Source organism: Coptis chinensis, chromosome 4 (genome assembly GCF_015680905.1).
Source record: "Coptis chinensis isolate HL-2020 chromosome 4, ASM1568090v1, whole genome shotgun sequence".
NCBI classification, from domain to species: domain Eukaryota; kingdom Viridiplantae; phylum Streptophyta; class Magnoliopsida; order Ranunculales; family Ranunculaceae; genus Coptis; species Coptis chinensis.
The window spans coordinates 19,423,317-19,494,721 of NC_141459.1; the positions used below are offsets into that span (position 1 = coordinate 19,423,317).

Sequence of the window (71,405 nt, forward strand, 5' to 3'; positions counted from 1 at the left end):
TGGATCAAAATTCTTACAATGTTAGAAAACAATTGAAACTTTGTCAAGTATTTATTGCTCATTTCTTTAGAAAATTTCAGCTTTAGGATTGTTTATAGAATATTCATGGGTATGTAAGTATATAGAGGTAGTAGGTAGCACGCGCCCAAGAGGCGTGGCGAGTTTGTTTAGTGCGGACGGCATGGCAAATCCTAGTATACTAATAAAAAGTAAAAGATATCTCAGGTGGGAAAATCTCTAGGCCTCTACAGCAATTTCTGTACGTCACCATGCATATGGCGGCTATGAGCAGTTGAATGCAATTACACCCTCGATCCCTCACCGCACAACTATCAGATATATTTGGCTTTTGTTGGCAAAAGTTGTAGGTCATAGTCTGTTAGAGAAAGACACAGGTCTGCCCAAAGTCCCTGTTCAAACTCGATTTTTTCAGAAATATTTTCTAAAGGAAGATAGAAAAAAGCCCGGCCCAACTTAACCGACCCAATAATACTAATTAATAGAAAAAAAAGCCCGGCCCAAAGACACTGCGTAAAACTTCAGCACAGCTTAAAAAGTAAGCAAAGATGGAACCGCCTATAAATACCCCCTCACTCTCTCTCTTCACATTTTAGTTGAGCGCCAAAAAAAAAAAAAAAAAACTTCTCCTCTCTTCCATATTATCAATCTCGTATCCAAAGGTATAATTCCATATTTCTCTCTCTCCATTATTTATAGGGGTTTAGTATCATTTTTTATTCGTTTGTTATGTTTTATTTCAACTTTTTTTTTTTACTGCTGTAATCTATTCTTTATTAGAGAAGTAATTAGTTTATGTCTCATATTTATCATTCTTTTAGTAATTGTGTTTTTTTTTTTTTTTTTTTCTTACTTGTCTGTTTTTTCATATTTTGTTTTTATAGTTGAAAGTTTTGAAACCCTAGATTAGGGCTATTTAATTTTATGGTTTAAATAATGAGATTTGAATGTTTTCAGGTTTTGATAGAAAACATTTGGAATGGCAAATCCGAATAAGTCCTTTGAGGTATTATTGGAATTTTTGTTTTCTTTATATTAAGATTTAAGAGATAGTTGAATGAGAAATTAAGGGATGTTTTTTTTTTGCAGGTGGTTTCACCTCCCACTGATTCTGTTTCTAGCCTTAGTTTCAGTCCCACGGGGAACTTCCTTGTCGCCACTTCATGGGATAATCAGGTTTGTTAAATTTTACCTTTGTTTTGAGCTGTCAAACTCATTTATAGTTTTGTTAACTTAAGTTTTGTTGGTCAAATTTGATAGGTGAGATGTTGGGAGGTTCAAAAGACAAGTACCGAGGCAAAAACTGCAGCAAAGGCAGCAATATCACATGACCAACCGGTAAGTATGGAATAAGTTTTAGGAATTTAGGTTTGTGCTTATTGTGACATTGTAGGAGTGATACTGATGTATATTTTTTTTGTAGGTATTGTGCTCCGCATGGAAGGATGATGGAATGACTGTGTTTTCTGGAGGGTGTGATAAACAGGTCAAGATGTGGCCATTGATGTCAGGCGGCCAACCTGTGACGGTGGCAGTTCACGATGCTCCGATCAAAGAAGTTGCGTGGATATCACAAATGAACCTTTTAGTGACAGGAAGCTGGGATAAGACTCTGAAGTATGTACTAAAATTTGCTTCTTTCCTTTCTTTTTGGTTATATGTAGACTGCTGCTTATGTGATTTGTAGATAATAGTGTCCTTATTGTCGCATGCGTGATTGTTGTGCCTATTTTAAGACTTTTTCGAATATGAGCAATAGTTTGTAATTTTGAAGACACACATAAAAGTGTCTCTCTTTACGTCATTCTTTTGGTGAGCCATTAACTCAGTTTTGTCACTTGGGGAAGGTTGAGCTTGTCTATACCCATGTCACTGCATAGGCTACGTGCTCTCCTCTTGTCTGGACTTCCTTGGATAGTCTATCATGAGACGGTGAGGAAACATATTACATTTTGGGCCATGGTTGTCTTAATTTAAAACACAAGGCAAGGGGCACTGAGTCAAACTGGTGAAGTTGCTTGTGTTAAACTATTATTGTGATATAAAAAAGAGTAGGAATAATTAGTTGAACATTGTTGTAGACATTAGGCGGCATTAGTAATGCAGCCTATCTTACATTTTACATTTTACATTCTACTATGTACTTCTTGTTGAAAGCTGGAGTTCTTTAACATCCTTTGTTAATATTTTACATTAGAATGATTGATTTTTAGTTTGAATAACCTCTTTCTGCTGTAATTGTCTTGTATCATCATCTCCTTCTAGCTTATCACTTCTCGTCTTGATTTTCATTTGGTGGGAGCTATAGTCATATTTTGCAGTGATTCATTAGAATTTATTATAGTGGATGATTTCACTTAATTATTTTGCTAATCGTTCCAGGTACTGGGACACCAGACAGCAGCCTCCTGTGCATACCCAGCAACTCCCCGAGCGTTGTTATTCTCTATCTGTTCGTCATCCTCTAATGGTTGTTGGAACTGCAGATCGGAATTTGATCATTTTCAATTTGCAAAACCCTCAGGTAATTGTTATTTTAAAGACATTTTTTACTTTTTTGGCATTAATAGCCACGAAAGGAAAAAAAATGATTTATTTTGTGTCTATTTGGTAAATCGTAAACCTTGTAATTGAGAGAGGACAAGGGGAAAATCCTCAAGGATTGAGAAAATGCATATGGTCATGTTCCCAAATTTGTAAGATGTTTATCAACATCAGAAAACTTAACTTTTTATCTACAATTTTCTTTTCACTAATAATCCAGACATAGTTTTTATATGCTTAAACCTCGGTCTCTTCTGTAAAATGTGAACAAAACCTTATTGTATCTATTTTCTTACGTATTATTTTTATGTGTCTTAAAAAGAAGGGGTGGGCGGTTTATTTTGGACTTAAGGTACCTAAGTTCGAAAGAATAAACTTTAGATCTCTTTCTGAAGGAGTAGTGTCTTATTTGCAGTGTTTTCAATTATGTGGTTCTCACTCACTGTCTAGGTTGGATTGGGCAGGTCATTTTTTATTCACAATAATCTTTTTTGGCACATTGGATTTGATATCAGCATATAATGTTTAGGTTACAATTTTTCTTTGGGTTTGAGGATGTTGATTTTAGGAGCACTTGAGTCGGGATAAAATATTACTGGTGTTGTTGTCTGAGTTTTCTTCCCATGAAATATTCACGTTTTTGCTGTTTATACTTCCGTTGCATAGATTTGGAAAATGACGATGTGTGAGTAGATTACAAGCTATATCTTTTTTTCATTTTCTTGTCTCATTGTTTAAGTATACAAACAGGCTGAGTTCAAAAGAATCATTTCTCCCCTGAAGTATCAAACAAGATGTGTTGCTGCATTTCCGGATCAGCAAGGCTTTCTGGTAATGATTTCTTATATTATTTATTGCTGTAATTCTTTTGGACTTTCTTTGCTTTGGTACTAATTTCCAAGTGATACACCCTAGCACACTATTTTGTACGAACTGATAAAATGCTCCGTGGTCCACTTCGTGTGATTGATGTTGATGCTTCACTTTTTTTTTTTTTTTCTAAGTTAGCAAAATTGTATTAGAATGGGAAAAAGGGGTATAAGTTACATTGTAGTAGATGGTTTGGGTTTGTACAGTCCCTAACCACCTTTAAACAAACCTATAGTAGGTCGCCGAGGGAGATTCCCATCTAGAAAGATGATGCTTCACTTATGATCTTTTTTATTAGTTGAAATTTCCTCATAAAGACGTAAACCAACAGGAAGCGAAATTTTAGGAGTCACTATTACAAATTACATCACTATAACTATCTGAAACTAAAAATTTCGAACAAGATTTGAATCTGATTTTGTGGGTACGAAGACACTGATTTTGTTTCATGACACAACAAAAATCTTGAGAGCACCGTTAAGTGTCCTGTGTAAAATGCATGATTGTGTGGATCATAACTTATGCTCTGTTGCTCACTAACGGCATTCTATCAGGCTTAGTGTAACTAATTTTTTGGGGTAAAATTGGATGATTGTTTAGTGTAATAGGAGAACACACTAATGACTTCTCTGGTTAAAATAATAATGACACCTTAACGATGGTTTTCCTTTTTAAGGATTAGTATTACCAAGCAACTTTCAGCTACCGAGATTCGTCAACATTTTTCTTTTCTTTCCAGTAGCATAGAGAGAGAGAGTTTGTGTGTGTGTGGGGGGGTGGACTGGTGTTGGTGTAACTGTTTAAGACCCAGGTTACATAGGCCATGAAGAAGAGTGCCTAGAGCAGTTAGATGCCCTACCTGGCTACCTACACAAATAAGATGCTTTGCTAGTACTAGGCAAAATGATTGGGTAATCATGAAGAATTTTTTATGCTTGTTTGCATGGATGTCCTAGGCTCCTAGCTGTAATCTTTAGTAATTAAATCGATTCCCGATCTACATTAATTATTATTTTTTCTTATTTGTTTTCCAGTTCTTTTCCAGAGTGGTTCTTTGTTGCTATTACTGTCCTCATACGTTTTGAGGCACTTCAAGTTTATGGATATGTCAGTTTGAAAATATCTAAAGTGATCTTGCCTTTTTGCTTGTTAATGTGACACATTTTTGAAGTCTTTCTATTTTGTGATGAAATGTTTTGGTTCTTCACGTTTCCTCCTTTTCATCTCTATTGTGATATGATTAATATATTTATGTAGATTGCTGATTTTGTCATCCTTTTAATGATGTAGGTGGGCTCTATAGAGGGCAGGGTTGGTGTGCATCATTTGGATGATGCTCAACAGAACAAGAATTTCACGTTTAAATGCCACAGGGAGGGCAATGAGATTTATTCTGTCAACTCGTTAAACTTTCATCCTGTAAGATCCAAGATTTCATTTTGCACACATACATACGTATATGTTTTTCTTAATCATTTATTTATCTAAATCCTAGACATTAATGTGCATAAGACCATTGATACAACAACAATACTGTTTCTGAGAGTTTCTTCCGGTAGTCTCAGTGATTAAGAGGTAATTCTATGCAGGCTGGTACAACCTGCTGTTGTCTCCATTCTAGTAAATATTAGATTAGCTTAGTAAAGAGATGACCTTCTCTTGCAAAAGCACAATGACGGTAAAAAAAATGTTCCGTTTTCATTATGGTTATTGTTGGAGAACATATCTCTGTTTGACTTGTAAACGTCAGATTGCCTGGAGTTTTGGGTATTCTTTCATTGCTGTCTATAGAACATAGTGATAATATTTGTATACCAAAGTTCAGATACCAGTCATGTTTACCTAATTAAAAAGCACCTTATATCAAATCTTTGAGCAGCATGACTTGTCTCATTGCTGTGAATATTTGTTAGATGCCCAGTGTTGATTATAATTCAGGTGTTTGCTTTACTTCTTGAGCGTTGCTTTGTAATCTAACACATTGTGGATGCCACTAGATTCCAGACCACCACACTGTTAGAGGAAAGACTTGTCACCTCGCCCTGTCAGACCACCTTATATTGCAGACCCATTGACACACACTTTTTTTATTTTTTTGATTCGCAAGCCTGTTTTAAATGAGATCAGTACCTCTTTGATGCTGGTGGGATTCGAGCCCCAGACATCTAGTATCATCACCCAAAGGTTTTACCGACTTTGCTAGTCGGCACCTGCATTGACACACTTGAAAGCTGTTAATTTGGACTTGCTTCTTAAACACCTTACAATAGTTGTTGTTAATCCTCTATGCAGCTAAATGAGTAATCTATGTTTCACGTTCCAGCCAAGGAAATTACCCTTGAGATCAATAGTATTGCGTCAAGACGCTCAAGGTGGAAAAATTTGATCCTCTTAAGCATGACTTCTTTGTCTTTCTGTTAGGGTTGATATTCCGTCACTTAGTTATTTTCTGTTTTCTATTTGTTTTTTCTTCGTCTCATTGACTTTTAACAATACTTATTTTGGTTATAGACTCTGGAGCAGGCTGAAGTTCTGAAGTGATATGATCGAATTTTTTTTGACATCTATCCCTTGTTTCAGGTACACCATACCTTTGCAACGTCTGGATCTGATGGTGCTTTCAATTTTTGGGATAAGGATAGTAAGCAAAGACTTAAGGTCTGCTGTCTTTCTTTTTCGCTTGCTTGATTGTTTGTTTGTTTGTGTATGTTTTACTGGACACTTATTTTTGTTTTCTAATCTTAAGAAAAGTATAAAGCAAATCTCTACTTTGAAGTGAATTTGTAAATTAGAAGATTCTGGTAATACTTAAATTGATGGAAGATATTTGTTTAAAATGATTCTGTTCTGGATTTGGATTAACAAAAGATGGAGACGTTGGCTCATGCATTTTGATACCTAGAAAGTGTCAGGTGTCTATCCTGCAGGACTGTAATACTTAATTTTGTCTAATTTACAGGCATGGTCTCGGTGCAGCCAACCCATAACTTGCAGCGCATTCAATAACGACGGTTCAATATTTGCGTACGCGGTATGTCTACCTTTAAGTATAATAACTTTTGTGAATTTGCAGGCCATTCTTTCGTTAAATTTGAATGGAGAGCTAGAATTTGCTAACATATTTAACAAGGGAGTATATTAGTCTTGTTCTTGTGGCATGTTTACTGTTGTCTAGTGATATCAAGATAATTGTTTTAGCTCTTACACTAACTCCAGTGGATCTTTGTTGTGATGGCACAGGTTGGTTATGACTGGAGCAAAGGTGCAGAAAACCATAATCCATCAGCAGCAAAGAATTATATTTACCTCCACTTACCACAGGTAACAACTCTTGAGTTGTTAACTTGGATATAATCGAACTGAAGTTGCACTTCTCAGAATGAATAGATAGCTTCTACTTGATGGCTCAGATCTGGATCCATTACTGTACCATATTGTTTTTGTGCCCAACGTTCTTATTTTCTGGTTAGACTAGAAAACTTCATTAGATCTGGTTATGAGCTAAAAATAAGAATTGGCATGTTCATGCCAGAGTACCTGGAATCTTCTTGGGACTAAGATTACAGAAGTCTGGGAAAAATGTTTGAGCTACCAATGTCTATGATTCATAAAATATGTACCAGAAATCATCAGTGGCAGGCTACGCCCTTTTCCTTGATGTTCTTTTATTATGTGGGGTTCCAGTAATTGAATGTAGTTTTAACCTGAGTAAAGAATTTCTCTGTCTCTGACATTTTTTCTTCTGGTTGGCAGGAAAGTGAAGTCAAAGGGAAACCGCGTCTTGGAAACAGTAGTAGAAAGTGAAAATCTGCTTGGTTATTGTCAGGGTTTGGCCTGGGAAGTTAAAAACTGTTAGAAGACTCTGTTTTGTTTTCTGTAAAGAGCTTGACATCCTTGTAGTGTTCTCTAGTCTGACAGCATCTTCTGGTTAAGTCTAAGGTTTTCCTTAGCTAGAAATTGAGAATGTTGGTTCTTACAAGTAGGCTTTATTTTACTGAATGCTGCTATATCTGCAATTCTGCTGTTGCAGTTAAGTATCTGCTGGTTTTTGTACACGGGGATGTTGGTCTTTACTCGACATTTTGTTACACAAGTTCAAATTAATTCATCTGTAGTTCACACTCACTGGTGTTTTGTGGAGCGTAAAGTACATTTTCTCAATGGCTTTTCTGGAACCTATCAATGGTCCTCTACATTTCGACCTCCCAGTTAATCAGAAGTATGTCCAGGAATCACAACCAACAAGTTTGAGCATATTATGCAGGCAACTGAAATGGGTTTCTTGTCTTTATGCAAGTCTGTATATATAGGCTATTCTTAAATACACTCTCCATTTCTAAGAGGGCACTCTCCAACCCGGAATTTGTTATTACATTTGTGTCCCAACTTAAAACCCATGTTTTTTAAGAGGGCACTTTCTATAAAAAATAGTGGTAATCTCCTATTGCCCTTAACTAACTAATTTGCACTATGCAACTCTATACACTATCAAAATACACTCTCTTTCTCCAATTATCTACATCCAATTCAATTTTCCTTGACTCAACTCAACTCAATTTTTCTTGACTCAACTCAACTAAATTTCTCTCTACTTCTCAACTCTCAATACCTCTATATTTTAACTCTAAAATGAAGTATGTATCATTATCCAACTCTCAAATGAACGATTTATCGCACTACAAATACCCACATCTCAATGTCGAATAAATTGAAGATCATATGATGTTAGAAGAATCAATTAAACATGAAAAATAAATAAATTGGAGATTAATGTAATTGAAATTGCCTAATGGAATTGAAACTAAATGAATTTTGATAGTTTGAATCTTAGATTTCAAAATAAATTTTGTGTAATCTTGATGTATGTGCTATTTTGATGAACGGTAACACATTGTCGTAAAATATTATAAACCACGTAACGGGTTGTCAAACATAACCATAAATTCTGATGTTGTCGGGTTACCATTTACAAGTAAAGATACAACAAATAGACACCGAAAATTCTTAAACCATTCGGTATCTTGTTGTTGTGTTGTCAAATTCTAATATTTAAATATTTCATCATCTATTTGATAATAATTTGATTAATAATTAGCATATTTTAACTTATTTGTAGTTGTTTTAGGTGATAACTTAGTAGAAAACATTTAGGTTATAATTTTTTTATTTTTCAATTGGTAGCAATTGTACATGTCTCTAGGGTTTGAATAAATATAGTTCTAACTAGACTTTGAATCTAACATCTAAATTTTTATCAACAAATTAAAATTGAATTATATAATATAATTTAAACCCATTCTCCAATCTATAATAAAACGTTTAGATTATAATTTTTTATTTTGGAAAAGGTTTGAATTAGTACAGTTCTAACTACACTTTAAAACTTTACCTACATATTAAAATTGGATTAGACGATATAATTATTTAAATTAACCCGTTATCCAATCTCTAATAAAACGTTTGAGTTGTAATTTTTTATTTCAGAATTAGTAGCAACTTTACTTATGTTTAGGATTTAAGGTTTGAAACAGTACAGTTTTAACTAGGGGTGACAATTGGTCGTACGTGTTGGGTCGGATTCGTGTTGTGTCATATATGGGTCACGTGTTAGGAGAGCAAACCCAAATCACCCAATTATTAATCGTGTCGAGTTTGTTAATCCAAAACCCAACCCGCCTATATAATGGGTTACCCAACAGGTGACCCGCTAAGCCAACGGGTCAATTTCAAATCATTTTTGGATCGGATTCACAGACAATCTATATGCAAAATATTTAGTATTTCACGATTTTATTTATCAAAAAAATATATAAAAAAAAATATATTAATTCTCAAGAATCATTCATAATTCAATTATATATCAATGAAAATTGAATAACGAAACATGTATTTATCGAATGAATCAATATGACAGCTAATCCTTCTCATTTTAGTCGTTTATTTTAAGTTGTTGGGATAGTGAGATTTTAAAAAATAATTCACTTGTCTTAAAACAGGTTATACATATCACGGGTTGATGACCCGACCCATTAGACCCGAGAACTAATCGGGTTTACTAACGGGTAACTTGGGTTAACATATGTGACCCCCCAACCCATTTATTTGACGGGTTATGCGGGTCAACCCTTAAATGACCCAAAAACCTTTTTTCCTAATCCAAACCCGCTAATTTCGTGTCGGGTTAGCAGGTCGTGTACAAAACTGTCACCCCTAGTTCTAACTAGATTTTATTTGAATCGATTTAACATCTAAATTTTTACCAACAAATTAAAGTTTGATTAAATAATATAATTTAAACCTATTTTCCATTCCATAATAAAAACATTTTTGTTATTATTTATGATTTCTGAATTGATATGTAGCAACTGTACATATGTTTGTGGTTTAGCCAATACAGTTCTAACAATAATAGAACTATATTTCGAAAAAAAAAATCAATACAGTTCTAACTATATTTTGAATCTAGTATCTAACATCTAATACATTTGGAAGTTAATATTCATTATCTAATATTCTAATCTAACACCTATTTTATTATTATTTTTTCAATTTGTAATAGTATCAAAATTTGAGATTCCTCGATATTCCCAATTTAGAGTTTAGGGTTTAGGGTTTAAGGTTAGACATCTCGATATTTTAATATTTCAATTATTTCGATATCTCAACATCTGAAATTGAGTTTTCATTTCGACCAATTATTTCAATATTTCAAAACAATTTTGATATTTCGACCAATTATTCAATAATTCAATACTATTTCAATATTTTGCCCAATTGTTTTTATGAAATTTCGAAATCAATTTATTCTCTTTTTAGGTTGATTTGAATTTCTCTCTCAAAATCAAACTCAAAACTCATTTTCAAATTTTTTGCTTCCCCCTCAAATTCAAACCCAAAATTTAGCCTTTTTTCTACTCTCTTTCTTTCCCCACCCTCAAATCTACTTCTCTTTAAACACTTCTTCTCCATTCCTAATATAGAAACTTACAAAAATTCAAAACTATAGGAGAAAACTCACCCAATCCACACACTTACAAGGACTTCTCTTCTCCACTTCAATTATTTTATTTAAGTTGGGTATATGTCTAACTATTTCCTTTTTGTTGAATTTAAGTCTAATTTAAGCACATTGAAAGCTTACATTGGAATTGGAAGTGGAAGTGGAAGTTGACAACATATGTCATGGGTTTGGGACAAAAGTTATTGTTAAAGGGAAGGGAAAAAAAGAGGAATTGTAGAATGTAGAATGTTGTAATCTTTCCAATCTTATGTTAATTTCGGTAACTGATTACTACTTTATAAATACAATTTTCAGCAACTGAACACCAAAAGTTTGAATAATTTTAAGCAACTAGATACCATTTATCAAATTAGCAACTCGATACTGAAATTGAGTTTTAATTTCGGTAACTGGTTACCACTTCACTATTATAAGTTTAAGCAATTGAACACCAAAATTTTGAGCAATTTTTTCAAATTAGGGATACCGAAATTGAGTTTTAGTTGGTTACCGTTTTACAAATACAATTTTCAGCAACTGAACACCAAAATTTTGAGCAATTTTCAGCAACTAGATACCACTTGTCAAATTAGCAACTGGATACCGAAATTGAGTTTTAATTTTGGTAACTAGTTACCATTTTACTATTACAATTTTCAGCAATTGAACACCAAACTTTTGAGCAATTTTCAGCAACTAGATACCATTTGTCAAATTTAATTTGGATCTTCAAATTGAGTTTTAATTTCAGTAACTGGTTACCATTTTACTATTACAATTTTCAGCAATTGAACACCAAACTTTTGAGTAATTTTCTCAAATTAGGAAGACCGAAATTGAGTTTTAGTAACTGGTTACCGTTTTACAAATACAATTTTCAGCAACTGAACACCAAAAGTTTGAGAAATTTTTAGCAACTAGATACCATTTATCAAATTAGCTTATTTGGGTAAATTGAGTTTTAATTTGGTAACTAGTTACCATTTTTTTTACAAGTTTCAAAGAACTAGATACCAACATTTTCAAAGAACTAAATACCAACATTTTGAGTAATTGTCAGCAACTAAATACCACTTTACTAAGCTTTGAACAATAAATACAATGTCTTCAATTTAGAATCCCATATGGTGCGGTGGTGCCTTTGCAAGTCATAATTGCAATCTTACGGATAGTGCAAAACTTCAGTAGCATTTTGGCATAAATAAACAGAGTTATATACATAGATCTCAAGCTTAAAACCTCCAAACACAACAATATAAAATTAAACAACTGAAACCCTAAATTCCAAACCATTAATCAAGTTAATTAATTGGTTTTTTTTTATATCAAGTTCGAAATTTTAATGGGAATGAAGTTCGAACCATTAGCAAACAAATTACTTGAGAAGACGGGTTTGGTGATTGGTGATGTGAAAGAGAAGAAAGTAGCGCCTTTTTTTGAGAGAGAGAGGTTACCTGTTTGCGAGTTTGTTTGCGAGTTACAACTGTTTTTTTTTTTCTTCGCGTTGCTCTAGATGAGTTAGAATTGTTGGTAACCGAGGAAAGAAGTCGCCCAGTTACAAGGAGCGTGCCCCTCTAATTTTTTAGTGAACCGGATATATTTTCTGGTAACAGGAACCGGTTCCGGGTTGGAGAGTGCCCTCTTAGGAACCGGGGCGTGTATTTAACAGGACCCAATATCTACTATCTATATACTAAAGCAGAGACCTCTCATGGAGGATTTTCTCTCTCCTATGTGGCACTCTAATATGAGAGTTAGTTTTTTCTCTCACCTATGTGGTACTATAATATAAAAGATAGTCTTTTCTAATAGCTTACAATCCCATGTACATGGAACCTCTTTGAAGAGTTTGAGTGTATTTCCAATTCTTATATATTTGATCAAATAAAAAAAATTGCTAAAAAATACGTGATTTGTAAAAGGTAATTTCCTATTACGAATCAAACACTTTTAGTGTTTCAATTCTTATATATTTGATTAAATAAAAAAAATTGCTAAAAAATAGGTGATTTGTATAAACTAATTCCCTATTACAAATCATACAATTTCAGTATCTATGATAAAGCACCGACTTATTTCGAATATATCCTTAACACGGCCTCAAAACATAGTTAAAAACAATTATACAAAAACTAACATCACAAAATATATAATATAAAATGAAAAAAAAAAATAACGGCAAAACAACAATGACAAATATTTTAAAAAATATAAAATACTGAATGAAACTAACGTAAAAAAACAATTAATGGGGAATCGAAAACTGGATGGAAATGCATCGAACTAACTTCAAATAATATTTAATGGAAAATCGAAAATTGAATGCAAATGCAAGCATTAAATTAATCTTAAAAAGTAATTAATAGAAAATTGGAATATAGATACAACTGCATTAAACTAACCTCAAAGAATAATTAACGGAAAATCAAAACTTGGATGCAAATACATCAAACTAACATAAAAAAAAAAAAATTGTCGGAAAATCAGAAACTGGATGCAAATACATTGAACTAACCCTCAAAGATTAAATTAACGGAAAATCGGAAACTGGATGCAACTGCATTGAACTAACCTCAAATAAAAATTAATTATAAATTGGAAATATGATGCAAATGCGTGGAACTAATCTTAAAAAATAATTAATGGGAAATCGGAAACCGGATGCAACTGCACTGAACTAATTTCAAAAAATAAACTAGATGTAAATGTATTGGACTAACCTCAAGAAATAATTAACGGAAATCGCCTTGGATGCAAATTCATTGAACTAGCCTCAAACAATAATTAACGGGAAATCCGAAACTAGATGAAAATACAACTTTATCAAATAATAAACGAGAAATCAAAAACTGGATGCAAATGTATTAAACTAATCTCACATAATAATTAACGGAAAATCAGAAACTGGATGCAAATGCATTGAATTGACCTCAAAGAACAATTAACAGAAAATTGGAAATTGGATGCAAATGTATTGAACTAACCGAAAAGAATAATTAACGAGAAATTAGAAATTGAATGCAACTGCATTGAATTGATCTCAAAAAATAAATAACGGGAATTGGAAATCTGATGCAACTGTATTGAACTAACCTCAAAATATAACGGAAAATCATAAACTGGATGCAAATGCATTGAACTAATCTCAAAATATAGTTGGGTTATATGTTATGGGAATGCCTCGATAAGTATAGTTTTGCATTTAAAATGGTGTTTATCTTATCTCTTTCCGTGTAATTGGGAACTCCTTGCTATTCAAGTAGCTTCAATATATATGAACTTCACCTTATTAGGCAATCTCACAAAACTTCAATCAAACTTCTTTTATTAAATAACAAAATGAAATTGAAGGGTTTTATCAAAGGTGAGTTCTTTTTTTTTAATAGAAAGTGAGGTTTTCACGTTATAAGAAATTTGGTTGAGTGATCAATATAATATTAGTATATAATAGTTCTGCATATTTGCAAATATTTTTAAGAATAATTAATATAACATCACCCGTTTGTAGATAAGCTTTGAAGATTTCACATAGTGAGTCATGCATAATTTAAAGAATAATTAATGGGAAATCGGGAACTGAATAATCTTCGATGATCCCACATAGTAAATCAAGCATAATTTACCTTTTATGTCATATTTGCAAAGGACACTGAGATGGATCATTAGAAGTTAGTATTACACACCACATTGGATAATTAAAAGAAAATCGGAAACTGGATTCAAATACATAACTGAGCTCAAAGAGTAATTAACGAGAAATCGGAAACTTTATGCAAATGCAATAAACTAAACACAAAAAGTAATTAACTAAAAATTGGAAACTGGATGTGATTGCATTAAACTAACGCCAGATAATAACTAACGGGAAATTAGAAATTGGATGCAAATCTTTGAAAAATATCTAACGGGAAATCAGAAACGGTATGCAAATACATCAAACTAACCTCAGATAATAATTAATGAGAAACCGAAAACTGGATGCAAATGCATTGAACTAAACTCAAAAAATAATTAAAAGAAATAAAAAACCGAATACGCATTAAACTAACCTTATAGAATAATTGGTGAGAAATCGGAAACTAAATGCAAATGCATTGAAATAATCTCAAAGAATAATTAATGGAAAATCAGAAACCGGATATAATTGCATCGAACTAACCTCAAAGCATAAATAATAAAAAACTAGATACATATGTATTGAACTAACCTTAAAGAGTTATTCACTTAAAAATCGAAACTGGATCCAAATGCAATGAACTAATCTCAAAGATTAATTAACAAAAACATTAAAAAAAATAGATGAAACTGCATTGAACTAACCTAAATGAATAATTAACGGGAAATTATAAATTTGATGTAACTGTATTGAACTAACCTAAAAAAATAATTAATGGGAAATCGAAAACTTGATGCAAATGTATTGAACTAACCTCAAAGAACAATTAACATAAAATCAGAAATTAGATGCAACTACATTGAACTAACCTCAAAGAATAATTAACGAAAAACAAAAAACGGGATGCAACTGCATTAAACTAAAATCAGAGATTAACTAACGGGAAATCATAAATTAACTAACGGGAAATCATAAATTGGATGCAAATGTATTGAAATAACCTCAAAAAATAGTTAACTGGAAATTGGAAGTCGGATATAACTGCATCGCACTGATCTCAAAGCATAAATGTCCGCTTTTTTAGCCTTCTTCGATGAGTATTTACGAAAGTAATTAGGAACCTAAAACGAAAATGAGTTTATAAAAACAGACTCTTACATGTATGCAAACCGTATAGAAATTGTAAACTATCGAACTAACCTAGAAAAAACAATTAACGGGAAATTAGAAATTGGATGCAGATGTATTGAACTAACCTCAAAGAGTAATTAACGGGAGATTGGAACACGGATATAAATACAATGAACTAATCTCAAATACTAATTAACTAAACATTGAAAATTGGTCGGATGCAACAGATAATTAACCTTAATGAATAACTAACGGAAATCATAAAGTAGATGCAATTGACTTGAACTAACCTCAAATAATAATTAATAGAAAATCGAAACTTGATGAACCGCATTGAATTAACCTCAAAGAATAATTAATGAGAAATTGGAAACCTGGATGTAACATACTACATTAAACTAACCTCAAAAAATAATTAAGGAAAATCGAAACTTGATGTAAATGCATTGAACTAATAACCCTAAAATATATTTGTATTATATGTAGAGGGAATAAATGTCTCGACAAATATAGTTTTGTATTTTAAGTAGTGTTAGTCATAATTCATTTATTGTGATTGGGAATGTCTTGCTATTCAAGTAGCTTTTAATATTATCTTCGCCACATTGGGCATTCTCATAAAACTTCAATCAAACTTTTATTGTTAAGCCTAACAATAAAAAGAAATCGATGAGTTTTATCAAGGTTTGATGCTTCCTTTTTATAGAGAGTGGTGCAAGAAATTTAAATTAGTAATTAATATAATTTTCATATCTCATAGCTATGCATAGTGACACCCGCTCATAAGGACACGTTCATGTGATAAATATTTTCAAGTGGGAGTAGTGTATTCTTTGAGGATATGGAAACAATCAATCTATTTTAGTGATTTGTACAAATTAGTACGTAGTTTTAACGGTGATGATTTTGCTAAATTACCATAAATCTAATAAAACTATTAAACAAACTAGATCGAGTTTAAGATAATTCCATTTGAAAATTACGGATTAATATCCTAAACCACAAAGTGAAGAAGCTATATCTCAATTTGACCCCTTAGTTTTCAAGTACTTATACACCATAATAACGCTTCATTAACGTATTTTGGTTTATTTTCAATAAAAATATATTCGATTCAAAAATTTGCCAAGAAATCACCATAAATATAAGAAAACTATTATATAAGCTAGATCGAGTTTAAGATAATTCTATTTGAAAATTACAGATTAATATCCTAAACCACAAAGTGAATAGACTATCTCAATTTGATTCCTTAGTTTCCAAGTACTTATGCACCGTAATTGCTACTCATTAACGATTTCGGTTTATTTTCAATAAAAATATATTCGATTGAAAATTTGCAAAGCTAAATCACTATAAATCTAAGAAAACTATTATACAAGCTAGATCGAGTTTAAGATAATTCTATTTGAAAATTATAGATTAATATCCTAAACTACAAAGTGAAGAAGAGGCTATATAAAGTTGATCCCTTAGTTTCCAAAACTTTTGCACCATAATCACGCTTCATTAACGATATTTCGGTTTATTTTCAATAAAAATATATTCGATTTGGAAAATTTGTGTGAGACATTTTGTAAAGCCCTTTCAGCACACAAAATATTTAATAGATCCCGGGCGTATGACCGGGTTCAAAATCTAGTATATTCTACTTGTGAATACACGGAACTCCCAACAATATGAAGCAGCAGTGGCAGCAGTTCCATAGTAACCCATGCATTTATGCAACTTAGGCATTTTCTCGACTGTGAGACTCTTTGACGCTTTTAAAGAGTTGTACTGGTGCAACCTTTTACTATGAACATTATTAGATTCCGACAAAGAAGAAGAAGAAAGCAATTTGGATGCGTAAATAAAACTACATGTAATAAACGAGAAACTCTCAAAATTGGAGAATTATGAGCAATAATCTGAGATCGATTTGTCGTCCGCACACAATAATCTTGTCTTCATTCTTGTGTTGCACCAGAAATCGATTAGGCTTTTCATTTCACCATTCATATCCCGCCTCCTCGTCTCGGTTTCTGTGCTCATCCCCTTTTTTATTCCATCGCCCACATTTCTTAAGAATTGACCCTTTGTATCGCGTCGATTCCAGAAGAACCCTCGTTCGAGCCGCTCAATGGACTGACGAAAAATCTCCTTACGAAACCTTAGGTATAATATAATATTTTTATTATTAATATTATTATATTGCAAAAATTTTATTTATTTATTGTGGACAGAGTTGGAAAGGGAAGCTGATGAAGATAAAATAAAGTTTGCGTATCGAAGTCTTGCCAAATTTTATCACCCTGATGGTAACTTTTGTTTCTTCGTCCTCGTTTAAGCTTGTTATAAGATTTGTTTATAAAATTTGGACTTTAAAACTGATTAGATTTGTTTTCTTGTTCAAGTGTATAATGGAAAAGGGAGTCTTGAGGAAGGCGAGACAGCCGAAGCTCGATTTATTAAAATTCAAGCTGCTTATGAGTTACTTATAGATGGGGAGAAACGAAGGCAATACGATAGTGAGCACCGTGTCAACCCAATGAAGGTAAATGTTGTGTATAGTTACTGTCATATATTGTTAAATTTTTTGTAAGTACTGTTAGTTTCTAGTGTTGGACCTTTGTTTCCTGATTGATATATATTACATGGATCGATTATTTACTTAGCTAGTGAATTTTAATAGTTACATGGATATATTAGTTACATGGATGGATCAGACTTTTAATAAATTATGAATACAAAACTTGTTGCCTTGTTGGGCAGCATATTCAGGGAAAAAAGGTGAAGGGTTATGGGTTGTATGTTAGGGTGAGTTCTAGGTGGAGTGAATTTTTAAGTATACCATCCATATAGGTGTGTAGCACCACCAGCATATTTGGCTGAAGGTTTTACAGATTAACGAGTAAAGGTTCTTCCTGGTTGATCTTCTGTCGATGGGCTAGATTTGGGATTATTTCTGGAGACTAGAGGAGCTATAGTATCAGACGTTGAACAGTTTAAGGTAATGAAACAGAGGTGCCTTTGGGAGCATATTGAATCACTCAACATAATTGGGTACTAGTGAATGTGAACAGGCAGTAGGGCAAAAATTGAGTATATATCTCTTCTTATGTTCGATTGAGTATACCCGTTTAAAAAATAATAATAAAATGAGTTGCATAATTCGTGGTTGCTGGAGAATATTTGGAGTCAGTGCAGTCCTCTGGATGTCTTTCTGGTGGGTTCTATTCTATTTTTCAATGTTCTGGTCACTTAAAATGTTAAATGTCTTTTCCGATATATCTTTTCTGTCAGGCTTCACAAGCATGGAGGGAGTGGCTCATGAAAAAGCGCAAGGCTTTTGATCAGCGAGGTGATATGGCTATCGCAGCATGGGCTGAACAGCAGCAGCGTGAGATGAATATTCGTGTGCGGCGTCTCTCCCGTTCAAAGGTGATAACATTGTTCTTGAACAATTCTATACTCGTTCTTCTGATTAAAGAAGTTATTGTGTTACAATGGAGAGATGCTTAGTGCAATTCTTTCTACTTTTGTTAATGTAGTCATTTAATACAGGGATTTTCTTAAGCTCAGTAGGTTCTCTGACCAATTGACCATTGGAATTGGTGTCCTTTGTGTATTCCCTTCTGTTTCTTTAGGCCATGAAGATTCGAAAAACCATGACATTGTTAGTGTTGAACAAGGATATCCAATTGTATCCTTGAGTAGTACATCTATGTGTCCAAGTGCAGCAATGTTGTTCAACTGCAGGTTAAATTGTTTGGATCCACAAATATTGTTCCGCGGCAGCACTTGGGCTTATGTCTTTATTAATTCACCACCAACTTACAATTTTTGTGAGGCCAATCAAATACTTTATGTGACCAGATCTGTGTTGGCAGAATGTAAATAGAACAAGAAACACCCTTAATACTAGATGCCTAGAAGCCTTGGATCCTACAGTTATAAGTATCTTCTCAGCATGCTACCCCTTCTTGTACAACGCTTTTGTTATATATGTTTTTATTTACCAGTAAAAGTCTTAAAAGTTTTCAGAATTTCTCTCAGCTATAGCTTCATTGAAATATCTGAGAGTATCTATATTGGACGGGGTTTCAGGTAGACCCCGAGGAGGAGAAGAGAATCCTGGCTAAAGAGAAGAAGGCATCAATGGAGTATTTTAACAGTACCCTCAAAAGGCATACACTTGTCTTGAAGAAAAGGGACTTGATGCGGAGAAAAGCAGAGGAAGAAAAGAAAAAGGTCATTATCAATCAGCTTTTAGCTGCAGAAGGCCTTGAACTCGACACAGATCATGAAGAATCATCGTAAAGTATGTCTCCCACTCATTTGTTACCATTGTACACAAGTGCGATTCGGCTCTCAGTGGGCCAATTCATACTTTTTTCCAAACAAATTGTAAAAAAAGAAAAGAAAAATGTTGTAATCAATGTTGTATATACATATATAATTGGTTCTGCACAGAATAAGCATTTGGCACCTTAATGATAACATTCTTGTGGGATGCTAATTCAGTAATTCCCAAAAAAAATATACTCCTCAATTTGACGGCAAATATGAGGAAACTTGAGATAATAAAACGATTGTGTTGAATAAAATTGATTAGGAAGAGTTTCTCATCATCATCCGATCCTAAACATTTTAATGATTTTTCTTATTATTTTGTTACCCTCAAATGTGCTTTTACGATCTTCAGGAATTCAATGGACAATTTAGAGATTTCTAGCATTAACTACAAATCTGTAAATGGAAGTCTTTGAATTTGAATTCATGCAATGTTTCTCGTATTATGTAGCTTGCTTGATAAAAAGTAAACAGTGCATGTTCATCCAAAGATTTATAATGTCGAAGAAAATGTAGATCATTATATTCCAATACATAAAATGATTAGAACGGGAGACTGTATTGCTTGTCCTGTCGAATCAATAAAAAAAGTAAAAGAAAAAGTAAAAAAAAAAGAAAAAGAAAAAAACAGTCTTTAAATTTCGTCGAATAGAAGAAATACATAGTTTAGGTTGGTGCATGCACAAAGAAAGGATTCCTACCACCCCAGGAGCTGTTACCAATATAAGGGTGTGCACAGGTGTCATGCACTCATGCCTGCAAGCACCATTAAGTGCAACACAGATCTACTTTTTAGACCACTATTGCGACTCACTATTTGGATAGGGATGGTTTGTATTGAAATACACACGAACGCGTAATCTCAATGTAAATCAATGGTTACCATTAGTAGGTCGGTTAAGTAGGTAAAATTAGTAGGTCTGTGTATCATTACTGCAAAACCCGCTCGACTTTTAAGTTTTAAGAGAACTTAGAGTAGCGTGTGGGGAAACATTAATGCAAAACTCAAGAAGCTGAATGGAATTGTGGAGCATGCATTGCTGTCCAGTGGACTGAGATAGGAAGGTAATTAACCTTGGAGTCAGCAAAGTACTCCTTCGATGACCATGAATAAGAGAGAACACTTTTTGAAGAATCCATATTTTGAATAACGCAATCTCGCAGCTCAATAACCTGATGGAAAACCACCTTTTCTTGGGTCACTTACAGCTGTGAGTTTGCCCAAGATAGTACCTTGAGCCCCTTGTGGGCTCTCAAGTGTGTGAACTACTAGCTGAGAAATAGCCCCACCAGCAAGGCTTTGTAGGATATGGCCCTTTTGCTGTAGGCTCGTCCTTGTCGCTGGAGGAACTTCAAAATGGTCTCCGATAACTGTTGTCCAGTTCTCATAATGAACAACGTTAGGGATAAGCTGCACAAGAATTGTTTGTGTTAGTATTTGTGTTTAACACTATTACATTTGATCGAACAAACCAATGTAACCATGACAGAAAACATGGCTATGATGGAACTTATGTGCAGGCATCCAAGTTCCAACATGGAGCCAAAGCCAAGGCTGAGTAAGTCGCACAACTTTGATTAGTCTGTGTCTCTGACATAGAATATACGATAATGTGTTCTGATTTATACATGATTTGGTATTTTGGTGTTCATACATCTTATGATAAGGGATGAAACAGGGTATTGGGAATGTTTGCTATAGTTCTCTTGTTTGCATCAGAATATATGATCCATCATACCTCAACATGTGGTGAGGAGTGCTCTCTTTGGATTTAGAATGCTAGGGAAGTGACTGGATGCTTTCTTTATTAGTCGGAAGAATAATTAATTGGATTCTCATCATTCCTCCTTTGATAGTCGATAGTCAGTTGTCATTGCTCAAGGTCTCTAGTCTTTTTTCATCTTACCACATATACGTTGTATTGTTGTCATGCTTCTTCTTATCTGTTTCCTCTGTTGATGAATGTGCTTTTGCCAGTGATTTTTAGATACCTTTGTCCAAGTTTCTCCAAATAAAGGAATACATATCAAAGAAGATATAGTTAGCAATAGGGTTTTGAACGGACCTGATGATAAGACCTCGGAGCCATAATGGATGAGAATGGATCCATCTCCCTGGCAAAATGATTTAAGAACACCTGTGTTGTTGCTCCAATGATCGTGGATCCCCCACTAGCACCTAATACTGCTTTCAACTGCCCATCCTGTAGAACCATATACAAAATGGTAACTTGCAAAATGAGATAGAAGGAGTAGCAAAACTAGCAGATGTATATCAATTGCACCAATCCTTCTTCTGGATGAGCATAATTGCGTGACAGTTGAATGTGCTTGTAAACCAGTGCATTATGTCATGGGATGTATTCTAAACATTTGCAGAAGTATTGTAAATAATACCTTGACAACAATGGTTGGTGTCATTGAAGATAATGGCCTTTTCCCTGGTCTGATAAAGTTGGCTGGAGCTGGTGGTGGAAGATCAGCAGAGCGATTTCCAGGGATAGAGAAATCATCCATTTCATTGTTAAGAACTATCCCTGTATTTGGAGATAAAAATTGTGCTCCAAAGTAGGAATTTACAGTACAAGTCAACGATACAGCATTTCGTTTTCCATCTACGATGGACAGGTGACTGGTACCATGGTCATTAATCTGATTCCATCTGAAAAGGTTATTAAATCACCACATCTTTTAGTAGAGTCCAAAATGTTTCGATTACAGAATAACTAACCATCTGCAAGCATAATTGTTAGCATGACACACACTGGTTGTTCTTAGAAGCGATACTTTTGAAATTCCTAGCAGGACTTTACAACATTTAGAAGTGTTCAGACATCCAACCAGCAAATCCACTTAATATATAGCGGTTACAGTCTATATGACAAGTTACCCAAGAGAATATGTGGGAGTTTATAGGTTTGATTTAATTCTTGTACATACGTTGACATGAGACGATGAGAGTATTAGCTGGCTGTTACCAAGTGTTGAGTGTGATCAGTTCATTAACAAGTAACAAGCAAGTATTTCCTAACCTTCCACCATAATGGTCTGGGCTGAAAGTCGCATTATCGAGTATAGTCTTCTTCAACGATTTTGCAAATCTGATAGACTGCATATCAGCAACAACTTTAGAAACGTCAACAAAATCAGGATCACCAAGATTCATCCTCACGGCAAATAGGTGTTTTAGTGCCTCGATGAAACGATGAAGACCAAGTGTGCCAGAAACACCTTTAGGAATTCCATAATCAGAAAGAATGTTTAAAATCTGTGGCCGAAATATTGAAAAAACGTAAGAACTACATTGCGCTCAATTTGTTTTGCAAATGAAAATAGATGAGTAGTGGAAAAATACACTTACAAGTATCATTCCAGCTCCCCCTGATGAAGGCGGTGGCATGCCTAAGATTTGATGTCCCAAAACCTCTGCAGAAATTGGTTTCATCACTTTAATTCGATATCTTTCCAAATCTCTCATTGTCAGTATTCCTCTAGCCTTTTTAACATCTTTAACTAGATTGCTGGCTATGGAGCCATTATAGAATGCTTCTGGTCCATGCCTTCCAATTATTTGAAGTGTTTGTGCTAGTTTCTTGTTCCGGCACATACTGCCTTGTTGCAAGAGGGTTCCATTTGATGTGAATATATCATGAAGTCCCTTGTCGGCCATGATCCCCAATCTTGTTCTATCCATTTGCATGTAGAGATAAGGAGAGATTTTGAATCCCTTTCGAAGCAAGACGCTCTGCTGGTCTCACCAGCCTTTCCCAGGGTAGCTTTCCATGTTGTTTCCAAGCTTCATAAAGCCCTGCAAGTTCCCCAAGAACTGCAATAGAAAGTGCACCAGCAGCTTTTGAGGCAGCATTTCCAGCATACATGTTCTGAAATGAAACGAGAGAATTGGATGGAGAAGTAAGAAGTTAAGATATTTGCAAACCACAAGTTTCTGAGTTTGACATCAAGAACAAGCACCAGTTAGGCTGTGGTCAGCGTCGTCACTGATAAAAATGTACGAAGAAGTAGTATTTCTCTTTAAGATATTCATACCAGGCCATCCCCAAAAAAGATTAGTTTGTTGATGGTATAACCATCGAAGGAAGTGAGAGATCTGGTTTAAAAGGGAAGTTGACACCTAAAATATATACGTCGGACTTTTTGAATTTCTGGATAAAGTTCGCAAAATGGCATATTAATTGTCTTGAACAACCAGTAAAAAACTAGCAGGATGCATAGTGTTTTCCACATGCCCATGCTTAGGTACGTACCTTCTACAATCTACCCACAAATTACAAGGTTTATATGAGGTAATCTCTGTTTCAAAAATTTGCATTTAATTTTTCCTAACACAAGAAAAGGGACTATGAATTCCAATGACTACAAGCATACCTTCTAAGAATGGTTGCTCTAGCTGCTCTATCCTACAATTCAAATGGATAAGTGGCCAATATAAAATGGGAATTGTTTGTCCTTAAAAATCTCCTATGCCCACTCATTTACCTCGGAAGCTAGCAATGGTGCCGTTTCTCTCATATCAAAGGCTTGTGCCTTCCCATTAGCCAATCTAATGACCATAAAAGCACCTCCTCCAATTCCACTTGATGCTGGGCTCACAACACCCAAGCACAGAGCTGCTGCAACTGATGCATCAACAGCATGACCTCCTTCCCGAAGAACCTTGCTCCCAATCAGAGAACACCGTCCGTCATCAGTGGCAACAGCACCATGCTCCGTTGCAATCACTTCACGCCTATTTTTTGTTGTGCCACTCAAGCTTGAAAGACTGGAACCAGGAGAAAACAACGAGAATAGTAGAATAGTGGCGATTGGACACCACAGCAAGAAAGCTGCAAGTAAGTCAACGATTTGATGTTAGTATAAATGTTTTTAATGCTTCTATACTATAAATAAGAGTCATTCTAAAAACCTTTAACCTTGTGAACAACGATGCATCATTGACCAGTCGTTTAACTAACAGAAGAGTTGCACTCCCATCAATGAATCCATAACTATATACAAAGATGTTTTTCAGGGAGAGCTTTGTGCAGTGGTTTCCAAGTTTTAAGAAAACATTCTTTGCAAGTTTGTTTTTGCACGAATTTGATGTAACAACTAACAAGTATCATTTAAATCAGTCAGTGGTTTATAGGGTATACATTTAGAAGTTCTAATAAGCTACGCATTTTAGAGTTAGAATGCATCACTTTGTCCTTTTCTGAGAGTACTCTCACGCAAACCTGATTTTCTTCTAATGTGAAGTTAAATAAAGTAATAAACCAGTATTTGAACATTAACTTAGCTAGGTTCCATTTTTTTTTCCCACTTGTACACTAAAGTTAGCAATGTGTTTCAGCATACAAGTTTCCACAATATAATAAAAAAGTGCAGCAAAATCAAACTAGCTAGATGAATTCATATAGATGGAAAACTAGAAGCTGGTAACAAAGAACAACTCACGTGTCATCTCTTCTTCTTGTAGTGGAAGGTAGAGTGGCGTTGCAACTCCAATATGAGCAAAAGAAACGCAGCAGCTTCGGTTTTGTAAAAAAAGATAACGATGCTAGAATCCTTGAGAGAAGAATCACTGAAGTTGAATCTAGGAGAAAATATAGGGAAAAAGAAGGATATTATTCATATGTTTGTGGCCCAAGGCCAGCGGTTGTTGTTACTTGTAACCTTTGCATCAATGTTTGTCTTTATTCTTGCTAACAGCCGGCGACAAGCAACACACATAAAACAAATGAGTTTGATCAATGGTCCTTGCTCAGTACCATATTTTTTTTTGTTAATCATTCTTATTTATTTATGTTAACCAATAATTACATTGTCCTGCTCCAGGTTATGTTTCAACCATATTGGAGCTATACTAAACCATACATTAGCTTCAACCATATTGGAGCTATACTAAACCATACATTAGGTACTAAAGTTAAAGCAAAAGTTGCCATACTCTGTACAATATACAACAATAAATAATTAGTTGGATCATAAATTCATAGCTGTGGATTCTTCTCTACAATAATTGGTCTATGCCAATCACCAGATGTTTAGCAAAACAGAAGTTAATTCTGAGCACAGACTGTATATATATACAGCAATCCCCCACACGTCCTGAAACAACAATGCAAGCAAATAACGCAAGAGATTACGTGGTTGGAGTTGGCCTAATAATCCACAGGCGGAACAACCTACCATAAGAGTTTATTAATGGGTAAGAATACAAGTTAAGGTGTCGGGGAAGAACGAAGTCAATGAGAACAAGAACCGCCGGTTTCTCTCTAGCTATTCTCACTTTCTCTCTCTGTTGGACTACAGATTACTCACTGTTGCCTTTTCTCAGAAGCACACACTGACTTAAGAACTAAATATACGTAGACAAACACCCCCACATTGTTTTGATTGTCAAAACTATTTTTGGTTTCTAAAGCCTATCGATCTTGGTTTCCCAATCCCAACTTAGATACCAAGCAGTTCGCGTATGAATGAGAACCAACTAATCGACCTACCTATAATAACACCAACCGTATAAGTCCAATAAAAGGAACTTTTCGTCCAACTATAGGTCCCTCGCCGCATGGGAAAGATAAGATAATGAACGCGACTACTACAGAATCTGACAGCACTCAAAACTCACAAGTCAAACTTATGCATGTTGCAAATTGCGTGGTGAGCACGCTTTCATTATCATCCAGTCTGGAGACTTGTGAGCACGGTTTTATGTTCCATCCGCGTATACCTTCTGTTTTGGCAAATACAGTAGAGAAAACTTTTTGTCGTTGCATTTCAGGAGTGATTTTTTGCTCCCAGCGGAATTTGCTCCAAGAGCTCCAAGGGAAACAGAAACCAACCAAGTGTCCATTCAAAAGGGATCAACAGTTATCAAATATTCACTTTAATATATGCTTCCTGATTTATCCCCAATCTTAAAAAAAAATAAAAGAAAAAAACTTAAACAGTTACAAAATCTAGTTTTTGGTCTTAATTGTTGGAAAAAAAAGAATAAAAAACTTGAAGTGCTGAACTAGTGACACTTCTTTCAAACTAAAAAAGATAAAAAAAAAAATCTTTAGCTAAAGATAGAAAGAACTCCTATATATTTTACAATGACATTTTTTTAATTTTTTTTCTTTTTATTTATTTTTATTTTTAGTGGGGGCAAATAAGAAAGTTTGTTCTAAGGAATTTGATAAGTGTCAATCTCTTTTTAGTAGACACGTGGTTGATTCCTGATTCGCTTGGAGCAAATCCCGCTAGGAGCAAAAAATCACTCATTTCAGGGAGTTAAAAATGGTATATAGAATATCATACACTATCGTGCCCATTAACTGTAGCCAAGTTTGGCTGTTTAGGCCGCAGCTTTTGCATATGCCAATTGCTGAAGTTTCAAACAACCTAGTTTGCCAGTGAACATTTAACTAACAAAGTGCAAAACTACATATGTCCTGCATCACGAGAGCCGCATATGGTAACTTGCAAACCATCATCAGGAAGATGTGTTCACGAGAAAAAAGCTATCCTGAACTTGTGGCCTCCTGTGTAAAAACAAACGCAGAGCTCTTATTACATTAAAGTTGACGATCCAATCCCCCTCCCCCCACAGACTCCACCAACCAAAATAACAATCTGCAGTTTATGAGCTTACCATAATGTAATTGAACCTTCTTCAAGAGTACAGGTCATCATTACGAGCAAGCTTCTGGAATAATACCTGAATACAAGGTTGTCACTTGTCAGATGAGAGTCTGCTTTACTTTGCGAACTCAGAAATATCTAGATGATAAGATATGAAGTAGCACAAAGCTCCATTGTGATGTATCGTAGCAAAGATAGGTAACAAGTAAATACTAAATACAAAACTACAAATCCAAGAAAGAAAAAACTTGGCAAGTGATATAAGAGCTTTTACACCCCCCCTCCTGCGCAGAACGAAAATTAAGATGTAAGGAGCTTGATCCTATTTCAACGAACTATGTATGCTTTGTCCATCAGCCCATGCAGACAAACAATAACAGCATATACAAACTTCTCACATATATAATGTAACAATCGCCTCAAAAAGTTAAAGTTATTGAAATAGTATTCAGTTATTCACAATGAGCTAACTAATCATTTATTCATCGGGTCTGTAACCATGTAAAAGGTGTGGTTCTGAAGTCATTCTAAAGTCATTCAAGGCTTCAAGGTTAATGGATAAATATCCTGAAAGCACCAAATTTTACCTCATAAAATTTGATTAATCCCGGAATCAATGAACTCAGAAATCTCATGATGGTGGCCCAAACACCATCCTGTTTGTACTACAGGTTTAGATGTATGTAAACCTTCAACTTGACTACAAGATTGAAAATGCAAATCAAGAGATGATTCAGGTTGCCTTTGCACTGTGCTTCTGTTTATCGATTAGTTGAGTAGTTGCGCCAGTTGCACCACGACTAGGTTCTGATCCTGCCCGTGAAGATCCAAAGGCTCCTAAAGCCTCCAGGAAGAACTTCTTGTTTGGAACTATACCACTGTTGTCCATGTATTTTAGCAATTTCTGTACAAGCTCCTTCATATTAGCTTTAGTATAGGCCTTGTACAGAAGTTTATAAGTTGAGGCATCTGGAAGCAACCCATTCTTATGAGCATATTCAAAAAGCTGATCTGCTTCAGCGGGCAATCCATTCATACAGTAAGCATCAAGCATAGCATTTAGAGTCGAAACATGCATTTCTTTTTTTGAATCCATCATCTCATCAAATATTTCTCTGGCCTTTGAAACACAATCACATAAAGCATAAGTTGTGATTAGACTCTCATAAGTAACATAGCTTGGTTTGTAACCCATTTCATATATCTTTTTAAAAACAGCCTCAGCCTTATCTTTAAGTCTAGCCTTCCCATAATTTGTGATCATGGAATTGAATGTGGGCAAAGTTGGCTTTTCCCTGGAGTGCAATAAACTCTTGTATACTTGTTCCATCTTCTCAAAAGCTTGTCGCCTCCCATATGAATCAATCAGCAGGTTGAAGGTGATGGCATCTGGCTTGATTTGATTACTCTTCATTTGCGAAAGTACAGATTCCATTTCTCTAATCATCCCATTTTTTCCATATGCATCCATCACTCCATTATAAGTATAGATATCAGAGGAAACGATGCTCTCCTCAAGATCTTTGAACAATGCATTGACTTGATCCACCTTGCGTGTCTGCGCAAAAGCTCTCAAGAGAATATTGTACGTGACAATGCTGGGTTTGCACTGTTCTATGCCTTTCATCTTCTCAAAGTATCCAAGGGCTTTTGCTAAAGCCTTGGATTTATCTCTGGAATGCAGGTGAGCGGAAATGAGTGAATTGTAGACAGATGTATCTGGCCGGCAACCGCTGTTACGCATCTCTGAGAAGAGCCACATGGCCATCCGTATTTGGCCTTTCTTTCCCATCACCGATATCAACTTAGAATAAACACCATTATCCGCAACATACCAACGCTGTTTCTGCATCCACCTGAATACCTGATTCAACATTTAAAGAATCTTAACGATACGCATCATCTAGGTCAGTTGTCATTCCAAACACCTATATTTATAAATGAATGTCTTTGCTCTGAACCGTGCTGAGTGGCTTTTAAGGGCAATGATTAGGGATCATCTTCACCAAAATCAGCCTGAGTGGTCTATGACTTTGGTGAATTTCATGTCCAGCAGCTTCCTTTGCATGTGACATTGGAGTTGTATCATATGGCATTAAATAGATGGACATTAGGCCTATGATGACACTTCCAACTACTAAGCCTCCATAGAGGGGAGGCAGCTAAATGTTCAAAGCTACTATTGATTTTGATGATTAGACCAAAAATGGTAGTTACACAAGTTCAATCAAAATGTCAAATCTAGTATAGACTAATAAACAAACCACATCAATCAAAATGTGAAAAAAGAAGAAAAACAAACCTCGAGGCATTGAAGCCACTTATCTCTCTTCCCAAGTTCTTCAAACAAATGAAAACAATGTTCGGTTCTAATCAATTTAACATACTTATCCAATACATTAACCAAAGGTTTCTTATCATTAAAATTCCTTAAAAGAGTCTTAACCAACTCTTCAGTTTCTGACTTGTCGATTTTCACACCTGCTTTCCTCTTTGGCCTAGTTGAAATGCAACTGATTCTAGTAAAGGGGCTGTTTTGAAGATGGAACTGAGTTGGTTTGAAGTTAGAAATGGTGGGGTCTTTGAAGTTGATAGAAAATGGTGTCACAGTGTTGAGTTGAAGCATTTTTTGTTGGGTGTGTTGAAATTGGTGAAATGGGTCATGGAATTTGAAGTAGAGAATGTAGTATTGAAGTAAACAATGAGGTTGAAAACTCGGAGATTAATAGAAGAAGAAGATTTTTCCAGATAAGTTTTTCAGCAAAATTGAAATTTGTGAACCCGACGTGAATCGAACACGCAACCTTCTGATCTGGAGTCAGACGCGCTACCATTGCGCCACGGATCCTCTTAGTGTCCTGTTTGATGTTTTAATTTACTTGTTCCGTTTACTGTTGATGATTGTCGTTAATAAATTGTCTTTGCACTGAATATGCGTAAGTATATCATCACATATTCCTAAATCATTTTGGAATAAAGTTGGAGAGAGAAAAAAAAAGACGGCTTATTTGAGTTTCAGTCTCTCTTCACACTTTATTATATAGAAAAATAGTCAGTTTACAATATAGAAAACCTAAAAACAATCTGGTTCGTGGAGAGTCCTTAATCCCCATGAACCGTCAGCCAGCTTTCACTGGCTCCATGTCTCTTTTGTCACGGCTTATAAGAACTCTAACATATGATATATATGTTATATTAAGTTTATACCTATTTCAAGAATCTAATGTGTCATAGCTGTGATGTCTAAGAACAACTTTACTTGATTGTTTAAGATCATTAAGATTAAGTAATAGTTTGAATGAATGAATGAAATGAACTGAAGTGAAATGAAACTTTTTATTTATCAATGACGAAAGTTTTACAATTGCTCTGTTTTTCTTTCTTGTTTTCTAATAATTTTTGTGGAAATGATCTAATGAATATTTTTTCTACTCCTTCAGTCTTTATATAGTCTCTTCAATTAGTTTTAACCCAATCAACTTATGACATGACATGTATCCATTGTCTTCTTCCTTCCTTCATGCTCAATACCTGCAAATGTTTGAAATAATCCCCAAACTTACTGATATATTGATCCTTATGTCAATATATTGAGTCTTGAAATATCAGATAAAATATCTAAAAGTACGATATTTCCCCACTCCATTGGAATAGTGTTGATCATTTTAAGGTTTTCAGCCAACAAGTCTTGTTACTCTATTAGTATTCACTTTGTTTACTAGCCACTTGTACGTGGCAGATGAGTACCGTGTTATTTTTTGGATGCAAATTAGTATGTTGGTCCAAATGAAGAAGTTGGCCAAATGTTTAGTTTTGTTGGATGGAGCAAAATTATTTTGAATTACGATACTAAATGATGCACACGATGGACCGACCAACGTACAAAATGATATAAGAACTGAAAGAATCACTCCCACCTTCAGAAGACATGAGAGAACAAATAATACAACACTACATTGATACACAAATAACAAACTAGCCATCAACCTTAACTCCTCCAAACAAAACTCTCATCAGATCTCCAAAATAATTCTTTTTTTGCATGAACAAACGAAAAATACATCAATTTGAAGGTACTTGATAATATTTTCCTTTACACATGCACCTGTAAACAACAGGGCAAGACTCTGCCATTAGGCACTGAAAGCCCACCATTACTCTTTTGCATGGAGTACAAGGCCCACAAGCATGTGTACAATCTGGCAAGCCTGAACCAGATGGATACAATTCCGTTCCAAGTTCTTTGCTCACGTTTGCCTGCTCAAATGGTGAATACATTGAACTGTTAATGAGCAAATGAGCAATTGACGACTAAATACATCTTTCTTCAACTGAGTAGCTAAGGTCTAGATTTCGGAGGAATTTTAACTTCGGTACTAAACTGATGAACAAAGTATTGCGCCGAAAACAAACCTTGGAGTTCGTATTACTCTGCTCTCCTCTATAACTACCTTCATTCCTCAAGCTGACTTGAATCTCTAGTCCAGTTTAGAAAGAAAGAATGGCATATTAGTTTTATCAGGAAAGTTTAAAAAAAAATTACATATAGAACAAAAGCCTTGAGCGCATGAGTACTACTATGCAAGTCAAATTATTGTAACACTCCTGCTAAAATATGGGCATGATCGAGTTTATGTTATGTAAGCAGACGCGCAACTTGGAATCAAGTGAAAAGGAAAAAATAGAAAGTAATAACTTACGAGTTGCACTGGGTCTAATTCTGATGCTATCGACAATCAGAGGAACTGAAAGGAAAACTACAACTAGTAGAGTGATTTGAGCTAGGAAGTAGATCGTGAAGCTCCTCATTATTTTCTACTTGTACAAAGTGCAATTCGGAAAAATTCTTAGGAAACTGACTTACAAATAAAAGCCTGATGAATTCAGATGGGGACTAAGGAATATATTTAAAAGGCTTGATTTAAATGAAGTATAAGGAAAATCTGATACCCTTCACATGATACATGACTACCTTTTGAATAGTTTCACATGTTTTGTTAAGTCACCAAAAACAATCTGAAGATAAATTTTTATCATCATATTTTGTCCTTTCACATATGACATTTAAATTCGATCTCCTTTTAGGCGAATTGACCAATTAAATGTGCGTTTCATTGATAACTTCTCACACCATTGATCAATTAGCAGATGATTTAGTCGGATCTTTGAAGTTTCTAGTATGATTGGTGATACGCATGAGAGGATTCACGTGGATGAACATTTAAACTTTGATTGGTAAGGGATAAGGTGAGACAATGAAATAAAAGACCTGCTATAAGCGTGACAGAAAGCTTTGGCCATAAATGAAAATTTTAAAGCCTTTACTGAATGCTTTAATATTAAGTAGTAAACTACATATTGTTCCATCCATCCATAATTCCATATATACTATGCTTCTTCTGCTCGTGCTACCTTGAAAACGATAGGTGATACGCAATTATGCACGCTCTCTGTGAATTCTAGTTTACATGTTCGCAAATCGCAATTGACTGCCTCAGAATGTATGGATACATCTTTGGGTGGGCCGAGGATCATACTCTTTGAGTCTTTGTTCACCAACCCGCGATCCAATCCAAACCCGCCGAGTCCAGTCACTACGAACACATGCAACCACAACTCCGCCTGGGCCCAGTACAGTAGTACGTAACTACGTACTCGATATCCTGTTGGATAGTACCCAGCTTTGTTTGCCTATTAGTGTACTCAACTATATGGGCTGAAAGATGCAACATCTTGTATAATCGTGTACAACCTTCTACTGTCAGAGTCTTAAAATTGTTGAGTGCCTTTCATTTTTTTCAAAACCGCACACTAGCACCTCCACCTTTGCACAATTTGTATACACAACTCACTACTTGGTCACAGCCACCTCCTGATTATATAAAGTTGAACATAGATGCTGGCTTTATTCCACACACAAAAGCTGCAGGATATGGATACATACTGAGAGATCATACTGGTAATTTTATTGCAGCAGGGTATGAAAATGGATGGGACGCAGATGCAGAGGCTAATGTAGAGGGTTACTTCGAGCCATTTGCTGGTTCAAGAAACTCAAACTCCCTACCAACTTATTAGTAGAAATGGATGAAAAGGCTATTGTAAGGGAGTGATATCTGTTGGAATTTCTTGTGTATTTCTAAATACTAGTGTGTGTGTGCAAAGTGGAGGAGATGAACAAATAGTGTTCTCTCCACTTTAGTGATAGTCCCACATTGGTTATCCACCACATCGGATCGGGTTTAGACTTGGGCTTGGGCTTACTGTTGTGGGTAGTAGTTTGATCAATTGCCTAAACTTGTTTTGCTTTTTTTCTTGAGCAGCAAGTTTTGGTGTTCTATTAGGAGTTGGTCTCTCTTCCTTATCTGTTTAGGAGACCGACCTAACCTCTATAAATAGGACTGTGAGTCCATAGAGGGTATAGACTTTAACAGATCAGAAACCCATCTCAGAGAAACAGAAACTATAACCTATCACATTCTTCTTTTTCTTTTTCTCGTAGAAATGCAGAGAGAGTTATATTGCTGTTCTAGAGGGTAGTCTGTTCTAGTGCAAAGTTAGACTGCTGTTAACCATTGAATCCTATGAGGAAGACGCCACTGCTGCCTTTCTGCACCTTTGGAAGGGGCGAAATCTTTTCTTAAGGATAGCCTAATCCGGGCCTTGGTTATTACCTGTTAATTCTGTCCTTGTCTACTGTTCATTCTGTTCTACTTTAGTTGCTGTGTTGATACAACTATTTTAACAATCTTAAGATTTTTTTTTTCGTAGTAGAACAAAGGAGAGTGCTTTAATACGGCAATCAAAAGATAAGTCTTTTACTTTGAGTTATTGTTTGTATTATTGGGTTATGACTTTACAAATTTTCTAATAATTTCGTTTTTGTTAGGGAAACCAATTAAAGATTGAATATTTATTGATCTTTTGTGGTTTATCAAACCCTATATGGTTGTAGACCTTTCTCCTATGTTTGTGGAAGTCAAATATGAGATTTATATCAAGAAAAACGTCAAAGTTCGTCTTTTTGACAGCTGCGTCACTCGTTACGGAAACTGCTGTAACTTTCAGCTCAGAGCTCGGTTTTGCAATCCGTTTCTTGTGTTGGATAGATGATTCAAAGAGCTTTCCAGTGGTATAAGGCTTGATACCCAATTCGTCCTAAGCTGGTCCAGAATTACAGTTCTTTTGAACTGTTTTTCTAGGAGGAAAATATGATAATCCGGTTTTTCAATCGGTTAAGTATCGTATTCTTTCACTCTTTGCAATTCCTTTGGTTTGATTATATGGTGATATTCTTGCCTTGAGTTTCATGCTAGTTTTTCTTAGGAGGGAAATCCCTAAGCTTAAACTTCTTTAATAACCTAGTCAACATATTATATGTGTTTATCACTAAGATATTAATTGGTTTGACTAGAAGTAGTTTGATATTAATCTTCTTTGTACATATGTAGATGTATGTAGATGGTCTAAGAGAGACCTTAAGATAGTTAATATCAACCACACTCAAATCTTGGATAGTAATTATAATGTATTCAATGTATAATTGCTTACCTCTATTGAGTGTACGTGTTGTTAGACGATGGTTATAATTGTACTATTGTAAAAACACATGTTAGATGAAGTAACTTATAGCTTATATCCAATATAGCATATGTTAAAATTGTATAGCGTGTTAGTTTTGGATATTAATCATCGTGGATTTACTTTGAACTTGATGATAGTTTATTGGTAAATTTTTCTAGTTGAAGACATTAATGGGTTGAGCCATTAGATGTTGTGGTAGTACTTGAGGTCTTGTTGATAGGGTATCCTATTTTGCTTGAGCTTATGTAAAAAGAAGAGGTGAAGTCCTCGGTTGTTTTGCATATTCAGTGGCTAGATTTGTATAATATTGTATACTTTTTGTTGTGAGGGGTACAATTAAAGTTTACTTTTCTTGAACCTATGATATGATATTAACCATGTTTGGCATGAATGCATTATTTAACATAGGCATGAAGTTTAACCATGTCATATATTATTAAATAATGAGCATCGTTGTCTACGAGAGGAAACAATATGGGAAACAATCAATATCCTCCTAAACCTAATTTAGTTAAGGAGATGTAAGGTTATGGATTGTCTTCTTAGACAATATCCTCCAGTGACTATTTTAGACAAGGAGATGTAATGCTTATGGATTATCTTATTAGGCATTATCCTCCTATGATTATGAATAAATAGCCAAGGTGATGTACAAGTGCATGGATTGTCTCTCTATGTAAGTTGGAATGTTGAATGATGAAAAGAAGAATGATAATAATATTATCTTGGGTAAAACCTTTTTCATATAATTCTTCTATTATTTAAAATTTATTTGAATCACTTGTGGATTTCCTTTCATATAGATAGCATGAACATAATATGACTATGTTTAATATGATCCATAATCATAAATTTGAGTAAAGTATATTCTTGTCATAAGATTGTATATTATTATTGTTGTTTCTTTTAGTGTTTGTAGTGGTATAATATCTTTTGCATGTAAGTTTGATTAGGTTGAGTAACCATTGAACTGTGGGGTGGTGACCCATATGCATGACATTGTTTTACCATAATTCATCTCACAAGATAATTGGAAAGACACTAAACTACAAAGTATGGAAAGGTCTTGGGTCTATCCAAAAATGTTTCAAAATGTGGGGGGTGTCTTGCCAAGGCTATTGTGAAGGAATCTAAAAGAAATATTTTTTGAGACCTAGAACTATCTAGTAGATGTTCATTGGTGAAACTCATAATAGTGATGTTTGTTTTAGTTGTCATACGTGATAACAATCTTGTAGATACCACACTATTATTGAATGTCTTATATGCTAATTTTATTTGAGGATGTGCTTTCTGTGAAATTGGCATAGAGTGGTTGGATGTTCATAATGAACTACATAAGAGGATCCCATAATTTCTGAATAAAAAATTTGGAAGACTATCAGTGAGTATATCCACCATTCACGGTGATGATGTTTATATGTTTCTTGAGGAAAATTCATTAACCTATAAGGAAATTGCCTGTTTATGAGAAGTGTCTTTTTTGAAGGATACAACTCCTATAAATTGGACTCTTGATTTATTGGGGGATCTATAGGTTGAATTGGATCTTCAAGAGAAAACTAAAACGTGATAGTTGTATTGCAAAATACAAGGCTAATAATAATAGCCAAGGGGTTTCATTCAGAGACAATATTTATACTACTTTGGAACCTTGCTCATGTAACTAGAATTTCTTCTTTAGAATTCTAAAGACTCTAGTTGAATAGTTATGTGGAACTACAATACCAAATAGTACTAGGTGATGAGCTTAAGGTATACAATTTAGTTAAATCTTTGTATAAAATTGATTCAAACGCCTATAAATGGCATGAGCAATTCAACAACATATTGGTGTCGTATGGATGTCAAAGTATCGTTGTTGATAAAGATGTGTCCTTTCTTTAGAGTAAAGCAAGACATAAGTGTTAATCTCTCTTTGTTTAGATGATTTCATATCATGAGTGCTAGCATTGAGAATGTGTATGAGACAAATAAATTTCTATTTGAAACACATAATAGACCGTCATTGGAGATGATAGTTCATTATGTTGTTAAACTCATTTCTATAACTGCTATATTCAGTTGTCAAGATGTTGACGTTTGAATATGGTTGAATGCCCACAACGTAGCTTAAACCAGACCGGCCGGATGGTCTAGGAGAATTTCGGGCACTACAGAATTGAATGACTGGAGAATATAGGAATTATAACTCATATTGGTCTTATTATATTGTTTTAGCACGTAGTAGAAATATTTTTCATTGAAAAGTATGGGTATTCTGATAGTAAGCATGCGTTAACACCTTTTGTGGCAAATATCCATCTTATGAAAAATAATCTACTTGTGCTTTCTCATACTAAATATGTCAATATCATTGGTAGCCTATTGTACTTGATGAATTATATATGTGAGACATGACATTGCATACATTAATGACATACTGAGTTGATAACCCATTGTTCTTATAAGAAACATTGGATGTATATTGTCAGTTTATCCAAGTACTATAGCGGAGCCATTGATTATGGACTTATATTTAGTAGATTTCCATCATTGTTGGAAGGGTAATGTGTTATAAACTGGATCCAGTAATGTTTATGTGTTTACCCTTGGTGGAAATTAAGTGTCTTGGATATTATCCAAGCTAATCGCCTTATAAAAGGAATGTGATGATGTTGAGTGGGTTAGCAACCTCTTGGCAAATCTTTCCATTGGCTCTAAAAAGCCTCCTGATGTGTCTATGCTTTGCAACTGTCTCATTGCAATAGCTAAGACATAAAGAAATATGTGCAATGGGAAATGTATATACATAAGTTTGAGATATAACTTAATCAAGCAGCTGCTAGAGATTATGTTAGGTCGGACTTAGTTTGGCCACATGTCTAACTGTACCACTTATTTGGAGGCAAGTGGTTATACGTCGAGGGGGATGGGACTTATGCCCATATAGGGCTTACAATAACGGCAACAACCTACCTATGTGATTGGAGATCCCATGAAGTAGGTTCAAAGGGAAAAACAAGTCACTTCATCGTCTTGCAGTACTATCGTCTTATTTATTTACAAGACGTCCCACCCTATGGCGAGATGGTACTATAATATACTTTGTATAACTAGAATTGCAATGAGTAAGGATGAGTTATTTTACTCTTATTGGAATCCATAGTCCATTTTATAATGAGATAGTGTATTTTAACTGCAATGTACACTTAATGGATACCTACGTGAATGTAGAACTGGGTCGGTTCTTATGAGTATATGGGCAAGTACTCTAGAGCATTCATGGAACACAGGCAGTGCAAGGGCCAAAAAGCGCAACACCGCAGAATAGGCATATAATGAAAGAACAATGTGGGTGCATGTGATCTATTTTACTACAAGGGAATGTTGGTTCAAAGATTTTTCAATCCACCACTTTCATGTATTATAAGACATGTTACCCTATGACTGGTTCAAGCCCGTAAAACACCAGTATCTTATGCATTGTTTTTTTGATTCTCTCTGGCATTTAGTTAACCCATTTCTTTTGTAATATCCTATTCCAAAATAGTGGGGGACTATTAGTATTTTGAAATAGTGGGGGATTGTTGGAATCTCTTGTGTATTTCTAAATACTAGTGTGTGTGTGCAAAGTGGAGGAGATGAACAAATAATGTTCTCTCCACTTTAGTGCATAATAGATAGTCCCACATTGGTTATCCACCACATTGGGTCGGGTTCAGGCTTGGGCTTGGGCTTACTGTTGTGGGTAGTGGTTTGACCAATTGCCTAAACTTGTTTTGTTTTTTTTTTGAGCAGCAAGTTTTGGTGTTCTATTAGGAGTTGGTCTCTCTTCCTTATTTGTTTAGGAGACCGACCTAACCTCTATAAATAGGACTGTGAGTCCATAGAGGGTATAGACTTTAACAGATCAGAAACCCATCTCAGAGAAATAGAAACTATAACCTATCCTATTCTTCTTCTCTTCTTCTTCCAGCCTTGAGAGAGAGAGTTATATTGATGTTTCTAGAGGGTAGTCCGTTTCTAGTGCAAAGTTAGATCTATTGTTAACCATTGAATCTCGTGAGGAAGACGCCTCTCTTGCCTTTTCGCACCATTGGAAGGGGCGAAATCTTTTCCTTAGGACGACTAATCCAGCGCCTTGGTTATTACGTTAATTTCGTCCTTTCTCATCGTTCCTACGTTCTACTCTACTTGCTGTGTTGATACAACTATTCTAACAATATCCTCCTTCAAGGATATCAAGCGCGTACTCAGCTTGATGGAAATACCACACCGACCTGTGGAACCAGATCGTACTTACAAGCTAAGAGAACGCTCCAAAGACGGTTCGGCGCCCGAAAGACGAACCGGCTATAGCATTATTTCGGCTTACCTTCTAGAAGCAATCATGAACAGAGATGTACATGCACAAATCACCGCCACCAGCTACTGACCACTACCGCAAGCTACTTGCCCAGACTACTAATCCCCATCATCACAGCAGACCTATAAAGACAGTTCTCGCACGCCTCCTTAATTTGTGGTACACTTTACACGTGGTGGGCGAGGATTCACTCTCAACATCTATAAATACCCCTCCTATGAACTACGCCAGACCTGATTCTTCTCTCCCCTCAGAATCGAGAGCAAGATACGTAGGCAGTTCGCTCCTAAGCCGAACTCGGTCCTCATAATAATCCATTCCAGTTCCCATTCACTAGTGTATGTAAAGGAAAGCTGAATCACGCCTTTACATTGGCGCCGTCTGTGGTCTCGATTACTTGAGACACCATTTTCACACAACCCAAAAACCAAAAACCAAATATCTCAAGCCCACGAAGCATGGCAAGCCTCGAAGCTCAAGTTCAAGGCCTCGCAAACTAGCTAAGCTTAACCAATGAGAGCATTTCCTTGCTCAGGCAAGAGAATGTTGCTCTTCGTGCACAAGTTGACGCTCAACAACAGCTAGCTGGTAACATCGCTGAGAACAGCATCAACGAAGTTAATCAATAGATTAACGAGCTGTCGCAACGGATTGACTAGAGCGCAGTACGCAAAGACGCAAGCCAGATTGTTCAGAAAATGCTCAAGACATACTGCGCTTCCCCGTTCACCACAGAGGTACTCAGTAAACCCTCTCCTCAAGATTTTGTTTAGCCACGTTTCCCAATGTATGATAGCAGCACATGCCCCGGCCAACATGTAGCCCGCTACATTCAAAGCCTGGCCCTTTACAGCTCCCCGGAGTTTGACCATCTTCACTGTCGTCTCTTTCCCGCCAGTCTCAAAGATGGCCCACTCGATTGGTTCTTTTCACTCGAGTCAGACTCGATCAAGACCTTCGAGCAGCTCACTGATCTGTTTGCCAGTCAGTACATGCACAACAGACATAAAAAAGCAGATCTGGATTCACCTTCCAGTTATCATTTGGAGAGGATGAGACCATCTGCCAGTTCCTAGGTCGGTTCAAAGCCGAACTGTTATGCATGGAGAGTGGCCTCAAAGAGTCTTTTGCCACACTGGCATTCTCCAACGCCTGTCGGGTGCATAACACAGACCTCTCCAGGTCGCTGATGAGGTCACGTCCAGAAACCATGTCAGAGCTGTACGCGGGCGACAAATATATTAAGCAGCAAGAAGGTTTGCGACACCACGGTCTACCAGACGACCAAGAAGTCGCGGCGATCTCTGACGACACTCCACCTGCCAAAAAGCAGTCCAGGTCGCAAGCACCCAAATTAGGCAACCGCGTGGATAACAATAGAGAGTTCGTTGTCTTGACACGCTCTCCCAGTTACATACTGGAAAAGATCAAGCGAGCTTCATATTTCCAACCTGACGTACGACAACCAGCAGATCGACCTGACAAGCACTACTGCGCATTCCACAAAGCAAAATGTCACGAGACCGATGCTTGCTGGGGGCTCAAGCATTATCTCCAGGATCTCATTGAAGCCGGACAGATCAAATAGTACACCAACATTGCCGACGGCGACTTGTGCCATAAGCTTATGGCCCGCCGAGTGCGTAGCAGATCTCCACCCCACCAGGAGCGCCAAAGCAACCAAGCTGGCTCCCGCAGCAGAGGATGCCCCATAGACCGTTCTCGTCATGATCGACGCCCACACTCGTCAGATCGCAACAATGGCAGAACCATCCATATGATCACTTTCCCAGATGATTATGTTACTTCTTCCAGAGAGAAACGAAGGCGTGTAGGTGCTCTTCAAGAAGTTTATCATTTTTCTTCACAAGCAGCACATGCCCCGCGACATTCGGGTTGCCATTCAGGGGGTATCACCTTCACAGAGGCTGACTTCAACAAGGTTTGCCTCCCTCACAACGACGCGCTTGTCGTCCATGTCAAGATCAGCGACTGGACAGTTAAGCACGTCCTGATAGACCCTGGGAGTTCGTGCGACATTTTGTTTTACCACACAATTCAGGAGATGAACCTACCAAAGTCGGTCTTCATCGATCCGATTGCCCCTTTGTACGGTTTCAACGGCTCCAGGGCCGACCCAATAGGCGATATCATACTTCCAGTTTCGGTAGGATCCCGAGAGGATAAAGTCAATTTCAATACTCGTTTCAGCGTCTTGGATATCAAGTCGTCCTATAACGCCATCCTAGGACGACGGTGAATTAATCAGATGCAGGCTATACCGTCTACTTTACATCAAGTTATCCGTTTTCTAGGCCCCAGGGGCATGATGGAGCTTCGAAGCAACCAGCTCGAAGCCTATCATTGTAATCAAATCCTCTCAACGAACAAGACCACTGAGGCTCCTATCAGCATAAAAAACGAGCCCACCAGCTACACCATGGCCAAAGACTTAGTCATTTGAAGTCGAGGCGAGGCAACGCCTAACTTCGAGGCGGGGGGGCCAACAAGAAGGTCTATCCATCCGCATTGCACGGACCCATAAAAGTCGCCAAGGCAGTCACTGATTCACTTGTCAGGACCCCAGAGGTCGCTCCCGCAATCAGTGCTCCACCTGTTCAGACCCCAGAGGTCGTCCCACCAGATCCCATACAACCAAAACATCTTCTGCAACGTAATCCAGCCTTTATTGTTATGACCACAGAAGTCATCCCAGACCCTATGGCCGTAACCACAGAAGACGCTCCTGTTCCTGCAGCAACTCCCATCACTCATCAGACTAACACAAGCTATATCACCAACTGAAGAGAGGCAGCGAGTGAATCTAGGAACGGAAGATGACCCCAAGTTCGTCTATGTAGGGGATAACCTCGACCCCACACTCAAAGCCCAGCTTGTAAACTTTTTATCCATGAATAAAGATGTTTTCGCTTGGTCATATATTGATGTGCCAAGTATAGATCCTAGCGTTGCATGCCATAAGTTGAATGCCATAAGTTGAATGGATCAAATTCCCTAAGCTTGGGCAGCAGTACTGGGATTACAAGATACTTATGTCAACGGGGAAAACTGTTGGCTACCCAATAGGAGTTGACAAGCACACCCTTGAAAGAGACTTCGGCAACTATGCGAGTGTGCTCGTGGACGTGGATTTGTCCAAGCCAATCCCAAATCAGATATGGGTGGAGGAAGAAGAGGGCATATCTTTTATGCAAGATATCGAGGTGGTGAAGATGCCAAAGTTTTGTAGCCACTGTAAGACGGTGGGACACTTGGTAGCAGAGTGTAAGATGGTACGCAAGAACATCAGAATAGAAGAAGCAGCAAAGGAAGTGGCCCAGCCTGAGACATACCAGGCAGTATCCAGAGGGCATAAGAGGAGAAATCGGCCACATAAAAAGAACAAGAAAGATGAGGGTACGAGCGGTACCAAGGACTCAAATGGAGAGTTCATCCCGACACAGGAACTAAGAGAGCGAACCTCAAATCCAACTATTCTGGAAGTTGTTGATTTGGCGACATCCAGAGGCGAATTAACTGGAATGGCCAATGTGCCTCTTCAAGGTCCCTGTTGTTCGGTAGAGAGGATATTGAAGTGGCCCCAAGCCGGAAATCTAAGGAGTTGAGTCAGGATCCAGAAATGAATCAATTTCCAAACAGAGAGGAGGGCACCTTGCAAGGGGAGTTCTTTGATGCACAGGAAGCTATCGAGTCAACTTTGGCCTTGGCTGTCAGAAACTTGGACGAAGGCATTATAGAAGGGTGTGAGCCCACAAGTAGACGAGATGAAGCGTAAAACAATGTAAGCTGGTTCGAGTATCACTCCCTCCTCGAACCACTATCGGGCCCAGGATGAAGCTGATAAGCTACTGAATGGGAGCTGGGCTGACCAAGGGGAAGAGGAAGAGTGGCAAGTTAAAACTAAGAAAGGCTATAAGCCTCTGTGGCAGGTTCAGGCATTGCCTACACCTAATACAAGGGCTAAGGCAAACTCTTCTCATCCATAAATGAATACTCTATTTTGGAACGTGAGGGGAATGAAGAGACAGGGACCTTGGCACTTTATTGAGGAACTGGTCTTAGAACATAATCCTTGTTTCCTATGTATTGCTGAACCGCTTATTAAACCACCAACTGTTCTACCGCCATTGTTCAGTAGGCTTGGTTTCAGTGCTAGATTCCTACATAACGACACCCCTCCGAGAGTAGGAAACTTATGGCTTTTCTGGAAAGATGAATTAACAGTTGATCTTGTTGATGTATCTCACCAGCAGATTACAGTAAGGGTAGGGAATTTTCTGCTCTCTTTTGTTCATGCAAGTAGCTCATACGGCACCCGAAGAGGGCTTTGGCAAGAGCTCGGGAGTTTGGGAAATACAATGGATGCTTCAATGTGGTAGGAGACTTCAACATAGTAAGATGCATGAATGAACGAAGAGGTGGTCGATCCCCATGTATCAACGCCATGAATGAATTTAACAGCTTTATCCACTCGAATGCTCTGATTGACTCTACTACTTGCGGATTCAATTACTTGTGGTGCAACAAGAGGTGGGGGAATAAAAGAATGCTACAGAAGATAGATAGAATGCTCATAAATCAGAAATGGATTGAAGTAAGCATTGGATGGAGAAGTAAGATCCTTAAGCGCAAGTTGTCAGACCACAGTCCGATAGTGGGCTGGAACTCGTGCATCCCCAAGCCGAAAAATATCCCTTTTCGGTTTCGGAAAGCTTGGATACTACATGAGAACCTCAAAGCAGTAGTTGAAGCAAGCTGGAATGAGCCACTCTATAATGTTCCGATCAGGAAAGTAGTGAAGAAATTAAAAAGATTAAAACTAAAACTGAAGCAATGGAGCTTTGAGGTTTTTGGAAGTCACAAGCAGCACATGAAGCAGCTAGAAGAGGATATGGAGCAGATCCTTAAGGATCAAGAAACAAATCCTCTTGAGACTAACTTGCATCAAAGGGAAATTGACAAAGCTGCTGAGTTGGAGGAAGCTGAACGAATCAGATTTACTATGGTCAAAGAAAAGTCAAGAACCTCAGAAGCCTTGAATGGCGAGAGAAACTCGGCCTATTTCCATGCCACCATCAAAATGAGACTCGCAAAAGCACAGATAACTGAGATTAAGAACGAAGAAGGAGTCATGATCAAGCAACAAGAGAAAATAAAAGAATATATAGTCTCTGCCTACCAAGAGAAATACAAGTTTCAGAGTGTCACAATGGACTCGGCTCTTCTGGATTTGATTCCTAAGTTGATTACTGATGAAGAGAATGATTCCATAACAGCCACTCCAACAAGGGAAGAAATCAAGGAAGTTGTTTTCTCCATGGATGCCAACAGTTCCCCTGGCCCTGACGGTTTTCAAGGTATATTTTACCATACCTTCTGGAGCACCATTGGCTGGGATGTAAGTAATGCAATTATTTCTTTCTTTAGAGATAATGTTCTCCCGAAAGGCATGAATTCCAGTTTTCTTGTCCTAGTACCTAAAATTGTAAATGCTATCGAGGTGAACCAGTTTAGGCCTATTTGTTAAAGTAATTTTTTGTTCAAAATAATTACTAAGCTTCTATCATTGAGAATTAAGCAGATTGTCAGCAAAATCATTAGCGGAGAGCAGTTGGCTTTTATCCAAGGCAGAACAGGTACTGTGGGGATTGCTTTGGCTTCTGAAATGATCAATGAATTGGACAAGAAAACTCGAGGTGGGAATGTTGGCATCAAGTTGGATATTACCCAAGCTTTTGATACTCTAAGTTGGGAGTTTTTGATTGAGGTGCTTAGTAGGTTTGGATTCAGCAAGACCTTGTGTTCGTGGCTGACTACCATCTTGCAGAGTGCAAATATCTCTATCATGATTAATGGAGGGCCTTGTGGCTTCTTTGAAGCAAGAAGGGGGCTCAGGCAAGGAGACCCCCTTTCTCCCATCCTTTTTGACATCGCTGAAGGTGTTATCAGCAGGGGAATAAACGGGTTATTCCTCCAAGGCAAGGTCAAACACATGACGGCAGCAGGAAAATGTCCTAGCCCCACCCACATCTTATTTGCTGATGATGTCTTTGTTTTTGCAAATGGAGAAATCCGAGGTCTCAAGATGCTCAAGAAAGTTTTCAACTCCTATGAAAAATCAGCAGGCCAGTATTTCAACCCTGCTAAGAGTAAACTGTTTCTAGGGGCTATGAATGATGCAAAGAAAGAAAGAGTCTCCAATCTCTTTGAGTTTAGAGAAGGCAGCCTTCCAGAAAAATACCTGGGTGCTCCCATATTCCAAGGCAGAGTCACAAGGGAAATAATTCAGAGCATGGTCGACAAAGTGAGGAAAAGGGCTAGTGGATGGGCTGGTCGAATGTTATCTTTCCAAGGTCGGGTAGTCATTGCTCAATCTATTCTTAACAGCCTTCCGGTGTATAACATGTCAGTGTACAGGTGGCCATCTAAATGTATCAAAGACTGTGAGGCAGCTATCAGAAACTTTATTTGGTCAGGGGATCCTACAGTAAGGAAAGGCATCACGCTTAAATGGGAGAAGGTCTGTAAGCCATATGAGGAAGGAGGCCTCGGGCTTCGAAAGTTCAGAGAGCTTAATCTAGCCCTCCTCATGAAGCTCACTTGGAGCTTTCTCACTGGAAATTCTGAATGGAGTAACTTTATGAAGGCAAAATTCTCTATGTTATCAGGTCAATGGCTTACATACTTTAAAAAGTCATCAGTATGGCCAGGCATTCAATGGGCTCTAAAAGAGATGTCGCCTCACATGGGTTGGGAGGTGGGTCAAGGTAAGGACATCAGACTTTGGCAGGATAATTGGGCAGGAGTTGCAATAGCAGACAGAGTACAAGGCGTCAACTGGAGAAACTTCAAGGCCACTGTTGCTGACATCATAACTGAAACTGATTGGAACATTCCAGATCGAGTGCTCCAAGTTTTTGGAAAAGTGGGAATAGATCTAAATACAATCCAACTCCAGTGGCGAAGCAAACCGATATCGGATTTGGAAACCCAAAGAAAGGATGGGAAGTTCTCGAGAAAGGAGGCTTTTGATGCTATTAGAAAAAAGAACAAAAGGTACATTGGAACAAATGGGTCTGGAACAAGACTCTTCACCTGAGAACAGCAGGGATTGTATGGAAACTCCTACAAAAGGCAGTGCCCACTGATGACAAGGTCAAGAAGAAGGGAATTCCCATGGCTTCTCGATGTCGGCTTTGTCAAAAAGAGGAAGAATGTGTTAACCACTCACTCTGGGAATGTGAGGCAGTGAAGGAATTATGGGGCTGGCTCGCGGATGTCTTCAAGGTAAGGATTTCGTTGAACTTGCAGGAAGTGATATCGGCCACAAAGCTTCTTAGTCCAATCAGAAAAGATCTATGGAATGTAGGAGCTGCGCACCTAATGGCACAGATTTGGAAAACTAGGAATCGCATCCTATTTGATGAGAAGAAGATAAACATTATTCTCATCAAGTATGAAGTGACCAAAGGAATTCAAGCTGCAGGGTTGGTTGCTATTGGGCACATGCGTAATTCAGCGGAAGAGCTGGAAGTTCTTCACTCTCTTCATATCAGAGGCATCTCTAAGCCACCACGCTGCCCAAAAGAAGTTTCTTTGGAAGCTCCCCAACCGAACGCAATCCAAAGCCAATACTGATGGCTCATCCAGGGGAAACCCAGGAAATGGGGGGGTGGGGATTATATTTCGCGATCACCATGGTCAAGTTCTGGGGGTCATGGTTGCTAGGCTAGGAGTTACCACCAGTTTCGATGCTGAATGTGAAGCTATTGTTATGGCGGTGGAGTCAGCAGTAGCAAAAGGTTGGAGAAGTCTATGGATTGAAGCTGATTCACAACCTGCCATCATAGCATTTAGCAAGGGGAACATTCCGTGGGTTGTTAAGGCAAGATGGCTACGAGCAACTCAGAAGATGGATTCTTGGAAACTCTCTCATATTTATCGTGAAGCTAACTTTGGAGCTGACGCGGCATCAAAGAAGGGCTCATCAATGCAAAGAGGCACATACTGTTGGAGCTGCACCAAGCCAGACTACATCAGATGCTTAGAAGATCCTCATAGAACCTACTACCGGTTTTAATTAGCTATGATCATGTAGCACCCTAAGTTTTAAGACCTTTATCTCCTGTAACTATATTATTATATCAATAAAATATCCTTACTTGTGTGCAAAAAAAAATGAATGTCAACCCCAGTGCCAGACCAGTTCGACAGCGACCTAGGAGACTATCACTACGTTTTCAAAAAGTAATCAATGATGAGGTCGATAAACTCAAGCAAGTCGGTTTCATTCGAAAGGTCGACTACCCAGATTGGATTGCTAACATAGTGGCAGTTCCAAAAAAAAATGGCACGGTCCGCCTTTGCGTTGACTTCACCAATGTCAACCAAGAAACACCCAAAGATAGCTTCCTATTACCAAGGATCGACCGACTGGTGGACCAGACCTGTGGCCACGAGCTCCTCTCCTTCATGGATGCCTATATTGGGTACAACCAAATACCACTTGCTGAGGAAGATCAAGAGAAGACATCCTTCATTACAGAACATGGAATTTATTGCTACAATGTCCTCTCGTTTGGCCTCAAGAACGCTGGAGCGACATATCAACAACTGGTAACTGACATGTTCCAGGACATGTTAGGCGATACCATGGAATTCTATATTGATGACATGGTCGTCAAGAGCAAAAATGCAGGTGACCACCTCACTCACCTTGAGCAAGCGTTCTCTAGGTTACGCCGAACTCGCATGAAGCTGAACCCAGAAAAATGCCTTTTCGGAGCGTCTTCCGACAAATTTCTAGGCTATCAGGTCTCACAACGCAGGATCGAAGCTAACCCAGATCAAATCCGAGCGTTCTTGGATATGCCCAACCCGGAGAATAAAGAAACAAATCTGAAGTCATCGGGCATGGTCATCGCGACTCAACCGATTCATATCCAGGACATCAGACAAGTGCCGACTGTTCCTACAACTCCTTAAAAAAGGCGAGCAGTTCTCATGGAACGACCAATGTCACCAGGCCTTCTCCACGCTCAAAGAGTATCTCACAACACCTCCTGTCCTAGCCAAACCAACGGACGGCAAAATGCTGGGGCTTTATCTAGCAATATCAGACTTTGCTATTAGTTCGATTCTCTTCAAGGAGGACAACAACTCAGAGAAGCCAATCTACTTTACAAGTAAAACACTAACTCTAGCCGAAAAGAACTACTCTTACATCGAAAGAGTAGTATTAACACTGTTATATTCTGCAAGGCAGTTTAGGCCGTATTTTCAAGCGCACCCAATCAAAGTGCTCACTGACCTCCGGTTGAAAAAAATCCTTCATAAGGAAAACAAGACAACTCGCATGGCGGTTTGGACCGAAGAGCTCGGGGAACACCACATCGAGTTCATCCCACGCACCTCGCAGAAAGGACAGGTTGTCGCTAATTTCCTCGTCGACTTCCCTGTGGACGATCTACATTGGGAAACAGAGACAGATGTCCTACCCCCTAAGAGCGACAGGACAGTTTGGTCTCTCTTCGTAGACGGCTCCAGCAATCCCGGCGGAAGTGGAGTTGGCGTTGTGTTAGTGTCCCCCGCCAGAGCAATGATGGAGAAATCAGTTCGCATCGACTTCGCGACCTCCAACCACTACACCATAACAGGCCATTTGCAACGGCAAAAAACCGTTGCGAATAATTTTCGCAACGCTTTTTAAGCGTTGCAAATAGGGCGTCGGTAAAGTGTTGGAAATATTTGCAACGGTTTTTTTGTTGAAACAAAATTTTCCAACGGTTATTAACCGTTGCAAAGTGACAATTACTAACGGTTAAAAAGCGTTGCAAAGCAAGCGTTGCAAACCAAATTTTCCAACGGTTAATAACCGTTGCAGAGTGACAATTAGTAACGGTCAAAAAGCGTTGCGTAGTTTGATTTGTAACGATTATTGATGATGCTTTAATTTTTTTTTTGCTTTGCAACGGTTTAAAACCGTTACTAATGTGTTGATATTGTAAAAAAAAATTTTTTTATTTTTTTTACATGATAAAGTCCCCATTGTCTTTTCATACCATTTGACAAATAAATAATAGCAAACACAAGCAAAAGACTAAAAAAAATAGAATATTCGTTAAACCATGTATGTAATATAACTTCAAAATATTTTCTAAGAATTACAAATTCATATTTACAAATAAGGGTAACATATTCAATATGATTTTCCAAGCAATCTCGAATCATTGCAAATTTGCAATACCAAGTATTGGTGATGGCTTCACTCATAATAAATCCTAGTGCGGCTCCATAAAATCCATTTAATTCCTAAAAATTCACAAAACAAATAATGAACTTAGAAATACAATAATACTAATTAAACTCATGCAATTAATTAAATATTTAAAAATCCACCTAAAGGAAGTAAGAAGTTGAACAAATGAGAAAATTAAAGGTGGAATTTTAAGCTTTTACCTTGACGAAGAGCTTGAGGTGAGCATAATCATTTGATTGGGGAGCAATTATTTTGGTATACTTCTTGCTTTTCCCTCCATCAAATTGATACTCTACACAACACACTGAACAACATATTGAATGACAACAAAATGATCTATCTAGCTATTCTAAAAAGCAATCCTTGTATTGAATTCAAATCAATCCTTCACAATTTCCTACAAACCAAAAGAGGATATAAAAAAATGAATGGCCTAACTTAGAAAAATAAATTTAGAAATCACTAGTGTGTTCAAGAACCAAAACTAGTGTATGTGGACAACTAGATGAAGCCCAATATTTGAAACTAACTTTCACCTATCAAACAAATAATATATTGAAGCTATCGAAAAAAGGGTCTTATTAAGCTACAAGGTCTTTGAAAACGGGATGGTCAATTGATATATGTACTAAACTATAGAATTTAGAATTATTAACACTGAATTGATATATGTCTCCCACAAGTTACTTCACAATCTATTGATTGTTTCATTTAATCCACAAGTTACTTCAAATCTATTGACTATTCATTTAATCCAAAGCACCTAATACACACAGGAAGAAGCACAAAACAAAACTCCAAAACTGATAACATTCAAGCAAATTATAGCGTACTAAATTTTTAAGTACAAAGTATAAACCAACAAAAGCTTATATTATTACGACACCACCCTTATTGTGACCGGGCTTGTTAGTATTACGGATATTGCATTTCAATCGCTTTTGCCGGTTTATGTTGCCACACCTGAAACAGGTTTAGAGTTATTAGTACAAGATGAAGCCATCTTGATTACAGAAAAAGATTGTACAAGTTTTTAAACCCAAGAAAGTAATCATACATTGGACAAGGCCAATCATTTGGGCCAAACAGACCGGTTATAGCACCGGTTGGGTGGCCACGACCCCAGAATCATCATCATCAGCAGCAGCAGCAGCAAAGACCACCACCACCGACCTCTTCCTCGACCCAGCCAGGCCACCAAAAGCGCCGGTGGGACGGGCACTTCCACAACGGTTACACACACCATTTTAAAAGCAAAGTTTACATTGGAGCAACTGCTACAAAACAAAACAGCGCACAAGGAGCTAAAAGGTATATTTCATATAAATTTAGATAATTGGGAAAAGCTTAAAGTGCAAGAATGAGCTGCTCACCAATGTCACATCACAGACCTTGTATTTGGACACATCCAGTCTCCATTTTGTTGCCATGCTTTCCCTGGCACATCGCCGCGGCCTCTTCCTTTTCCTCCACCTTCATTCATATCAATATCATATCAATAATCAGCTACCTTATTATTTGCTTTGTTGCCAAGACCAAATTTATTGACGGGCTTTCCATCCGGGATCTTGTAGTCTCTAAACCAAATCCCTAATGCGGTGAAAGTGCCTCGAAGGATGACAAAGTAAAACCAAATTATAGTTATACCGTTATGTTCTAGTATACTTACAACATACTTGATAAATTAAGGCAACAGATCCATTTTTATGAGAATGAAGTCAACTTTCTAGTTAGGTACTACTTTAGAACCGTGAATTCCATTGCCCTTTCATTAACTTTGCAAGGACCTTTTCCGATAACAATTGGTAAAAGCTGATTTCTAAAATGCAAGTAGCTATGATAGATCCCATTTTTAGCTATTGGAAGCAACATGCACGCAAGTACCTAAAAATTCAGTATGTGATGTGACTTTAGTGAGAATAATGCATGTGAGTACCCAAATCATATATTAAAAGCAAATGGGAAAAACCCGGGAATCTAAGCTAGAAATCATTTACCAAAACTGAAGCTACCAAACTTTTAAACTGTCTACTCCCTACTTACGCAATTGGTGTGGGATGACATGAATTCGACGGCGATTAGATGGCGAGCATTGCAGGTGATTCACCAACTCCAAGAAATGAGTTCAACCAAATTCTATATCCATATTTTGGTGACTATGTTGTTAGTGAAATGTGATTGACTTATGTACTAATTACGTTAGTAAGCAATTTGGACAAAATTTAAATGACAGCGAAAATAGCAATGTAATCAATAGGATTAAGAACTTACCCACTATTAAAGTAGCCTCTTTTCTTGTCAGAAACAAACTTGGGTCGTCTGAAACTTGACTCTCTAGTATAGTAAAAGATTATCCACTTCCCCTGCCACATTATTTCAAAAAAAAAAAAAAAAAAAAGATAAACAAATAGTAATCATCAATACTGACCCTAATAATGCCAAACAACATAATACATTTACAATCAAACTTAGGGTTTATCACACATACACCACTGCCAAAGACACACTCACACCACCGCACAAGGAGAAGAGATTCGTGAAGTTAGAGAGCAAAAACGCTTTTGGCATCTTGGGGATATACTAAAATAAGCAACTCATATACCATGACAACTTACTTGAAACGCGGGCAACCATGGCATACTCTTTTTCAGTAGTGGCAGGGATGGAGCTTCGAGAATCTGCAAATTTGAAAGGGTAAGTATGTCTAGCAAATGCAAAACGACAACCATGGCCGACTTAAAGTTAAAATCAAACTGCATTTCTATTCAAAGGACATGCTCTAAACACGATGCGTCGTTTTCACTTGTTCCACTCGCTCTGTACCATTCTTGGGCCTGAAAATTTTAGAACATTGAATGCTATCAGGCCCTAAACAAAGTTATGCTTTCCACATCCCAAGACATCAAAGGAAGATCGTTATCGATCTAATAAGTGGGTAAGAATACCTCATTCTTTGTGTCCGTGTGCTATTTCAGTAGTGCGGTTGTCTTGGAATAGTAATTTTTAACTTAACATCGCGTTGAGTTTCCATCCACAGTGCACCACGAAAGACCATCACAAGATAGTTAAAAAACATAAGAAGAGGCGATAAGATTGACTCCATATCAGAGAGAAGAGACAAAAAAATTAAGGCGAGACCGCGAGAGAATACTAGCCAAGATATGCATCTTACCTTTTTGGACTGCTTGTGTATGTAACTAGTCTGTTGCTTTGTATCAATGACCTGTTTTGCAAAGATAAGTTCATTTTTCAGATAGAGCTTCCTAAAACCAACAATTTAATCGAGTTCATTAAGCGGTCTCTGCATGCAACTGCTCATCTTGAAAACATGCCAAATACCAAATTAAAGTAGAAGTATATGAGGCAATCCATAGAATCCATAAAAGACTGAAACATTTACAACATTTTCCAAACGCAATGAGATGATAAAATTATAGAACCAGAGAGAAAAGATAATCACTTTTAGTTAATGCGGGCGTCCTTTTTCAGCGAAATAGCAAAGACAAGTTTCATTGCTACAGATTATTTTGGCTTCTTTAGAACATCTAACTATTTAAGATAGTTCAGAATATTTTCTTGCGTGTATAAATGCACATCACTTAAATGAGTACTTGCAAACAAGTTTAATGGCATTGCCCAAGGGAGAATTTATCTACTCATTTAGAGGCTTAATCCCGGATTCCCGGCACACTTCTTAGACAAAAGACATACAAAAACAAAATGTTTTAAATTTTTAATAGGTTTAACCGTTTAAAATCAATATTGAGAATGGCAAAGTGTCTCTTCTAGTCCCATCTTCTAACAAACCTCTGATCTGTCATTGTATAATGACCCAAATGCTTCAGAATTGGACTTAAAAATAAAGCATCAAGCAAATATCCTACAAAAGTTTACATCATATCTACTTTAAAATCACACACTACCACCTGCACACACTCACACATACACTACACTAACACCACCGCCAAAGACACTCACAAAATTTTCCAAGCGGTTTATCGTAAATCGTCGACTAAGTGGAACAAATCGGCTGATTTTTCAATCTCGCTCGGACCTCTAACTTTTACCACATTGGATCGGTGTAATAACTTATAGCGCTTTTATCGCCCCATTAAGCGGGCGCTTAAACTGCATAGGCTCACACACATACACAATATGGTGTATCACACTCTAACAAATAGAAAGTCATATACATCAAGGAGGGAGGTCCGAGTTCTTCAAACTTGGCCCTAGTAAGGGTGGTCTCAATGTGTTTAGGTCCATCGGCAGTTGCCGTGATGAAAGGTAAACTAGCAAAGATCACCACAAGAAAAGGAAAATAAATAGCAAATTAGACGGATGCAATAACGAACAAGAAACACACAGAAACAACATAAAACAAAAGGACAATAAACAAACCCGATATTAGCTTGCGTCAAAGATGACAACTCCATCTTGGCTTTCTCGGTTGTCTCGATGAGGCGTTGAAGAGTTTGCTTGTCCTTCAAAAGATCAATACCTTCATCCCTTTTGAAGATCAAAGCAAGCCAATCAACAACTCTCTATTCATATTAAAGACATAGATATTAGTTCTTGGAGGATCACAAGTTACATTATTAAAATTAAGATCCGAAAGAGTAAACAGATCTTTGAACAAACCTTGTCAAAGTCATCTCCACCAAGATGTGTATCTCCAAATGTAGATAACACCTCAAATACTCCATAACCAACCTCAAGGACTGCAATAAAAGCAGGCAAGTATTTAAGTAAGAATTTCAAAATGGAAACCCAACAATCATGCCATCACCGGTGACCTTTACACCGATTTTTTCAGGCCCACTTTAATTGGGCGCGTCAACTAAACCAAAATGCTTAGTTTTAACAACTTGTTGAGAGAGATTCTTTCTCTATGTACAACACTAAGTCCAAAATTACTCGGGCCCAATCGGGGAAGAAGCTTATTGGTTGAAATCCATAATATGATAAGTTAACTTTTCTAGAAATCGGTAGACAACTTTACTATCTATTTTTTGCCTTCAGGATTTGCATTTCACAGTTATTCCCAATATATGCTAATGGACTTCACAAGGAACAATCACAAGGATCAGTTTTCAAGAGACATTATGGAACATAAAATAAGTTTTCAGTTAACACTTGACAATACACGAAACATCAAAGGTACCACCTCAAGGTTGAATACAAGAATGGTTTCATTGTTTTTTCTTCTCAAAGCCATAAGCCAAAGAAGTAGCGATGAGGCTCATTGATAATAATGAGAACTTCAAGCCCACGCAATCGACCTCCTTGGGAATCTTTGTTAATCTCCTGCTGTTGTGGGTTTTAAAGTCTCTTAACTTCTTTGAGGAGCTCCTTTGCTGCCAAGTACCGCTTTCGAAATTAATAATGAAAGGCGGCAGATTTTATTTAGATGCAAAGCTGATCCAATGCCCACCACATGTTCAAAGATTTACCATCTACCTCCAATTGCGATACAGTTTATGAGAATTAGAGGAACGTAAAAGGAACCGACCGAACAAGTTTACTTTTTGAACTTAGAACTAGCGATTCTTTTGGCTATCCACAAAACTTATCGTTGATAAGTACATAAAATTACTCCGAGCTAAGAGGAATACTAAACCGACAAATAGGCTTGATAAAACCACATATTACAAAAGCAGAAAAAGAAAAACAAAATAGAAGCTAAGTTTCCCGGTTCACAAGTATAACCCATCTAAGTACAAATCTTGAAAGAAGTGTGTTAAGTGTCTAAGTTCCACAACTACTTATTAGACATTCATCATTTTGTGAAGGAAATCACATGGTCACGTGAGTGTCTCAAGGTGAGATATTAAAAAAGAAGAAAACTCTTCAATTTTCATGTTTGCCACAAGTCATTTCCCTTTACACTATCTCTAGACTTGTACTTATCATATAGATCTTGTGCAAACCCTAGTAGCTTAATTTAAGAAAAAACAAACGTCCTAGTTAGAAATTAAAGCCGCATTGAGATTATGAAATGAAGTATTTAGTGACAAAACTAGTACATGAATGACAAAATTAGAAATCGAAAGCAATGCTTTATGGCCCCAAGACTTGATTCAAAAACTTAACTTCAGATTTTTGCAACAAATTCTCTCCATCTCTCTCTTTTGGAAGTCTTGACCATGGCGGTAAATCGACTTTATAAGCTTCAAAATCAGGATATTTAGAAACTAAACTGTGCTTCAATGGATGGGTTGCGATTACAAAGCCTATAATTATAGAGTAAATCGTGCAACTTTATAGAGTAAATAAAGTGAGATCCAATCAAATAAGCAAATAATTATAGAGTAAAGGGGTGTAAGCAAAACAATACAAGGGACCGGTAGCCATCAACTAGTAAAGGAAAGATATGACACTGAACTGCTCTAAGGAAATCTCAAGTGGTTCATGATCAATATGTAGATAGAGTATACAATGGAATCTAAGAGCCGCGAATTTCAACATTTTAGCTATGCCCGTCAAATGACCTCTAGATTGAAATAAGCTCTGAGAGACTAATACCTTGATTGGTGTTCATGTTAGTACTTCGAGTAGCACGGGATAAAGAGCCCCTAGATAGATATGCAGCCATCTCCTCCTTTGTTCTAACTTCGTTTCTCTTATTTGTATTTCATTTTCGACAGTGCATTTTGCCTTGTTTGCAGAGACTTCAAGCAAATCGAATACTTCTTTAAAAATATTTAGCACAACACAGTCTCTACATTCCAACATTTAAATATAAATAGAGCATTTCCCAGCAAATATTATGACCCTTTCAATGCTAATATTTATTAATACTTCAAACCACTAATCAAATAAACCATGCCTAATGTCAAAAACTACTTCATTTTCACCAACACATTCACCATTTCCAACATTTAATCCTTTTATATGACTTATTTCAAATTATATACTTAAACCATTTCAATTCTCATACTATTGAGCCTTCACACCAATAATCAAATAAACCATAACTAAATCCACAATTGAAAAATGCCATCAAATATAACAAAATACTCATTTTTCCACCAACTTGGACCAACACATTCACTATTTCCAACATTCCCAAATCAGATATTTACACCCTTCTAATTCTACACACAAATAATGAACTAAAACTGCCGTCAAACATCATAACCTTCATTGTTCATACTTTTCCCCAATTTCCAAAGATATATCAATGTCAATTTATATTTCATCATACAATTTTTAACTCTTACATTATAAAACAATACCAAAACCCTAACTACAACATATCATAAACATACCACAAATTACACCAACCCATTCACTATTCCATAAAATCCAACAAATATCAATACAAAAATCATAAAAAAATCAAACGTTATACCTTCGAACAACAGTAGCAAGTGTTTTGATATAACCATCAATAATATCATTCAATCCAGCTACTCTTCGTTCTATTAAAAAAATTGATTATTAAAATCGATTGAACAAGAAGAAGAAGAAGAAGAAGAAGAAGAAGAAAGAGATGAAGCTACGATTTAAATTACCTCATTGAGATTTCTCAGTAGCGAAATCACGAATTAGGGTACCAATCTTATAATACTTCTTTAAAATCAAAATCCCAAACCGAACCTAAAACCGAAATCAAAGCTTTGAACTTTATTTGGTTTTTTCTGTAATGGGGGGATTGAGAGAAGAGAAGGGAGTGGAAGACAGTGGGTAGCGGCAGTGAGAGGTAGAGGAGAGAGAGGTTATGTTTTATGTTTTTATGTTTCGATTTAAATAACTAAGCGATTTTATTTCGGTTTCTGTTTTAGCCAAAATTTCAAGTTTCTAACACTTAACCAACGGTTTGCTATAATTTGAAAGCGTTAGAAATTAATTCTTGAAATTCCTCCGAATTAAACCAACACTTATCAACATTCGCAACGCTTATATAGTGTAGGCAACTTACCAACGGTAAAAAAGTGTTGCAAAACAAAAAAGGTGCGTGTTGCAAATAGCGTGTTATGGTGTAGTGAACAACGAGGCGGAGTACGAGGCATTAATTATGGGACTCATAATGGCACTATAACTCGGTGTACAGGAACTTCAGGTCTTTAGTGACTCGCAACTGGTTGTTTGCCAGATTGCTAAAGAGTACACTACCCACGAAGGTAACCTTTCTAAATACCTTAAAGTTGTTAATCAGTTACTTCCGTCTTTCAAGAAGGCCCCCATACATCACTTTTTGCGTGACGAGAACCGTCACGCAGACAGTTTAGTTTACTTGGCCACACAAACACTGAGCTACACTCTGAGACAACTACTCATCGAAGTAGTTGACCGACCTGCCTACCAAGTAGAGCACGTCTTAGAAGTCAGCGACCTATGTCCACTTTCTGAGGATCAGATGAGTCAGACATGGATGCAGCCCATAATAGAGTACATTCAGAATGGCACACTCCCAACAGAACAGAGCAAAGCCAGGCCGATACCATATCAAGCACGTCGCTATTGTGTTATGAATAACAAGTTGTTTCGAAAATCTGCTGGAGGACCTCACTTGAGGTGCATAAGTCCAACTCAAGGTCAATTAATTTTTGCTGAGATTCATGAAGGAGAATGCGGCAATCATGCTGGAGGTCGTTCTTTGGCCCACAAAGCGATCTCTTAAGGATACTTTTGGCCTCGCATGCAGATAGATGCCAAAACATATGTTCTAAAATGCATCAAATGCCAAACCTTTGGCCACAACATCATCCAACCGGCTCGCGAGTTGATCAGCATTGCAAGTCCCTGGCCATTCCACATGTGGGGCATGGACATCATAGGACCATTCATCCCACGGAAAAACACCGGGTTCCGCTTCATTTTAGCTGCAACCGATTACTTCACTAAGTGGATCGAAGCAGTTCCTTTGACACATATCAAGGAGTCACATGTTAGGAACTTCATTTGAACTCACATTATCACCAGATTTGGTCTGCCACACACCCTGGTGATGGACAATGGTTCCCAGTTCAAAGGCAAAACGGTCAAAGATTTTTTGGCCAAGTGGAAAGCGGTTTATGCATTCTCCACTCCCGCGATGCGCTCAAAGCAATGGTCAAGCGAGAGAGGCCGGCAATAAGGCCATATTAGAAAACTTAAAGAAAAGATTGAAAAGAACAAGAGCCAATGGCCAAAACCAGCTAGAGAACATACGTGGGCTCATCGTGATCCAACTGGCTTCGCTCGGCATAGGCGAATCACCATTCTCCTTATGTTATGGCACAGAAGCTGTTATTCCCACCGAACTGACAATCAAAACTACTAGATCCGAGCTTGTCGAGTCAGGACACAATGACTCAGTCCTAGCCCGAAAGGTCGATTTGCTGGAAGAACGCCGCAACCTGGCAGCTATCAGAGTGGCATCGTATCAACAGATTCTAAAGAGGTCCTACAACAAACGAGTACACCCTAGATCCTTTCAACCTAGTGATCTAGTTCTGAAAAAGACACAGGATGACTCCAAACTAGCAGCAACATGGGAAGGACCATACATAGTGGACCGATTTGTTGGCAATGGGGCTTACTGGATCAAGACGCAAGAAGGGAAACCACTACCACGACCCTGGAACACTTACTTGTTAAAGAGATTTTATCAATAAAGATTCAGTCTTGTACACAGTCATGTTTTTTCTTTGTCAATTATATTTGTATTATTAACCACTCTATTCAAATACTTCTACGATCAACACCGTGAGAACGCTTTTCGGTGAAGCGATGCATACCGGGCTACAAACGCTCTCGGCCGAAAGCAACACGCGAGAGGCTAAAATATGCTCTATGCGGCGAGCGGCCTCGGGGAGCTTACGGGCTCATAGCCTCTCCAAATCTACAAACGCTCTCGGAAAATAATACGCCGGAGGCTAAATCGCTCTTCATGAAAGCGAGAATGCTCTCGGGGAGCTTCTGTGCTCATAGCCTCTCCAACGCTAAGTTAAGGACCTATACTTTTAGGATCAACTCCGTGAGAATGTTCTCAATGAGTAGTACGCCCTCAGGGGCTACAAACGCTCTCAGCGAACAACATGCTTTCAGCGGCTAAATACTCTCTTCGCGAGCAGAACGCTCTCAGGAACTTACAAGCTCATAGCCTCTCTAAATCTCGCTAAGTTGACGACCTATACTTCTAGGATCAACTCCATGAGAATGCTCTCAGTGAGCAGTATGCCCTCAGGGGCTATATGCACTCTCAATAAGCAACACGCCTTCAGAGGCTAAATACGCTCTTCGCGAGTAGAACGTTCTAGGAGCTTACAGGCTCATAGCCTCTCCAAACCTCGCCAACTTGAGCACCTATACTTCTAGGGTCAACTCCGTGAGAACGCTCTTAGGAGCTTACAGGCTCATGACCTCCCTAATTCTCGCTAGTCGGGGACCAATGTCTCTAAGATCAGCTTAGAGAGATCGCTTTCTTAAGCAATACTTCACAAGCATAATGCTTTCTTAAACTAAATTTCAGATTCCATAGCCACTATATACCACAAGCGTCATAAACAGAACAATAACTACAAGCAGTCAAGCAAAAGATGGCATTACATATACATTCACCAATCGAACTGCCCGGCCAATGCCAGGAAGCCAGTTCCAATCCACCGATGTGCTGGGTCTACCCAGAAAATCCAGATCGGTTCTTTGAACAATGGGAGCAAAATTAACGAACTGCCACTTTCGTGGAAACCAGTTCTCGGTATCAACTAAGGCGAACTGCTCAAGTAAGCCTGAAAACATAGCTCTATTGTTTAACTCTCATAGAGAGGAGAACAGACAAAGCAATCATCCAACTTAAACACTTTTCAAAAACAAGACGAGAAATCACCATCAAGGAGCAGCCACAACATGTTTATCCTTTGGGGCAGCACTGGTCGACGGAGTGTACCTTGCAGATCTCAGCACAACGCACATACCCGTACCCTGGTCCCTATGTGCTTTCTTCAACTAGAAGTATTTCTCATCCAATTCGGCATATTGGATACAGGCCGTGGTATACGCATCTTGCGCTTTGCGTGCGACCCCCTGACATTGCTTGACATACTCGGTGACTTTCGCTAACTTCCCTTGCAGATCAGTCATCGCTGCAACAAGCTTAGCGTTCTCATCAGCAGCCACAAGGTACTTATTTGTCATCACGTCCAGCTTCGTCTTGTCAACTCCCCACGCGGCTTCGCGGACATCCATTTCGACTTCGGGGAGTTGACATCGATATCGGCGTCTTGCCCCGGCGTTCTTCAACTTATGCGTACCCGTCGAAACTACAAGTACAAAATCAAGGTCACGATCCCTTACGAAACAGAGCGACAAGCCTAACAAATAAACACTGACCAAACAAGTAGCCATGTCCATGGTTCCCAACATCGTGTCCATATCTTCATCATCAACCTCAGCTTTGTGGCCGTCTAACATGATACCCTTCAGAAGACTGGTCGCTATGGGCGCCGAGTGGAAGCTGCAGTCAGAGCGTTTCACAACACGCTTCTTCCCCGTCCTCCCCATATAGTAGAATTCGCTCCCCACATCCCCGATACAAGGAGGCGAACTCTCACCAGCGACGTGGCGACCTTGCCCCTGGTCGCTAGCTCCCTCAGCAGTCTGATTGGTGTCATCAACTTGCCAAGGCGACCTGAAGACAATGCCACCCGTCGAGAGACCTAAACTCCTGGGTCGCTTGTTACTCTTGACCCCTGGAGCTATAACCTTTCTTTTGCCACGATCTCCATGCACATGCGGGTGGAACTCCATTTCCTCCATTATCAGAGGGGAGGTCTCTCTCAAACACCCCTCCCCCCTAACATATTTGCAACACCTGGCCATAAGGAAACCTACGCAGAACGCAGGTTAAACAAACAAGCCACATGTTTCTTTTCAAAAAGAGAGAGAGACAGCCAAATAGAGAAGCCAAACGTACATGAGTAAACTGACAAAGCAAACGACGCACCACAGTTGCGAGAAAAGAAGTTGCAGCACGAAGAAGAGCAAAGGAAGAGCAAATGCCTTTGCTCTTCCAAGAACACTCCTACTTATGGTGAAGTAATGTATCTTCCCAAGACAGGTCATGATGGCATCGAGACGCCAAAACGGCAGGCCACCTGGCAGCCATCATTTCATGTCTCCCAACCGCCCATATTCCTACACGTGCCACGCACGTACTGTAGCTCAAGCAGTTCCAGGGTATAGAACGCCCCTTGCATCCTCAAGATATGTGCGACCTACAACGTTTAAATCAGATAACAAGCACGACGGATCAGCAAAGTCACAGGTCGTCGAGACCATACCCTCAGTACGACAAGTCGCAGCAGCATACACACGCTTACAGAATGCAAACACACATATCATACACAATCCTACTTGAATAAAGCAAAGCAACATATTTCCCATTCACGAAAAGGAACGAACTGACGACCTCAGTGAAGCCTCAGTTCACAGACTAACCGAGCCGCTGAGGATACTCAGGAAATCCAGCTCAGTTAGCCACTATTCATTGTTATCACAAACATAAAGAACGTCGAACTGCCCAGGTTACCCCAGGAAACCAGCTCTATTGTTTCAGGCCTAAGGCCGCATACAAACACATTTTTTTACGACCACTTTTAAACAAAATGGTCAAAACTTTCACTAACAAGAACATCCAAAACTTGCGATGAGCCCGAGTCACCAGAGGTCATTCCAGCTGCATTAATCACGGTCGTATCCAGTTCGTGTAATACTGGAGGCTGTTCAATCACCACATCAGTAGACGAAGGAGGCACAACTGCAGGAACAGTACTCGCATCTCCGAGTGGCTCACCCCCATGACCGACCAGGTCTTGCGTTCTTGCTCCTCTTGAAGATCAAAATATTTCTTCTCCAGCTCCTCTATCTCAGCACGGATGGCAAGGTAAGCGTCCTTCGCCTGCAGAGGGGTAGTTTTACACTTTTCAGCAGAAGCATTTGCGGTCGCTACCTTCTTCTTCAGGTCGCCCACCTCATGCCTCAACCCGACCGCCTCATTGACAGCTGACGTCTTCTCCAATGACGGCGTTACCAGTTCCGTCTTCAAAGAATCCAGTTCTTTCTTCTCAGACTGCTGCACATCTCGAAGAGTCGAGAGCTCGTCCCTCAGCGACTCGACCTCCATATTCTCTCATTTCTGAAGCGGCCGTCTTCAACCGGTACCAAAGAATCGGTTGCAACAACTTCGCCGCGGTATATCATGTTAACATCAAACAACAACATATAACATAATAAAGAAAACAAGTAATAACACAAAAGTTACTCACCAGGCACATCGCCTTATCCATCCCCCTCAGATTCGACTCCAGCTCCATCGCATCCAGGTCTTTCCTATCACCGTCTCAGCGTCATCCCCTCCAGCAAACAAGCAGCTATCGGTGCGGACTTGTAGCTACAATCCGACCTCCTCACATAGCATTTCTTACCAGTCACTTCATCTACATACATCAGGTTGCACTCCAGCTCATCTTTCCCAACACTGGAATGCCCCTTACCAGTCTTTTTCATACCAACCTTCCCCTTCATCTTGCCGGAAGTATCTCTAACAACCCTGGTCGGAGCGACCTCCGGGGCATCCTCCCCCAGAACGCTGAAGTCGGGCATCGGCCTCGCTCTCGAACTACGAGCCGCCCTTCCCCAAGTTCGCCCTTCACCACCCCCCAGTGCGGTCTCAGCTACCCTCGCAACCTTGGAAGGTCGAGACTCTGGGTCGTTACCCTTCCTCGTTGACAAGCGAGGTTTAGGGATTTCAAAGAGAGAGTCCTCCAAATCGAACGAAGCGTCCTCTTGACCCTTCCCAACTCCAGACCCAGACACACCAGCACCTCCAGCGGGTCGCTTCACCCCAGTACGACCTTGGTTATTATCTTCCCTAGTCACCAGATCACTCCTACGCTTTTCCATCACAGGCTTCCTCGACGTTCTCCCGATCACCTTACCCCGTGCCCTACTCTTTTGCACCTCCCTCTTCTCCCTAATCGCAGGTCCTCCCTGTTCTTTAAAGAAATGCGCGACTTCCGGAAGCTTTGCTTGTTTCTTAGCTCGAGTCAACCTAGCGAACTTCTCAATCACCTTTCGGCTCGTCTCTTTTTCTAGGGGGATATCTGCACAGACAACAAAACAGTAATATCAGTACAAGCTCAACTAACGCAAGATCAATATTCTCAGAGAGCGTATTGGTACCCACCAGTAAAGTCAGATATTTTATTTTCCATTGAACCGCTCAGAATAATAGTTTCCAACAAAGCGAAACGGTCTTTTATCCCAAGACTCGTTACTCACACCATCCGAGCATTTCGGCGGACTTAGCTCGGGTTTGCAAGCTAAAGTTAAGCGACCGAGATCGCTTTAATGAGTAATGCTCAATAATATCAGTGACCTCTATCCGGTATTCACCGCTGGCGTTCAGCAGGTCAAACACCTTGAACAACCGCCACGTGTTACCCACAAAATGAATAGGCGCTTTGTCACAGCGGTTCAAGAACTCACAAACCAGCTTCGAGAATGGTATCGTCATATGCGCCCTCAGCTACCCCTCACAGATGATAACCCCATAGTTCGGTGGGGTATACCTATTGCTATAGACCAGAGCATTCTGATCGGGCTCATGGATCTCCAGACTGCTTACGGTTATCCCATATTTTTTCTTTAAATAGGGGAACACCCTCAAAGCGTGTCTGTCCACGATACAGGCGGCAACCAGCTAGGACGGCGACCTCTCCGCGGTGACTGAAGTGCTTTCGCCCAAGACCCTGATGACGCAGATCGAGCCTAATCTTCCCCACTTCCAGCCTCCTCAACTGCTTCATCTTCATCACCACCCTCACTCACCCCACACACCGACTCATCTTTCTCTTCCTCCTCATCATCCCAACCAAGAGAAACTTCACGAACCTCATGAGATCGCGTATCATCTGAGTCAGACATCTCTCCTTTCGCCCTAACAGTTCTAGCCGCTAGTAACTAATCGAACGTCCTAACAACTCTAGAACAAAGACTAAGCACGAAGCAAGAAGCAGGAGTTCAACAATGGCAGAAAACTAACCTGAAGGTTGTTGCTGTAGTGAAGTGTTTTCTACAAGGCGAAGCAGCAAAGTGATGTTTCAAAAAAACGAAAGTGTAATCTTTGAACAACCGCCCCTCCAGTTTCCAAGACATCATGATTACACCCTAGCCCTAGCCGCACACGACTTCCAACAAACTGTCCTGTCTTTTCAAATCCCAAAAAAATGGGGCGGCACGTTTTCTCTGCAACTGCTCAGATCCTCTCACATGCCGAACACGTGTCAAACATCTACGCCCACCAGCTCACAAGATAATACAGATCGCTCTCTTCAACTTGTTGGATATTTCCACATCTAACACGCTCCACACGTTCTAATGTTTTCTCTCAGCAAGTCGCTTCCATGACCAGCACGCCCTACTGAGAGGGGGCTGTGTAAGGGAGTGATATCCTCCTTCAAGGATATCAGGCGCGTACTCAGCATGATGGAAATACCACACCGACCTGTGGAACCAGATCGTACTTACAAGCTAAGAGAATGCTCCAGCACAGTTCGCGCCAGCACGCGAACCAGGCTATAATGTGACTTAGCTTACCTTCTAGAAGTAATCATGAACAGAGATGCACATGCACAAATCACCGCCACCAGCTACTGACCACTGTCGCAAGCTACTTGCCCAGACTACTAATCCCCATCATCACAACATACCTATAAAGACAGTTCTCGCACGCCTCCTTAATCTAGACCCCACGTTTGTGTTCCACTTTACACGTGGTGGGCGAGGATTCACTCTCAACATCTATAAATACCCCTCCTATGAACTACGGCAGACCTGATTCTTCTCTCCCCTCAGAATCGAGAGCAAGATACGTAGGCAGTTCGCTCCTAAGCCAAACTCGGTCCTCATAATAATCCATTCCAGTTCCCATTCACTGTGTATGTGAAGGAAAACTGAATCATGCCTTTACAACTATCATCAAATTTTTGGAGGGAAAGAATGAAAGCTTATCTTGGAAATCAGAAAACATCCTCAACGATGTAGCCTTTATTATATCATCTATAAAGTCTGTAAAATTACTTTTTGTATTAAGAAGTGCTAATACCATAGCACATAGGTTGGCCTCTAATGGTCTGAGCTCCTGCTACACAGATTGGTTATCCATTCCTCCACCATAGCTTGCTAAAATAGTGGAAAAAGACAATCATTTGTAACCACCTCTGTTATATTAATATATTATATTGATTACCAAAAAAATTAATACAAAACTGAGTACAATACTACAATAGAACCCAAGCTCGTTATTAAGCAAGTTAGGGATGCCTTTTGAGTAGTGAGAAAGTTTCAAGTGTTGTTCTATTAAATTATTGAACCAAAGTCATCGAGTGCGCAGTTGCGGACTCTTCTCATCAGTTGGTTATAAAACCTACCTCTTCCTTTCTGGCCATGAATATAAGTAATGCCGTAAAACTTGTCTCCATAGTTGTTTTGTTTATTTTCTGGCAGAACGGTGGATAAAGTTGGTGGATTCATTTTTTTCTTGTTTTGTCTACACTTTGACGTTTGTACAAGTGCCGCTATGAGAAAGTGTAGCCCACACATGCTTAACTTGGCTAGCCACCTGGGTCAGCCTAAAGTTTTTATGGTCTGAGCTAGCCGAAAGTCTCTCCACCATATATGTTGGCATTATGTTTCAACTTTTTTCCACGAATTTGGAGAGAAAATTAAATCTCACTTGCAAAGCATATCGATGCTATTAGATGGTAATTGTTTTTGGGGTTTTTTAGGATTTGATCTTATTATTAATTGGTTTATTAGGCTTTGGTCTAGAAAAAACTTAAATAGTAGTCTTTAGTCCTATTTCCGTACTAGTAGGACTAAATAAGACTAATATTTAAGTTTTTCTAAACCAAAGTCTAATTACCAACTAATAGTATGACCAAATTAAATCCTAAAATCCTCTTGTTTCCAAGGACAATTGTACTGCCATAATAAGGATATAACAATCAAAGATCTCTATTAATTGATATAACTACGGAATAAGCTATAGTGAACAATGATTTGGTGATTTACACATGCTGAGCTTTGAGATCGAGACAGACTTGCTAACTAGCTCATTGATCGGCCATCGTATTAACATTTATTTTGTGCATTCGACAGTACAATAACACCAGTTCGGGGGATCACCTACACATTGGGCAGGGTCAACCCAATCATACTTGGCATAACATCCTTCGACGCATTTCTTAGGAGTGCATCTTTCTTTAAGATCTATGGTATCTATGCACAAATCTCCTTCCACACCTGCCAAATCAACACCATAGTATTTAGTATCACCTTGGAGAGTTGGGGAATGGGGATGCTCTTGTTGATTAACACAAGATGATAAGCAAGTGTACTGTTGGATGCTTATCTTTCATATAGCTTTCCAATAACAATTGAATTTTATGGATTAAAAGGTGTCAGATCCCTGCTTTTATTGAATTAGCTTAGAACAAAGTATTTAGAGTATTTTTTCAAAAAATTAAGCCATATCAACGTATATCGGAACTTCTATAAAGATTACTGTTCGACACAATAACCTATAGAAAGTCGCGCTTGAGAGTTGAGAGTTGAGAGTTCCACTTTTAGTAACTTAGGTAGTATATAACATAGTACAAAATATCACAATATATCGTGATATTTATCGATATATATCAAGATTTTAGATAAAGATATATAAATATCATGATATGTTTAGAGATATATACGACTGCAAATATCGATAATATTTGTGATATTTAGGGATGTTTTGCGATATTTGGAGATATTTGGCGATATTTGATATATGTAACAATTTTATTTAATATTTACCATTATATTTCAAATAAATATAAATAATGTATCATTATATATCAAGAAATATTTACAATATCCACGATATTTGTTGATAATTTGGATATATCCACGATATTTGCATGTGAAACAATGTCAAATATCCCAAAAGATGGAGATATATCCACGATACATATCGAAAAAGTGAGTATCGATAAATACTCATATCCTGATATTTTGTACTATGGCATATAGTGCTATATAGCCTGTAGGGGCTACTTTTAATTAGGAAACAACGAACCTATATAAATATTGGAATAAGAAGTATAAATATGAACCTGTGAAGATGATTAGGGAAGAAACCAAAAAGAGAATGAAGGCAAAGGACTTCATGTCTAACTTCACTCCAATTATCCAATCTTGCGAGATTAAGATATTGTATGGCATTACATATGATGCATATTTATAATACAGTGACTGTACATAAGGGTATAACTATGAGAATATTTTGTTCCTTCTTATGGAAAAGATAATCTTTTCAAAAAAATTGACATCTCATCCGGAACCAAGTCACACACCCCCACATTTTGAGAAAAGAATTTCTTAGGTTGACATCCACCTTCAATTATTGGAATAAGAATTTGCTAATCAAGAAGATGGACTAATAAGATCTCAAACTTTAAGGTTTCTGAATGTTGTGCATTCTCTCATTTATATATCCAATCAATCCAAATATTCTGATATTTTATGGAAATGTTTTATATAATACGTTAGGAAATCACATATACAAAAAAGATATATATAGTACGTGATCGATATAAGTATATATATATATATATATATATATATATATATATATATATATATATATATATATATATATATATATATATATATATATATATATATATATATATATATATATATATAGCCCAGCTCCTAAAAAGATATTAAATAAGTACCAAGTCTAAAACACCCACAACTTCATTTACAAAATGATTTAAAACATAATTTTTTGTGCATATGATCTACTAACCATAAAGAACATCTCTACAAAAATTCAACTCGTTTGACAATTTTTAACAGTGAAAAAAGATGATTGCAAAAACTAGACATTTCTAGACCTTTATATATATTTTCAAAAGTGGAAAACAATTTTATCTAAGTTAGAGGATATCAAACGAGTTGAATTTTTGTAGAGATATTCTTTATGGTTAGTAGATCATATGCACAAAAGATTAGGATTTAAATCATTTGGTAGGTGAAGTTGTGGGTGTTTTAGATTTGGTACTTATTTAAGGTCTTTTTAGGAACCTATATATATATATACAACTGGCTCCTAAAAGGACCTTAATTAAATAAGAACTTTAAATAATGACCAAATCTAAAACAACCACAAGTTCACCTACAAAATGATTTAAAACCTAATCTTTTGTACATATGATCTACTAACCATAAAGAACATCTCTACAAAAATTCAACTCGTTTGACAATTTTTAACATTGGCAAAAGATGATTGCAAAAGCTAGACATTTCTGGACTGTTAGATATTTTTAAAAAATGGACAACAATTTTTATCTAAGTTAGAGGATATCAAACGAGTTGAGTTTTTGTAGAGATGTTTTTTATGGTTAATAGATCATATCCACAAAAGATTAGGTTTTAAATTATTTTGTAGGTGAAGTTGTGGTTGTTTTAGATTTGGTCCTTATTTAAGGTCCTTTTAGGAGCTGGGCAATATATATATAGGGCCGACTACCTCGACATCTACTATCTATATACTAAAACAGAGACCTCTAAGAGAGATTTTTCTCTCTCCTAAGTGGTACTCTAATATGAGAGATAGTCTTTTCTCTCTCATACGTGGCTTTCTACCATGCCACGTGATTCTTTAGAGAGTTTGATTTAATTTCCATTTTTTAAAAGAGTGCTTGCACATGGATCTACTTACGATTAATATAAGTATACCACATGGTTTTCTATTTTAGTACAACTCTCCCAACTTAAATACAATTCAAATTAGTATGTACAATTATTTCCTAAAACATAACTATTTTTAACTAGCTATTAGTTCCTCAAAAATAGGAAAGAAATTACCCCACAAATTACGTGGTATAAAAAATATATCAATTATTTCCTAAAAAATGGGAAACATGGTCTTATTACCCCCACAAATTATGTATTTTTCTTCGATGTTGGAATTAAAGATCAACATAAGTCATTTAACAAGACGTAAATATGAAGCTCTCTCCTAAAAATCTTAAAATTAATTGGAAATTTCGGAGCAACAAAATAATCCAGGGATTACACCCAAGCACAAAGCCCAATAATAGTTTCGTCCCAAGTCCATCCTAAATTTTAATTACGGATTTAAGGAAAACAGGCAACAATCTTCATTAATAATTTTGATTTTAGGACAAATCTTCATTAATCATTTCGACTCAAGGGCAAACCGGATTTACTTATGACAATATAAAATTACAAGAAATTGGTCCCAAGACCCATTTTCGGGTGAAAATCACTCTCAAAGCCAGTGTTGAAAATACAAATTGACCGGAAACTAGCAGATCGAACACGGTGATCATGAAAAAGAACAATGTTAAATATGCCTTGATTTCCATTCTCAACAATATAAATGGACTTCATATTATTATTCTAAAACTATCTATTTGCAGCATAAACCGCCCGTATACAGACATGTCACATACGCATTATCTTACCCCCAATGGTATTAGCAATTTAGCTATAGGTAAAACCACAAAATTTGAGTAAGAGGATGTCATCATAAAATTGTAGGCATTGACACCACCAAAATAATTGTGCATAATAGGGCTGGAAATGAAACACACTCATTAAATTCAAAGTTGTAAAAGAATGACCATTGCATTGAGTTAAGCAAGACTTGGCACCAAGACATCTCCGCCCCTGTGAATAGATTTTGATATTTCATGTTGGAATTAAAGAAAAGAATATCATTATTGTTGTGGCCAAGTAATCTCATTGCCAGTTAAGTAATCTTTTGATCGGAACCAAAAATTAAGCAAATGAAGTTGCGCGTGCTGCCTAAGCGTATGAGTGGAAAACACAAAACGGGACTCAATTAGAGAAATTGTGTGTTTGTCAAAAAATCATGAAAAAAGTCTAGAAACTATGTTCTGTACGTGTCTAGGTTTCATCTTAACATAAAATCCATTTGACATAACATCACAAAAACCTTGATTGGAAATGGGGCTTTTAATTTGCTTGGGTTTGGGGAATGGGACATATGGGATAGACTGATGATAGGCGTATTGGAGCATAAACCACACTTGGTCCAAATAAATACCTATTTTGAAGTATTGACAGGTGGCCAGAATACCGCTAGGGATGAGATCGACCAACTGTACTGTAACTTGGAAAAATACCATAATTTATTCAAGATCTATAAGAAGGAAATAAAGAAGAAGATAAATTGAGTAGAGAAAATACACAAGGAGACTCTTAATTGTTGAGATGGCCAAAAGTTTTCAAATTAAGCTATCAAGTTTAATATTAAGGGGACTAGGGGAGATAAAAAAAAACTTGAATATTTTGTACTTATAACTTATAACTTATAAGTTCTTACTACTATAAGTGTTTGCTACAGTTTGTACCTACATAGATTAATTGTGATGTATTAGTTGGGGTGTTCATGTGTGGTACATGTCAGGAGTTACTACCAAATGCGTAGTTAAATCCTTTAATTTGTATATTGGAGGGTTTAACTAAAGCATCACATTTCGTGCTTGAATTAGACCGTAAAATTTTTAAATGTAAAATCTATCAAAATGAAGCATTTCATGTTAGGAAACTCTCGATCTATAGGGGAAGTTTAAATCTTATTAACCTTAGAATATCTAAAAGATCCCAAGTGTATGCCCAGATCCAAAACAAGTTTTTAAGTCAATAATGTTCTGATCAGTATATTTTCAAATGTTATCATCTTTTCAATTTGCATTATTCCCTGACCATCTTGAGCGCAAGTTAATAAAGCTAGGTGTTAGAAATTTCAGATACAAATAACATCAAATAAGGATTTTTTAATTTTTTTCATCTCCTAGATCAGGTAGGTGCTAAGTGCACATACACTTATGTTGGTCATGTAGTTACACCTATAACATGATCGAATTGTAGGGAATTACTGAGAAAGCAACCCTTAGAATGTGCAGAAACATTGGCAGTGTATGCGATTTGGATCAGACATAATAATTTGAAACAAGGTTGTAGTGGAGAA

General features: G+C 37.5%; 5 protein-coding genes, 2 long non-coding RNA genes and 1 other non-coding gene across 12 annotated transcripts; 3 read left to right on the top strand and 5 right to left on the bottom strand.

The window, feature by feature from the left end:
* The first annotated feature begins 549 nt into the window (after window positions 1–549).
* On the top strand, window positions 550–7,557 carry RAE1 (Transducin/WD40 repeat-like superfamily protein). The gene is made up of 12 exons (XM_086607229.1): window positions 550–680; window positions 976–1,024; window positions 1,108–1,194; window positions 1,279–1,356; window positions 1,442–1,635; window positions 2,401–2,542; window positions 3,313–3,393; window positions 4,723–4,851; window positions 6,013–6,090; window positions 6,392–6,463; window positions 6,673–6,753; window positions 7,186–7,557. The coding sequence occupies exons 2-12, from the start codon at window positions 998–1,000 to the stop codon at window positions 7,234–7,236; spliced, it is 1,020 nt and encodes a 339-aa protein (XP_086463355.1). The 5' UTR covers window positions 550–680; window positions 976–997; the 3' UTR covers window positions 7,237–7,557.
* Window positions 7,558–16,922: 9,365 nt separating this feature from the next.
* On the top strand, window positions 16,923–19,792 carry LOC147502409 (Chaperone DnaJ-domain superfamily protein). Its single transcript, XM_086607235.1, has 5 exons — window positions 16,923–17,336; window positions 17,405–17,479; window positions 17,576–17,715; window positions 18,465–18,602; window positions 19,269–19,792. The coding sequence occupies exons 1-5, from the start codon at window positions 17,078–17,080 to the stop codon at window positions 19,479–19,481; spliced, it is 825 nt and encodes a 274-aa protein (XP_086463361.1). The 5' UTR covers window positions 16,923–17,077; the 3' UTR covers window positions 19,482–19,792.
* Window positions 19,793–19,937: 145 nt separating this feature from the next.
* Window positions 19,938–25,191, bottom strand: GGT1 (gamma-glutamyl transpeptidase 1). Of its 3 annotated transcripts, none has more exons than XM_086607232.1 (7): window positions 24,969–25,191; window positions 24,012–24,358; window positions 22,876–23,395; window positions 22,547–22,782; window positions 21,912–22,176; window positions 21,581–21,718; window positions 19,938–20,925 (listed from the first exon to the last, which is right to left on the bottom strand). In XM_086607232.1, the coding sequence occupies exons 3-7, from the start codon at window positions 23,212–23,214 to the stop codon at window positions 20,680–20,682; spliced, it is 1,224 nt and encodes a 407-aa protein (XP_086463358.1). In that variant the 5' UTR covers window positions 23,215–23,395; window positions 24,012–24,358; window positions 24,969–25,191; the 3' UTR covers window positions 19,938–20,679. The 3 variants fall into 3 exon arrangements, with proteins under 3 accessions (XP_086463358.1, XP_086463356.1, XP_086463357.1); XM_086607230.1 differs by lacking the exon at window positions 24,969–25,191 and adding an exon at window positions 24,446–24,592; XM_086607231.1 differs by lacking the exons at window positions 24,012–24,358; window positions 24,969–25,191 and adding an exon at window positions 23,901–23,920.
* Window positions 25,192–26,764: 1,573 nt separating this feature from the next.
* Window positions 26,765–29,914, bottom strand: LOC147502411 (uncharacterized). Its single transcript, XM_086607234.1, has 4 exons — window positions 29,446–29,914; window positions 27,731–29,007; window positions 27,154–27,219; window positions 26,765–27,043 (listed from the first exon to the last, which is right to left on the bottom strand). Exons 1-2 carry the CDS (start codon window positions 29,767–29,769, stop codon window positions 27,877–27,879), a joined length of 1,455 nt encoding a protein of 484 aa, XP_086463360.1. The 5' UTR covers window positions 29,770–29,914; the 3' UTR covers window positions 26,765–27,043; window positions 27,154–27,219; window positions 27,731–27,876.
* A 5-nt stretch (window positions 29,915–29,919) lies between these two features.
* TRNAW-CCA (transfer RNA tryptophan (anticodon CCA)) lies at window positions 29,920–29,991 on the bottom strand. Its single transcript has one exon. It is a non-coding gene; the product is annotated as a tRNA-Trp (tRNA).
* Window positions 29,992–46,813: 16,822 nt separating this feature from the next.
* LOC147502413 (uncharacterized) lies at window positions 46,814–47,176 on the top strand. Its single transcript, XM_086604530.1, has one exon. It carries the CDS (start codon window positions 46,814–46,816, stop codon window positions 47,174–47,176), a length of 363 nt encoding a protein of 120 aa, XP_086460656.1.
* A 2,020-nt stretch (window positions 47,177–49,196) lies between these two features.
* LOC147502414 (uncharacterized) lies at window positions 49,197–51,841 on the bottom strand. 3 transcript variants are annotated; one of them, XR_015219992.1, is made up of 4 exons: window positions 51,626–51,841; window positions 50,746–50,827; window positions 49,555–49,658; window positions 49,197–49,407 (listed from the first exon to the last, which is right to left on the bottom strand). It is a non-coding gene; the product is annotated as an uncharacterized LOC147502414 (long non-coding RNA). The 3 variants fall into 3 exon arrangements; XR_015219991.1 differs by having other exon boundaries at window positions 50,728–50,827; XR_015219990.1 differs by lacking the exon at window positions 51,626–51,841 and having other exon boundaries at window positions 50,728–50,857.
* A 4,164-nt stretch (window positions 51,842–56,005) lies between these two features.
* On the bottom strand, window positions 56,006–57,067 carry LOC147502415 (uncharacterized). Its single transcript, XR_015219993.1, has 3 exons — window positions 56,869–57,067; window positions 56,706–56,775; window positions 56,006–56,072 (listed from the first exon to the last, which is right to left on the bottom strand). It is a non-coding gene; the product is annotated as an uncharacterized LOC147502415 (long non-coding RNA).
* Window positions 57,068–71,405: the final 14,338 nt, after the last annotated feature.

Excerpts from the sequence above, each read along its gene's own strand:
- RAE1 (XM_086607229.1), top strand. The coding sequence starts at position 998 with ATGGCAAATCCGAATAAGTCCTTTGAG. Across the intron at positions 3,394-4,722 it reads CGGATCAGCAAGGCTTTCTG|GTGGGCTCTATAGAGGGCAG; the intron begins GTAATGATTTCT and ends TTAATGATGTAG. Across the intron at positions 4,852-6,012 it reads ACTCGTTAAACTTTCATCCT|GTACACCATACCTTTGCAAC; the intron begins GTAAGATCCAAG and ends CCCTTGTTTCAG.
- LOC147502409 (XM_086607235.1), top strand. The coding sequence starts at position 17,078 with ATGAGCAATAATCTGAGATCGATTTGTCGTCCGCACACAATAATCTTG. Across the intron at positions 17,337-17,404 it reads ATCTCCTTACGAAACCTTAG|AGTTGGAAAGGGAAGCTGAT; the intron begins GTATAATATAAT and ends TATTGTGGACAG. Across the intron at positions 17,480-17,575 it reads CAAATTTTATCACCCTGATG|TGTATAATGGAAAAGGGAGT; the intron begins GTAACTTTTGTT and ends TTCTTGTTCAAG.
- GGT1 (XM_086607232.1), bottom strand. The coding sequence starts at position 23,214 with ATGCAAATGGATAGAACAAGATTGGGGATCATGGCCGACAAGGGACTT. Across the intron at positions 22,177-22,546 it reads CCAGACCATTATGGTGGAAG|ATGGAATCAGATTAATGACC; the intron begins GTTAGGAAATAC and ends TAACCTTTTCAG. Across the intron at positions 21,719-21,911 it reads CACCAACCATTGTTGTCAAG|GATGGGCAGTTGAAAGCAGT; the intron begins GTATTATTTACA and ends ATGGTTCTACAG.
- LOC147502411 (XM_086607234.1), bottom strand. The coding sequence starts at position 29,769 with ATGCTTCAACTCAACACTGTGACACCATTTTCTATCAACTTCAAAGAC. Across the intron at positions 29,008-29,445 it reads AGTGGCTTCAATGCCTCGAG|GTATTCAGGTGGATGCAGAA; the intron begins GTTTGTTTTTCT and ends ATGTTGAATCAG.
- LOC147502413 (XM_086604530.1), top strand. The coding sequence starts at position 46,814 with ATGGTTGCTAGGCTAGGAGTTACCACCAGTTTCGATGCTGAATGTGAA.